We start from the raw sequence: 62,805 nt of genomic DNA, 5'->3' as shown, positions 1-62,805 counted from the left end.
CGCCTAACGTGTCTAGTTAGGAGTCATCAAACCGAAATAGAACCGGATGCGTCAGAACTTTGAAGAATGGCAATTCAACATCCCAAAAGAAAAAATACATCTACTTGTATTCCAAAAGCAAAGCCTACCAGTTCTATGAGCCCAACAGATTATATTAGAGCCATTTGCAGCATGCTGCTCAGCTCTTTCTCCCAGCCCACAGTAACTGGCTTTATCACTCCTCCCTTGTCCTGTTACTTTATCACCCAGAAACATCTTCAACTTCAAAGAACCTCACATTTTAATTTCATTGTTTTTATCACACTAACCTTAACCTCTCTATTTCCCTGACAGCTTATAGCACCTTCGTCTGTTTCTCCCACATCTTTTTTACCTGATTCTATGTAGTCTACTGCATTACTTCTAATAAATACAATTACTGAGGAATTCTTACCATATTTCTTAGAGAGAAAAGAAGAGAGAAAGGAAGTTGTGTTTCAGCACTGTGAAGGTTTTCCAAGGTTTGGAGGGCTAGGACATAGCCCACGGGCACAAATTATCACATTAACTAACAAATAGCTCCCATCAAGTTTGGGATATTAATTACAAAGCTGAATGCTGTAGTGCAAAGAGAATAAATAAAACGGTTCTCTTTTAATCACAATTATTTCTCCTGTTACAGCTGCACGCCAGATAAATATATTAATCAAAATGACCTCATTTTAGGCATGAGTAGCAGTGTTATATAACCATGTTAAGTATGCTATTTTATTTCCCTCCCGCCAAGGAGACATGGTGTTTGTCTTACAAGGGTTCCAAATAAGTCTGGTTATACAGCAATGGGGGAAAGAACAGGAGGGAGAGACGAAAGCAGGAGAATTAGTAAGCAAAATGACTCATTCCCCGAGTGTAGAGGTGATGCTACGCTCCACTATTAAGTATTAGTTGCTCTATAGGAAGCTAATGTTGTCATCAGCTGCCTCAGTGCTCCTCATATGCCCAACGTTTTTCAGGATGGGAAAAACAGATGTGTTATAGGAATGGAAGCTCCTTCTTTTCAGACCCCCCCAATCAGATGACACCGGCTTACAGCATTCCTGCTTTGTTTTCAAGCTGTTTGTGAAGGCTGGCTCCATAAACAGGGAGTCTGCAGAATCAATCCCCTGCCACTCTTTTTGCTGCTCACTTCTCTGGTGAAAAGTGGCATTCGATTAATTCCTTTTTAGTGCCACCAATCGTGCTTTAAACAAGCTCACAAGCACCCTTAAAAGTAGAATATATCCCCCCTACACAACAAGTCTGAAACTCATCTAGATTCATACTGCACTACAGAAAAAAGGACCAAGAGGCGTACATTTTTGCAATATAAGATCACTCAGGCAGAGAACTCTGATAAGTGCTGAAAATGTGAAAAACAAATGGCAGGGTATGCATTTCCCATTTGCTCAATACACACACATAAAAGAAACACTGTGTAGGCTTCACTGCAGCATACCAGTGCGTCCAAAACTCAAAGGTTAGTTACATAAATGATAAGGCGTGGGCTTAAATGCTTCATTCAGCTTGTTAATTACTTGCTTTGTGGCCCGAGCCAATGTTCTGAAACAGGTTCATCCAATATTGTGTTGCTTCCTCTGCATTTTCATTTAGTGTATTAAGCTGAAGTGCTGGGAACAATTTGTTGCAATACCTAGGAAGAGTCTGTTTTCTTTTCAAGCAATTTACAGAACAAACTTCATCAGACTAATCCATGGATGCTCTTTAAATGTTCTCCCTATTTCAGAAAATTATAAAAGTTGCATCTTAGAACATTCTCTTTAAGCAAGGGAAGTGCATAAGCATATCTGTATTGTTGACGTTTTCTGTTTTGGTGGTTCCTGCCTTGTATTCTTTTTAATCCACACGTCCAACATGAGGAAATGAATGGCAGTGTGTTAGAGACTTCTCAAAATAAAATACTCAAAATATCTCTGGCAGAGAAGTGGTAGAAGCTATGTGGTAGAAACTATGTTTTAATAGTAGATGGAAATAGTTCCATTGTCAGTGAACTGGAATATCTAGTTGATTAAGATCTTTAATGCCATAGAGAAGAACAACCATTCATTACTTAATGGCCTAGCCTTGAAAGACAGACCACCCGTGTATTTCCTAAGATGTGCTGGCAGAAACTGGAGATTTGGAATTCCTTATCTCTGTGGCAATAAATCACATTGTGCTTGGAGCAAGCTGTAGTTATACCACAAGATACCTCATCAAGGTTGTACCTGGGAACCCCATCTAAGACGTACTTCAAACAACAGAATTTGTTTTGAAACTAGAACTGGGTAACTTGCTTTGTTTTCATCAGGGTACATTTGCAGACATCTTGATTTCTAACTCAGACATGGGCTAAGAAGTCTATTGAGCCCTGAATATGTCTTAACAGCTACAGTGAAGTGGAAACAAACTGAATGGAAGTATCTCAAGGGTTTTTGACTCCCAGTATTTCAACAGACTCTGATGCATATTCTTCAAACCTCACCTTCCTGTTTCTACATTAAGGCTCCATCTTTTTCCTCTATAATAAAGTTGCCAGTTAGAGACTTCTGAGTCACAAATGCAGATTAGCATTTGGATCTGAATTACAAGTCTTGAAAAATTAAGGTTGACTGAAAGAGGAATCTCATCTAGTCAATTACATGGACCAACTGCAAAATGCAGATTGTAGTTGCAAACATGGGCTGAAGCTATCTGGCTGCATGCAGTGCTGCGTGAAAGGTGATGAGATATATCTCATTGCCAGCCTACATATAACCTGTCCACATCACTCTCCAGATTTTTCAGGAATGTTACCTCTGAAGTCACTCATACCTCTTGGTTCTGCATTTTGGATTGCTTTCTCTACTTCTGCTGGCTTGCTTTACTTTTCCTATTTTATTATTTCCTGCCCATGGGCCGTATCATATCCTTTCATCAATATTTCAGCACAATGACTCCCTGTTGGAATCAGCACGGATTTCTGCTTAAAAATTGATAGCACAATATGGCCCCACATGTCTGTTCTTATGCACCTGTTCCTCTTAAGTTACAGTCCCTCTGTCTTTAATACTCATTCTTCAGATTGCTCAAACACTAGAGTATTCTTAGCTGTATTTAAACGATCAAATGAATACCACTTCTAAATTAGAACACACATAAAAAATGCCTTTTTTGTTAGCAAGTGAGACTCAACCACACTCTTTAGCTGATTTCACTATACAGATCACTTTTGTCTTCAGGCTAAACATTGTTTCTTCAAATTGAAGATGAAAACTGCAATTAAATATAGGCCACAGATGTTCAGGATGCAGAGGACAAAAATATAGGTTTCATAACTCGACAGTTATGCAACCAGTTGCTTTTCACATATTAAACCGAACATTTAATTTTATGCTCTTATTTACTGTTAATCTAAACACAAATAAAGCTCTGACGGGTCCTTAAAATGGTGAGACTTTAAAAAAAAAATCCTTCTGATCTATTTTAATCATTGACTTTTTTTTTTTCCTCAAAATGTTCATTGTTTTCTAATTTAACTTCAGATCCCCGAATACTCAGACACCCAGGTCTCCATTAAATTACCAAGGTACCTAAATAATGCTGAGGATCCAAGCTTTAATTTTGTTGCAGACCTGGTAAAGACGAGCCTATTGTAAAATAAGGTCATTATATATAAATGCTATTTACCCTACCTACCAAATCTCATTTGAAGCATCTACCCCAACAGTCCAAGTGCTCTCTGGGACTGGCTGCATGCCACCCTGCAGCAGTGAAACTCTCATCAAACCCAGCACAGTCATACATGCAAGAGACAATTTTTATAGCAACTGGATCTAGACTACAGCATTTAATCCCTTAGCAGATAAAAATGATCGGAGGACTAAGCACTTTCTGTACTTACATAAAAATCCTTTCCTTCAACTTAGCTTCCCTCTAGTAAATCACACATTAATTCTCTCACACAAAAACAAAGAAGTAAACCAAACAAGTTGTTCTGTTTGCAGACTGTAAATGGAGTGACAATGCATAAATGAATGTTCTTCTTACAACCCAACCATTTATACTTTTGGACTCGTTTTCTAGGGAAGCTTCAGTTATAAAATTACACTGCCTGCACATCAGCTCTGATAAGTTTTGAACCAGGTGGCTGATCTTTAACCATTTTATTGAGATTTCTACCACACCCTTTCAAACGTGAAGCTGCCAGACAAGTCACCCAGCGTGCACATGCACACAAACACGCAGAGGAGGTGAGCTTCCTATGTGGCTCTGGAATGGCTTCAATACAGAGAGGACAGCACAAAGTACAAGGGAGGGGGGACAAATTCAGAAGGAAATACAGAAGAGAAGGTGTGCAACTCTATACGAGAGCAAACTTCTTCAATTTCAGCATTTGCAAATTTAACTTAGATACTCAGGAGACAGTTGAATACTTTAGCAATAGGAGCACAATTCGCAGAATGAGAAATATAAGATAAATCCCTAACAAGTCTTTCAGTTTGCCTCTTTTTTTTTCTCCCTTTTTTTTTTTTTTTTAATAATGTCAAAAAACACTATCTGAATAATAAAAACAATAACAAAAAATATCAGAATAGGAAGACAAACGGTTTGCCCAGAGTCAGTAAAGGCAGTCAGTCCCAAGTCACTTTTGTTGATGAATAAAACAGGTCATGTAGAGATCACAGTCTGTATTTTAGATCACAGTGTGAATCTGCAGAACTGATATGCTTCATTTTTAAGCTGAAGAAGTTTAATTCAGCCACAGCACAGAGCCTCACAGTGCCATTTTGCAGTCAGTTTAGAAGTAGAATTGTACTTTGGAGAACACAGAGAAGAGCTAAGAGCCTCAGATTTCTTAGAACCAAATCTGTGCAAACATCTAGAAGAGATCTTGACCCTTCCGCAACATCTGGCGAGCTGGAAAACTACACAAGACATCTAATAAACTTGAATTACAGCTGCTGGTATAAAATACTAATTTGTACATCTGTTCATTCCAAGTCCTCGCAGCCTTGTAAGGACAGAATCAGATGTTCCCAACCCCTGAAGAAAATCTTCATTAATCTCTAAGAATCTGATACAAGTCAGTTGGGTTTGTCAAGTTCAGCCAAGCTACATGATTCGGGTCACACAAGTCGAGAACAGAGTTTTACTGGTAATGCCGAAAGAGACAGACAGAGAGGTGGTTGTTTTAAACCCCCTATAATAGCCAGTTTGAATCTGGCAGGCCAATTCCTCTCCACAGCACAAAGCAAGCTTCTCACAATTTCTAAATGAAGCAAAGTCCTTAATGCAGTTACTAAATGAGAAGTGGCATCTCAGTGGGCTGCCTCAGTGGATTAATTTTAAATGCATAATTCAATATAGACCCACATAAACCTTTATGAATAGAAATGGAGGTTATATAAGCATGTTCTTACAGTGTATACTGCAAATCCAAAGGCCAGTTTGAGTATAAATCAACTCTATCTTTTATTAATATTTTCACCTTCCCATAGGTTCAACTCTCTAGCAAATGTGCTAATCAGATTACTTTCTTCACTCATACACTGAGATGTCTAAAAGAAAAAAGGTACTTCAGTGCCAGAGACCAACTTCTTCCCTCAATCCTTTGAGGAAACTGTACACTGGGATCATTCTGCAGAGGCCAGCTGCATCGGGGACAGCTCAGGAAGGGCACTCAATGCAAGACCATCATTTCCCACTGGTGAAAGCTGAAGGTCCACAAGTCCTGTGCGGACCTGCATGTCTCGCAACATCAAAGGAGCAGAAAAGATGCTGGACATGCTTCTACTGAAAACCAATGCTGGGAAGCAAATATGCAGCCCCCTTTTATGACCCAAGAAATATCCATGGCAAGTTTAATAAGGTATCGGGTTAGAGTGGCATGTCACCTAAAAGCAAGGCAAAAGCTGTTTGTCTACTCCCTGCCTTCTCTGGAACCAAAACACATCCACTCCTCAGGGAAGCCAGAAGGAAAACTGGCTTCTTATTTTCATCCCTTCCTAGCTAGACAAATTTGGCACTTCAGAGATGCAGCTTTAGACACACAGGCACTTTGCTACTTCTGCTACAATAATAAATGGTCACATCCCTCACTTTAGCTATCCTTAATGTGCTTTAAGTATACAGCTGTTAATAAACCAAGCCAAAGATCTCAGGAAACCAAAATAAAAGAAGGCCTACCTCAACACCAGTTTTCATGTGGTAGATGAATCGTTTCCCATAAATGAATTTCTTCTGAACCAGTAACGATCTACTTCAGTGTACTGAAAAAAAAAAAAAAAAAAAGGAAAGAAAGAAAAAATTCAGATTAGTTTGATGATCGCAGAAATATAGTCATCTTTTTAGCCAGGGATTAATATTGCCTTGCAGCAAGGTAAATCCCTATCATCTCACTGAACGACTACAAAACTGATCTGCAAAACTGATTAGCAGCTTCACCAGTTAAAAATATGTTTATAGGTTACTACAATTTATTATTAAACATAATCAGATTAATTAAAGTCAGAATGTCAGGCTTGGGCTATTAGTAAAAATATTTATGATTGTGCACTGATAGTAACTGCTACTGTGCTACTGGGCTGTGTATTAACAGCCTAGCTTCAAACTGAACATTGTTTATAAGAACCAGAAAATGACAGGGGTTTAAGAACAAGAACAAAAAACCTTCAAATATTCCCAAACTTTGAGGAAACTCAGATCTGGATCTGGACCAGAGCATTACATCTGATTTACAGTTCCACAACCCACGGAAAAAAAACCTCTGATTCATATACTTGTTAAACTCTGGAGAACTTTAAATTTAGGTTAAAATCTAACTTTCTATCTCGGGTCCACTATCAATGAAAACATAAAGGAAGGCAATGGTGTGAATGACTGTGGAAATGCCTAGGCTGTGCTTTGCAGGGAGATGCAAACTTGCCCTGCTTTCCCTCCGAGTCAGGTGGACATCAGCCAGCTCTAACCAAAAAGACACTACACCATAGGCACTGTGGCACATCAGCAATGCCATACGACAGGTGACATTTGGTGACACCCAGTCTGGTGCCAACTCACACCCACGCAGCTCTGGACACGAGCAGAGCAAGCTGTGGTCAGCCTGTGAAATCTCCCACCTTGTGAAAGTTCAGTGGAAGAAGTGTCTGCAGTGACATCAAGGAACTCAGAGAGGCCAATAAGAAGAAGTATTTTAGTAAGAAACAGCTATTAATTACAAGTCAAGTTCTGGAGGGGCTACCTAGGAAACACAGATAGGTTTGTTCAACCATTTTTTCATTGCAAACTGCCAGACAGGGTGAATTTGGGACAATTTCTCCCCAGTTCAGCATAGTTCTGGCATAAGCAGAAGATTTGACCCTGAGTTATTTACTGAGACTTATTTTTGAGCAACGCAGAAACAAAAAAGCCCAATTATACTCTTATTTAGACCAAACTAATTCCATTGGCTTTAGTAGATTTGTTCCTGACTGAGAGTTGTTCCTGAGATTTGAAAGAAAGCCCGAAGTGCCACTTAGCATTGAAATCCTTCTTGTTATTTTACATTTCCTTGGAAAATTGCATAAAGTCTGTTCTTGCTTAAGTCACTCCCAGGAAGAAAAACTCTTTGCTGCAGTGCTGTGGTTAGAGACCCATACTGTTAATAAAAACAAATGCAAAAGTATAGCAAAAACACCAGTTCTGTCTGGGAAAATCATTGGTTTTATCTGCTCAGTCAACACAAAAGAGGCTGTGTGTGCGTGTTTCTAAAATTCTCATTATCAGACTGAAAGGGAAGGCTGACAAGCTGCTTATAAAGGCAAAGAAATCAGATGTTCCAGCGGCCTTGGCTCTGCACACTGCCAGCACCGCTGGCTCGGCTCCTTTCACATGGTAGAAGCCATGAGAAATTCATTTTAAGGACCAGGCTATTATGCAATGGCCTCGGTTGCATCAGCACAGCAAGGGAAGCACTGGGGGAAGAGTAAATAAAAGTTGAGGCTCTGTGCCTGCGAGATGGCAGCCGCCCACAGAGCGCCTGCAGGAAGCCGAGCCGCTGAGCCCGGCTGGGAGGTCTGCACGGGGAGCGCTCCAGGCACACGCTGCTCCGTCTCGGCTCCCCCTGCTATGCTCCAAAAATTAATTAGTTGTGGCAGATTGGCTACATCACCTGAGTTTTGATCTGTGCCTCCAGAGAGAAATCTGTATGAAAAAGGTTGGAAAAAAATATAAGCCAGCATCAAGAAATGGCACGTCCACTGTTAACTCCAGGGCCTTTGGTGGAGCTGCAAACAGGACTGTTGCTACCTGTGAACCGAATGCACCCGGTCAAATCAGTGGTACGCAGCCATAATGCCACCTGTGCTGGAGGAAAACCACTAAGCTGTATTAATGGAACATATGCAAGGCACCAGAGATCTCATCTGGACAATTACTGGCAGCAGCCCGTTCACAGAGCCCCTAGCTAAAGCTGTACAAACATTTCTTTGCCATCCTGCAGCGGGGAGCTTGCGTCTGGAAGTAAAGCAACACGTACGTGTAGAGCAGTGCGCCTGTTGGCGTGGAGGCAAGCATGCTGCGTGGAGCAGCTACTGCTCATTTTGGGTTAAAGGACCCTCTGAGACACCTCATTAAACTTGGCTTCAGGGCAATTGCACTTGTTTGGAACTTCCAATTGCCATCACCAGGTCCTTCGCATAACACTGGCTGGTGGTACCGCATTACCCAGGATTAAGTGAAGACCTTCACACCCAGCAAATGCAAACCAAACACGTCTCCTGCAGGCTTTAGGCTGATCCCAGCCACACTGACCTGGTTACCAGCCTCAATTTCCCACGTGGCAACACCCAACCTAAGGGCGGTTGGACTCGAGGTTGCAACATGACATTTTGTCACAACAGACCACGACACGAACGTCAGAAGGGTGATGTACAGCACAGAGACGTGCCCTTCCCAGGGGTTCCTGCAAAATGATACAGAGCGAAGGTCTGTGATACAAGATCCCAGCTCACCCAGAATTTTGCAGATGGAGGCAGGAAGTTTGCAGTCCGAGCTTTTAAGGAAAGTCAAGGAGCAGGAAAATAAAAACTTTCACTGTGGCCAGTCAAGAACAGGACTAGACCTGAAGTTAACCTGTCAACATGTCCACACTGATCCATGCCACAGAATTTGGGCTTTGGTAGCAAGTCACGCTCTGAAACTATTAGACAAATAGCAAGCAAAACTTGATGTTGATACTCCTAGCATTTTATATGCAATGTAAATATTCCTATTGATTGTTCTGTCACAGTACGTAGTGCTTCTTCACAGTCAAATCCCTTGTTTTATAAACAACGTGAAGCAAGGAGACACTTATTTTCATTAGGGATCGTAACACTAAGAATGCTTATGTAACCTATTGTTCCATCAAAATGGAAAGCACAAAATGAACCTCTGATCTTCTTTCATGAAAATACGGACCAGGTCACTCATCTTTGAGGAGAGCTATCTTTATCAATTGAAATGCTCTACTAAAACAGGTCGTGTATTTCCCTCTTCTTTGTAACACATATGATTTGAGAGCCAAACTGAGTAAACACTGGTTGTGTCTAAAACAAAGCTCTAATTTTATGTAGAGATACATTAATTTGTACATCTAGCTGTGACAGAAAAGTCACTTTATTTACTCCTGTATGAATAAAACATGCTTTCACAGCTCGCCAAGTCCAGTGAAGTTATTTCACCCCACACATAGACTTGGTAAAATGCTGACCCTTTGGGGGGCACATCTCCCCTCCTCTGCTTCTCACAGTGTCACTTTGCTTCATTTGCCCACGTCACCAGTGACAGAGCTGGCATTTAGGACAGCAGGAATGACGCACTCGCAAGAAGCCAGCCAGCAACATCTCCTCCTGCCTTGCTAGCTCTGATGGTGCCAACGACATCGTCAGGGAAGGCTGCTGCGAGTAGTTTGAAGTCTATGGAAACACAACACGGCCCCTGGGACTTAGACCCTTTTCCATACATTGCTGCAGTTGCTACAATGACCTTATTGTGTAATTTGGAAAAAGTTACCTCAATGCCACAGAAATGTATTCCTGAGAAATGTGGAAAGCTTCTAATTTTAAAACACTCAGCCTCACCCTACTGTGTTGGAAAAATACCTGTAAATCAAAACTGATTTGGAGGCCAGAATGGTATAACTGAGAAAATATAAAGGAGCGTTAACTTAAATTGCTTTAAAAAGTAGGTTAAAGTGATCTTTAAACAAGGCAGCATTGCTGGTATTGTTAGGTATGCAATCTTGGACTTGTTAGCTCTTCATTAGATTCCTGTAAAATATGGCTGAATACAAAACAAGTTACGTAAGAAGTGTTTCTGATCTCACAAATGAAAAGTAAAACTATTTAGAGAGAGAAGCTATGTTTTTTTAATGGACCTATTCTGAGGCAGAGAGAGGAAAGGCTGGAATGAGAGTTTCAGGTATGAAATAACCTTTGTATTTTGATTGTTTACATCAGTTCCTTCTTTCTGCTTTTTCATCTCTGTTTCATACAATACTATGTCAATGAAACACTACACATCTTCAGCCATTTCCATCCCTGCTTGTTGTTTAGTGATTATCTTGCTTAATAGATCAGAATAAGAATCTACAGTTAATAATCCTGTTTACACAAACTGCCTGTAGATTTTTCTTAACTGCTTCTAAAAAAAAAACAGCTATTAAAATAGCTTATTTTTAAATCCCTCCTAGTACAATAGGAATAATAATAGCATCTCACAGTTTCTGTAGTCAATAATCTGCCCCTCAGTCGGGAGAAGCTGCTAAACTTTGGCTTAGCTCCCTTCTGAGAAGCTGCATTTTTAACACAGGTCACACAGCAGTTCTATTTAAAGGGCTGCGCTGCTGTGGGCTCCACCAGCAGGTCACAACATGCTTTGATGTGCAGTGCGAAGTGCTCACCTACTTCATGTGGCTCCGAAAATGGAAAGAGGTCTGGTAACAGAGCATTACCTCCTGGACCAACTAACGTGGAAATGTGCAGATTGTGTCCAATGGAAGAAGAAAAAGACCTGTCGATGGCAGTGGGCATCTCTGATGCATTTCCATTCATTTACAAGATCTTATTGTCCTGATTCTTCATGCACAGGGGGAACAGATGGATAAAGACCTTCCAAATAAAGCCCCCTTCTGATACCCTTCCTTAGGCTAATACACACCCCACTGTGCAGGAGTACTTTGAATTAGAGCTTCCCACTCTGCGCCTCTTGTTTCTCGAGTTGAACTGTCATTCTTCCCTAGTCATTCACCTTCATCCAGCTATGCCCCTTCATTCAGCCAGCTTGAAATATCTGAGTGACCTTTTCTGTTCCTAGCAGATGCACTGTTTTGTGCTCCAGGTTCAGAATTTGCAGTTTATTTCATTGGCCTACTTCCATAAGATATGTTAAAAAACATTCTCAGTGAAAAAACAGAGGTTTCACTCAACCTCTGCTGTATAAACTAACCCAGACCGTAACAACAGCAACAGCTTGGAATAAATCTTGACACTTTGGGTGCAATACTTCTGGACAGCATAGAAGACACAAGAAGCCACTATAGCAAGCAAGAAATCAAGGCCAGAATCCTAAAAATAATAATAATAGTAATAAAAATGCTCAGATTCCCTAAATGTGAGAGGTTTCACATGGTAATCACTGACATTTTGGTGACAGTTGATGAGGTATTATTGTCAAACCAAGGTAAGCCTCTAATATGAATGTAGGTAGGCTATCACACACTAGAGGAAAAGACAATGATGGATGTGTCTTTCTTTTTAAGACTGCTAATCACATCACTGATTACTAATACCCTTCAGATGTATCACCTTCCAGTAACAGCTCTAAAGGACAAAGTATTTTCACAGGCTAATGTCTTTTCTGTATTGATCTCAAAAGCACTTAGCTGAGCAAGCAGGACAAACTCAGGAATTACTTATGCTGTAATAGACGTAGATAAAATAGATTTAATATTTCAAATCACAACACTTAAAAAGACAATGTAATGCTGCTTAGGGAGGCCCTCTCTGTCTAAACTTTCTAACAAGAAAAGGGCTAGTATTTAGTGTTTTCAGCATGGGTCATTCTTCACTATTCCAAGCACTTTCTTCTAATTATGTTAATTGAAATGAGTATTGGCTTCTCAATTATATGTTAACTTTAGGCTTTCTTTTATTCTTTGGGTATATTTAAGGAGATGTGTACACCACATTCTGTTAATGAAAATGTCAGAGTTGTGCTAGAGACGACGTGTGTAGCCTTGGAGATTTTTGAGTCTTTTTCCTTTTTAAACTGATTCATTCCCTCTCAAGCCCAGCTAATTGTAAGTAGATTCACAGCTGGATAATAATGCAACAGATTCGCTTTTTCCCAAGTCTTTATAGCTCGTTACAGCAAGAGGAACCTCCATAATCTCCAGCTAGGTGCATGCCAAATTGCTGTCTCTCTAATCTCTCCTGTAAAATCATCAGATTCTACATCTGGCTGGGATGAAGATCAACCTCTAGCCAGGCAGCAGTTGTTCTAAGCAGCAGAATTAAAATTCCAATCTGCAATGCCCTGTTTGGACATGTTCACTTATTTTCCTGCATGGCCCCACAGCAAAACTGAATTCACCATGCAAGCTACTTTTCCCCATAGCTGTCACCAATTCTCAGAGCCTTCTTGTAACAACAAGGTAACATATTTTTCCATACTTTATACTCCAAAAACTCCATTATATCATCAACAAAAATATGTCTCTCTCTCAGACCCCTCTTCTCTGCCTTCATAAAAGCCTCCATTCTCCTTATTGTAATAGTGTACTTATAAGTGCACAGTGAATTCTGCTTTCTATAACACTCAGAAGCTTTCTGTACTCCTTGGGGATAGCACTAGCACCCTCTGCTGTCACACACAAGCACCAAATTAAGTCAGCTGAAAACCTGGTCTTGGTACCACACAGAGGGAATCTCAAGGGACAGCTTTCTAGATCCTTCACTAAATACTCTGAGCTATAAAACTTCACAATTACATTGTTGGCAGTGTCTTGCCAATTACTTCAAAGCCTGCTTATTTTCAAAGACAGAATAGTGACAGTGTCTGGAAATAAACATGATTTTTTTTTTAATCATTCAGTAGGAGCTTTAGTTATTTGCACTCATCGAGCACCTAAAAGCTACACGTGGCCAATGGGAAATCAAAGTCTCACTAATACGGCTACCAGCTTTTATAAATGCAGCAATATATCACTGATGTTTCAATGCTTATCCTCTAAAACCATCTTCTAAACTCGTGATATATGAGACTTTGTTTTGATTTTTTCATCTACATGCTTTTCGTCCTCAGTTGCAGACAGAAACTTGAATACATTACCTCCAGAAATCCAGAAGGCAAGTAAATACCAAATGCAGCATCACATGGTTCTCATGTGCTTTTCTTCTTTTTTAAAGTGGCCTCAAGATGTCTTACAGCAGCTGGCGAGTAATTCCAAAACACATTCAGATGAGCATTTACAAGGTTTTCTGTGCCTAGAGGAGTGCTAGCCTTCGAGCCAACCATCAACTGAAGGAGCAGCAACTCACAAACAAAAGGAAAGCCATCAGCTCTGTGATGTTTCCAACTTTTAAATAGCTAGATTTAGGAGAGTACATTAGCCTGAATAGCTGTGTTGATCAGTCCTAGGCCACACAAAATCATCCAAAGACAAAATCTATGCAGTATATCCATACAGAAAGTCTATATTGTCCAAATACCTCTTTTTTATTTTTTCCTTAATCAGTGAGGGCTATCTATCGCTCTTCTCTTCCCAGGAATTACATCACTATCACGGACAACTACATTGAATAGTAAACTAAAAAGGAGAATGCAATACAAAAGCAGTTCCTTCAAGACTAGGAACTTCCATTCCTTATAAAAACATATATACATACCAAACAAATAAGAAACAATATTAAGATCAAAAGCAAACACAGGGAAAGAGTTTCTAGTATCATATGCAGTACTTTAGGTGAAGGATCACAGTCCACATTAACAAAAAGAGAAGAGTTTGCTGAATAGAGAAATGTGTGTATTTTACACAGGGTAAGTAAGCTTCTGATGGGATGTCAGCTGTACAAAACTTCAGGAATCAAAGCTGAGTATGGTCATTTACATTACGCTCAAAAGTTTCAGAGAAATACAAATGTTTCAGATCTTTGCAAGAGAAGATATGCTTCTTAGAATAGAGAAAAACAAGTAGTAAAATAGGCCTGGATTACCAAATCAGTTGTGAAACTCTTACTCTTCTTTGTGCTAGTACAAAATAAGCAGGATCTATAGTTTCAGTGAGCCTACTTGGGTAAGTGAGTTTTCACCTATGTAAAAAAAAAAGTTTCACAGTCTAGCTCCAAATTAATACTGCTTTCAGATGTCAAGATCTACATATATAAATCCTGGACAAGACTGGAAGATTGAAGTCTTTCAAATGAGCTGATCTGAAACCAAATTTTTTGTTTTGCAATTAATCCTATCAACAGATAGCTTTTTCCTTAAGAATACCTGCTGACTTTCCAGCTGAAAAGTGTCCATTAGCCAAGTCAGCCTTCAAATTTTGAATCGACTGTAAACAAAAACCACTTTATAAATGTGCAATGTTGCAAAAAATGAAAAGGACCAGTAAGTGCCATTGCCATTTAAACTACTAACATCATTTTATAAAGTTTCTTTTTCAAGCACCTACTCCCTTCAAAACCAATAGCAAAACTTCTGTCATTTTCAGACTGATGTTGAGCTACCAGTTAAAGCATGATGATGCAAGCAGGGAAGTGGATGCCCCCTTTATAACTAACATCAAACACACAGCCACATGAACATGAAGAATGGAGTGGCATTTGTTGAAAACAAGGTGCCATCTTTCTAGGTAGCAAATCGTTCCCATCAATAAAACACTCTTTAAGAGAGAGACAATTTGCTGATGAATCTCACAAAAAAATAAACCACAATAAAACACTATTCACCATAATTAAAGGAAGGAGTTTTTGTTGTTGTTGTTTGGAATACTCAAATTATCCCACATTTCCAAAGGTATAACCAAAAACGGAGTGTGTGCTGGAGGGTGGTGGTTTTCTAGCACATGAGAGAGAAAAGGAGGTAAGTGGCTCCGGGCCAGTCCAGCAGGCATCACTGAGCAAAGCACAAGACCCACAGCTCTGTGATTTCAAACCACACAAAAGCCAAAATTACTCCAACTCATAGTGCTGCTTCGATCCTACAGCTATCACAAGATAGGTCCATTAACAATCAGAAGCAAAGTCAGACTGTCCATCCCAGAGCATTACACACAAGTGTGATGACATCAATGCCCGTGAGTCATGATGCGTCAGTGCACAGCATCATGTCTATTTTATAGCATACGTTAATTTCTTTGCCAAAGCTACATTGCACAAAACACTGGGTCGTTCATAGAAACTTTAAAAACATTTTGCAAGGGAAATGTTTCAAAAGCCTGAAGCATGTCCTCTTAGAACAACACTGTCTTTTAGTCAAACGTGTAAGTATATAACATTTTGATCAAGTTTTCCTAGTAGTTGGTAGTAGAAAATGCTCAGCTTCCTAATACTTCAAAATTATGCCCCAGATGGCATTTCTTCACTGTGTTTTTACATACAACAGTCTGATCAAAAGTTCTAAGTCTCTTATTTTTCAAAAAATATCACAGTAAAGAAGTATTTAAATGGAGTTAACACAGCTATTGGCAATACAAAGAAGGATGCTTGTGTAATTTGCTATTGTACAATCTGGGGCATTTCACTCCATGCTTTGGCTTTCTTCTTGGCCAGGGATAGCCATGGTGGTTCAGCAGGGCTGCATGGTGTCAGTGGCAGGTTAGAGGAGTGTCTTGTTTCCTTTTCAACAGCAGGAATCACAGATGCTTCCTGAGCAATAGGTCCAACTTTACCTGCCAACAACAAGATATCCATCACTCATCAGAAGGCCAGAGAGTTAAAAGCTCAGTTTCTGCCAATAATACTTCCTTCTCTGTCAAGCAAATCATTTTACAGCCCAGAAAGTCTGTGACTCAAAAATAAAAGTTGAAGGAATTGTTAAACTGGGTATCACTGGCACTATCTGCTCCAGCTACAATGAAAGCTAGGACTAACTATTGCAATGGAAAAACTGACACTAAGCTGTTAGTTGACAATCTGCCTGTAAAAGAATCTTCTCCTCAGTCCCAACGGCCAAGTGTGTAACCCCTGATATGTCAAGATGTTCTTCAAAATTCTTCAAATGTGCAGACTTTTGCCCCAGGTATTTTTACAATACATATTCTTGGCTAATTCATTTTTTAATCTTTTCAAACTCCTAATTGTCATGACAGGGCATAGCAAGAAGTTCCACGGGTTTATTCTGCTCTGTAAGCAGCGAGAAAATCAAATAAGGCGGCTCCTGAATGTACAGGAAAACAGAAACAAAATGTCTAGAGGGCAATGATCACCCCAGGCTTGATGAGGACTTAAAAGTAACTGATATATGTTTCTCAACTCTGAGAAGTTTAAAGATCTACTTTTCAGTCTTCACTGCCAGCACAAATCCTTCTGCTCCAGCAAGATGATTAAATACTAGGTAGAGGTCAAATGTTTTATGTTCTTGGGCTTGTAAGCCAAGAAGGCGGGACTCTGGTGGAGCTAGGTGTTCCTTCTAATTGCAGCCTAACACAAGCCTGTCATCCTCACAAAGGACAGAAGACTGCAGATATGACTCCTTGTATGACTATTTAGAAAAGGCATCCTCCCTCCATCTTGCTTGAGAATTTTCAAGATTGGTATCTTCAGACAACCTGGAATGGGGCTTCGTGGCAGCTGTGGGGCTCTGAACAGATGCAGCCTCTCATTTCTTGAGACATAGCTCACAAGTCTTTCAGCATTGTGCTCTCTCCATCCATTTCAACCCAGGCACTACTTTATTTCTATGTCTAAGTCAAGCTGGGTAAAAACAAACCTTTTCTCATACTTATTAGCCTGCGTGTGGCATGTGGCAGGCAAGATGAGGCTGCTGTGCTCCAGCACAAGAACAGAGGCCACACACAGACTTGAGCAATGTTGAGTACAAGAAACTTGATCTAGCTTGCACTTAAATCAATGAAAAATGTCAGTCAGCTCTACCAGTCACACTCGTGATCAAAGCCAAAGAAGTTCCATATTGCTACTTAGGAGGTCTCTGATCTTTTAACAACCCTGGCTTGCTGGTAGTCCTTGCAGGAGGCAGGTTATACTTAGGAATACTGGAGGAAGTGTACCATCCATTAAAAACAGGCTGCAGCTCTACATATGCAGTAAATTTTTCAGAAAGGGATGTAGAAATTGAACTGTACTGAAATTTTGAAAATGAACTTTCACTTTTTGGGAGAATTCCTTCTTTGTAATAAGCAAAAGTAAATATAAAACCCTACATGTGCTTTAAACAGCACAAAGTAAAACAAAACCCCAAAACAGTGGCTCATCCCTATTTGAAGGCAGACAGACTTTGGGACAAACCTCACCATGCTTAGGGTGAAGTGAAAGAGAGAAGAGGCAAGCTAAGAAATCTTCACATGGTTATGGAAACGTCTGAACTTGGGCTGCCACAGAGCAATACCAAAACAGGCACGCTCAATGATGACATGGAGTTGTTCTGGCTTTTGCTGCTGTGTGCAGGATGTGTGCATTGCACACAAAACCTCAGCCACCCATCAAAGGAGAAGAAAACTGTTAATAGTTAACATAAGCCAAAAAGCAAAATCTAAATTAATAACTCCTCTGGATATTAAATTTACATCCTTTCTACAATCAGCACCTTCAACCAGACAAATTGCTATCTATGCTAATGGGAACCAAATCAGGAAAGAGGAGAGGTTACATTTGGGATTCCTTTTTTCCTACTCATGTGCTTACAGCGCTGAACACTTCCTAAGCATTAGGGCATGCTTTTCTGAGCAGTTGAGGAGTGGTGTTTTCCTTAAACATCAGCTATGGTTAGAGCTTTTTGCTGTATTCCAAGAGTGGAAGGCTAGACTATCCCTATAAATGCTATTATTGGAGGGGGATGTCAGGAAACTAGGCCAGCTCTTGGGGAGAGGTAATGCAGAATTTTTTTTAAATTCTGCTGCAAGGCCTACAAGTGGTATGAGTTCTAGTAAATGAGTAGCAGTGCACTTTGTGCAGTTCTATATTGCTACTGAAAGCTTTGTGGCTTCCACGGTTTGTATGATAAAACACATAGAAATCCAGCCTATTTGTGCCAGCCTTTCAAAGGAAGACTTCCTTTTAATCTGAGCAAAACTCTTGGCCTGTCTACGTCTCATCTCTTTCTTTGCACCTAAAACTGTAAGACGAAGTTGGCCTGTAAGAGAATCCTTTTTCTTTTTTTTTTATTAATTGTATTTTCAACACACACACACACAAGACATCAGGCTAGCAGCTGACATCTGATCCTCTCTGCTGTTCCACATCCTCAGCTGGTCACTACCTGTAGTAGGGGAGAAAGCTTATGTTGTAGCACTTGTAAATTCCAAAAGGGACAAAAGGCCTATAAACAACTACTATGGGGAACAGGCAGCAATGTACTTAGTATCTCAAATACAACAATTCTGGGTGCTGGTGGATTAAAAGGGGAAAGTAGTCAGGTGCATGTGCTTATTCTAGACATCATCTCAGAAAAGCTACTTCTCTGACATAGTGCAGCATTTCTTATCTTCTTAGGCAGCATCTGAAATCAATGGTTTTCAGCTAGCACAAGATGCTTTTACAGCTGAAGACCTGGCTTATGTCTATCTAGCTGGAGTGTGTCTCTGAGGTTTGGCACCACACTGAGTAAGCAGGGAAGGATAAGTTGCAGCCCAGCAGTAGCCCTGGAAGAGAGATGTGAGTCACGATGTCTGAGTCACACTCTTCCCCTGCATCTTTCTTACAGAGAATAACAGTTCTCTGGGCAGGAGAGGGGCCATTCAGACTCTGAGTTCCACCCTCGGGTGGAACTGACTCTTACCTTTGTAATTCTCGATTTATGTTTATCTAATCTTTTCTTAAATGAATCCAGCAATGGAAACTGAAGACCCTCTGTGTGCAACATATCCTATTCTGTACTTGAGTACTCTTATTGTTATGAAGGTTTTCAACCTCTCCAATGCATTTTAAGCTCATGCAGGGCATAAAAATTAGTCTCTTCCTCTCTGCAGCAAAGTCTTCTTCTCTAGACTAAACAACTCCCACTCCCATCAGTATTTCCTGGCTGACTGTAGGTCTGGAAGACCCAACCTTTTTTGCTGTTCTTTTTTGGACACTCTCCAACTTCAACTGCTCCCTGGAAAATATTCTTTAGTATTGACCTTTGCCACTAATACATAACCATATTGTTTATGTGCCATTCCATGAACTGGCAATGGAGATAAAAGTTCATCACTTGCTTTCTCTGCTGAGTGAGCAAACCAATACAACAAATACATGTGATGTAATACATATAGGACTTATATGCAAACTACAGTCTGAACAGGCTTTATATAAAGTATTCCGATTATTCAGTAGGTAGCAATCTGCCCCCATTAGCTACCACTCTCACCACTTACTTGCGTAAATTACAGCCACTATGTAAAGATGTAACTGAACAAGAATACCTGCTGCAGCAGAAATACTGGTCTTCATTTGTGGTTTCTTATCCTGAGAGCTCAAGCTAGAAGACATATTCTTCTTCAGTATGTTCTCACTCGCACAGATCACTTGCTACAAAAGGAGGAAGAGAAGAAAAGAATGCAAATAAGAAACCTGCCAGCCAGTTGCTCTCATAAAGCCTGCTATTGGAGCCCTGGCAGCATCTCCAAGCCTAACTGTGGAAATGCAGCAAAAGCTAGACAGGAAAAGTTGGGTGCATCCTATGGTAGGGAGAGACAGGGCAAGAAAAAAGACAGCTGTTACAAATAGAGGATTAGTGCACATGTAAGCAAGTTTTCCTCGCTCTCTGACAGATGGGGGATTGAAGGGCTTGCCCAAGAGGCACAGGGAATATATGCAAGAGACAGTGGAAAGGCCAGACCTTCAGTACACAGTTTCTGGAGCAGAACAGCAAATGCTGTCTGTAGGTCACCAAGAGCGAGGAAGCTGCTGCAACTCACAGCAGCTCTTGTATATTGCTCAGAATGTATTTATGTAGTCCAAGCCCTGAAAAGGTTCAGGTCTGAATAATGAAAGAGGACATATAACCCAGCTTTGAAACTAACCACTGATTCACACAGTATTCACGTTTGTTTATTTATTTCTATCAGTTGTGTGTCTTAATAGATTTCTAAGACCAGTCCTAAAAATCAGTTTCAAGTAGTGCTAACAACCTGCCTCACATCAAGATGTCAATGAGCAGTGTGCACAAATACCCACAGGATCTGGTCCAGAATTCACACCCAAGCAACTTCACTTGGTACTCTACCTCCTCTTGATCCACTTTGGTTGACGCTTTGTCTTCAGCTTTATGTTCTTTGGCAAGTGGGTGGCCCTGGAAACCCTTTTGTTTTAGTTTTGCCATGGAGACCCAAGCCGGTTCAGAGGAATAAGTTTCCAAATGTGGAGAGGAGACTTTTTCTATAAAAGAAGCATTTTTGAAGTAAAGAAGGGATTTAGGTCAAGTCTGTCTGAAGCTAAAGTGTTTTGTATTTTAAATCCTTCAGCATCTGTAACACTTTTTGAACACTGCAGAGATAAAATTACCTTCCCTGATGATTCTGTCCTTGGCAATAACTGTTTTTCTGTTTATTCTGGAGTTTTTGACCTGACTCTGCTTCCGTTTAAGTCAATGGCAGAACTCCCACTGAGATCATTGTGAACCGGATTTTGCCTTTGAAAAAACATCCTTACATTGCAAATTAAATGAGTAAGATAACCATTCTTTTTTCATGTAGGCTGTAAAATACAGGCTGCCTTTTCACTTTTTAAGTATTTTAAATTAAGTGACTGTAGGGAAAAAAGATCACACCTAAATGCAACTCCTAGTTAAGGTTTGAGTTGTTTCAGTCTGGAAAAATAACTACAAAACAGAAGCAGGTTTTAAAAAGCTATATTAAAACTCCAACTACATGCAGAAATAGGTTGTACCAGAAATGTTTCAGATGCCCTTAAGCTATTATTCTGTTATTGTTCTTGCTGGAACACACCCCTCAGTAAGATAAGCCAAGAATTCTCTTGACTGACCAAATGATCAAGCTATTAAATTTCAGTGCTAACAAACTCAAGGCTGAACTCAATCCTTTTCAAGAGGATTTCTATCCCTTGTTTGCCATTCTGTCAAGGGTCTTATATGATCACTGTTTTCTACAATGTTTTAATAAAAATACGATATAAATACCTGAAGGTTTACTACCATTTTGCTTCTTTGACACTTCTTCTGATCTTGTTTCGGGAGGACTTCTGTCTTCTAGATCTGTTTTTTTAACAAATGATTTTGTGCTGACTGGAAGGCCTGGAGGTGGCTTCCCATTGCCCCCTGACTTTTGATCCTCCTTGGCTGAAGCAGAAGAAGCAGTGGGAGCAGCTGAGGGAATCAGCTTTGGAGACTCAGCACGGTTTTCATTTTGGTATTTGAGTAAAGAAGATGTTCTCCTCAGTTTGACCCCAAACGGATTTTCAAAATTTTGTGCTTCACGGTCAGCCCATTCCATAGAATAATTCAAATGCAAATCACCATCCTTACAGTCTCGATCAAATCCATCCGGGTTGTTTTTTGTGGATTCCTGGATGCCTGCATATTCTTTTGTCATTCCTTCAAACAACTCTGGTTTTATAGGGGAGGTTGGAGAACTTCTGTTATAGGAATCTTCCTTTGAATTTGAACCCCCTGAGAGAGATCTCTGCCATGCTGGTGCAATGGTAAATCGAACTGGTTTAGCAGCCGCAGTCTTTAGCGGACTTTTTACATTTTCTTCTGAAGATCGACTGTCTTTCTCTGTTTTTCTGTGAGAAGCTGTACTGCTTACCTGCTCCTTACTGTCATCGTTAGAAGAGATATTACTCTTTAATCCAGCCAAACTTGAAGAAGCAAGACATCCAATGGAAAGTTTTTCAGAAGTGTATGATGTGCTGGTTTGTTGACTGACTTGGTTACCCTTTGAAGCAGGACAAGGTATTTCTGCTTTAAAACTTTCATCCAGTTTACTGGGAGGTAGCACGCAACCTGCTTCTAACACAGGTGCAGCAGTGTCTTGTTTGTTTTCTGCACTGCCTTTGGATGACTGAAATTCCATAATTTCATAAGTTTCTTTGTCTTTTCTTGTTGCTGAACTGTTTTCAGACTTCAGAACAGCCACTGTCTTGATGTCAGAAGGAGGCCCTGAATCAGCTAGAGCAACCTGTGAAGTGCTCTGTGCAGTATCTGAGACAGACTGGTTAGAACAGTTCTGAATAGTTCCCAGGCAAGCTTCTATTTTGCCAATACACAGTGCATCCCCCTTTCTCTGGTCTTCGTTATTTTGGTCCACAGATTTTGCTGGGGACCTTTGCACAACATCTGCCAATATATTTATGGTCTCTGTTTCTGTTTCATTACTAAACAAGTCAGCTGCTACTATGCCTGGAAGTGCAACAGCTCCAACTTCAGTTTGTTGAGGTTTTGGAAGTGCAGATACTTCAATATTGGTATTTTGCTGATGTAATTTCAATTCACCAGCAGACTCATCTGAACAGCATGGCACTTCTGCACTGTGCTGTTCCTCCAGGTTCTCTGGAGAAGGCTCACGTCTCAGAAGGGGTGCAGCTGATTTATAGCCATGGTCCATGTCTGGCAGGCATTCACTTTCTTGCAGCAAAGTACAGAAGTCTTCTGCCACAAGCGTGGATTCACAGGAGTCAGGGGTAGCATCAGTGGGACATTCTACACCTGGCGTCTCCTTAGAACCACTTTCCTTTGCACCACATTCCACCTGGGCTGATAAGCCTGTATTAAACAAAAGAGAAGCACAAGGTTACAATTCAAGCACTGTTTGTATCAGTAGGTCATTTCAGATATGCAGTCATTTAGCATTATTTCCCCATGTTTGGCTGCCATTATCTGAGAAATATGGCTGTTGAAAGCATATTTAGAAACAGACTGCCCAGATAAGAAAACTAACGAGAGTTTGTAGTTTGAATATACCTAATGCCAGGAACCACTGAAAGTTGTTGTCAGCTTAAGGTGTACCAAATCAGTTGTTGTTTAGTTCTTTTTTTGCACGTATGTAAGGCTAACATCTGGATTTCCCTAGGTATTTCTTCATGTGTATGCCTAGAAAGGCTGCCTAGAATGATCGAGATGATTTTATGTATTTGAGCAGAACACCTCAGCATCAGGTAGCTCTGCCTCCTGGAGCTCCATCAGGACTACAGAACATCTGGATAGGTTAGGTATATCCACACACACAAACTCGAATGTGTCTGTGAAGCAGGCTGAGGGACTACTGCGGTAATCTGTGCACACAGAGTAAGATCAGCAACACTTCTGAGGGCTGGTGTTACCCTTTATCAGCTGCACCATGCATTTAAAGTAAATCCAACCCTCCCTGAGTAGCTGAGAACCACCAAGCTGCCCTGACACTCATTCCTCTGAATCAGCAGAAATCCTCAGTGCTTCAGATGTGTAAATGACAGACACTAGCTTCCTGGGATAGGGCATTTAGCATCCCACAGCATCAGGTCCTGAGTCTGCCCCAAAAACAAGATGCCAACACATTTCCTCTACAGTATAGCATTACCATCAGCTAGTGCATTTGTAATATGGTGCTAAAGGTAAAAATCTCTGTGCTGCTTTGGAGAAATTTCAATCGCTTTTATAATTTACAATTGTTTTAACACTGGTAACTAGTTATTATTCAAATGATACGATGGGAGGCAGGAGAGGAAGATCTGTTAAACAAGCCAATTAAAGTCATTTTGAACACATAACATACAATGCTGAGGTTAATTTTTTTCTGAGTTTCAAGGAACTCGGGTCCCCAAACAATGTGTTCTAGTCAACCATGTAGCACAAGTACTTCTGAACATGCTACATTCACCTCCCTTATTATTTTTTTTAATGTTGCACTCAAAGTTCACTATTTCAGCACCATATTGTTGACTGGAGTACATAATTTTTCCCATCATCACAATTTAGTAGGCAGGATTGGTTTTATAATCTAAAACCAAGAAGTTGCCTAGTTTGAAAGGACTTGCAGTCCAAATAGGTTCTGTTAACCTTTTGTAGAAGAGTTCAAACCATTATCTTTGCAATTCCTAAGTTTGCATTACCTTCCCAATCAGTTTTATGCTGGTCACTCTCAGGTAATTCTGTTGAATTTCCCTTCTTTTCTGGAGTTGCATGAAGACATGCTTCATTTTCCAGGTGTTCCACCTAATGAGAAACAGAAAGATGTTCTAAGAATAATGCACAGAAATTGTATTTTATCCATACATGGACATTTATGAATACACAAAACATGTAGCCACAAAATCTCTCCTGTAATTTTTACCAATGCTGTGGGTAATGTGGTATTCCAGTTAAGATTCTAGAAATCATTCATATTTTAAAATGTGAAAGGCAGCCCACTGATCTCTCTTGAATCCCTGAAACACTCTGAGATTCACATATTCTAAGAGAATGAACATGTTTTGAAGACATCACCCTAGCTACCTGGTGGCAGAGAACAAAGCAAGCCAGAGACATCACCATCATCAGTTCTGGTATCTCTGATTGCACCTCCACAATTAGCTTTTCTCCTTCAGCACTACAGTTACACCAGCTGCAGCACAAAGAATATCCAGCAAAGACACTGTAGGGCTCAAGTTTCCAAGAAAAAATGATTCGGGAAAAATATTCTACTCTTCCTGATTTTCCTTTGCTCCCTTTCTTCCTTGAGGCAGGGCACTTTTAACTCCAGGACAGATTTTCATGCATGGTTCTCTGACAGGGAGGGGAACATGCAGTATAGAAGGGTTACTCCTTATTTCCTCACATTCCAGCTTCATTCCAGACTTTTCTGTCTGGTGAACTTAATCTTCAATGTTTCCTAGAAATCAGGATAAGATGCATCTCATCCTAATTTCTATTTTCCAAAGAGTCTCTCATCCCATTGTCACACAATTTTACTTTTCAGGGCCCCTGAAGAGATCTCAAGGCTTGCTATGTTCATTTGTTTTCATCCATCTCAGCAACAGATTCCTACACAAGCAGAGGCACAGCCCTTCTTAAGACCCCTCACTCTTTCCCTTGACATACAATGAATTAAATTAATCTGAAATTGTTTGTGGAAATAGATTTGGGCTTGCTTAAAACTGAATAGTAGCTTTTCAAACAACACAGATGTTTTTACAAATGAAATGTAACCTGTAATGTTTTTGACTAAGTAATGAAAAGAAAAAAAACAACAATTTGCACTTTTATTCCGCTCCTTTTAAATTGAAATAACTTCTGGTTTGCTGAAAAAATAGGAGCTTTGCTCTCTTCCAACAGAAGAAGGAAAAAAGTAAAAAGACATGAGGAGGAAAGAAAAAAAAAAAAAAAAGAGAAAATAAAATAAAAACCACTTTTTTTTTCTGCACAGTGATTCTTTTCCAGAAAAGACTTACCTGGGTTTGCTGATTCTTATTGATGAAGCCTTTCTGTTTCCGGGGATTTATGGCAATCCTGTGCCTGGCTGCTGAGGTGTCCAGGCAGCCCAGGGGACTGGCAGGGATGGTGAAGTCAACTGGAAGGAAGCTGCTGCCTCGTGAGCCAGGGGCCCCAAGAGCAGCAGAGGATGAAGGACTGATAGGCCTGGAGGAAGCTCCAGAAGGTATCTATAAAAACACAAACATGGCATTATACTTTTTGCTCAGCTTCTCCACATTTCTGTTAGCTTACTCCCCTTCATAAGCCTGAAATGGCTGTGCTTTTGGTCATAAATCCTTACTTTGAAAAGCATGTCTCATGTTGTCTCTGCACAGAAATTACTCAGTTCTGTGTTCAGCTGTATGTTACACAGAAGTGAGAAATACCTGTCTCATTCTCTCCCACAGTAAGAGCCTCAGCTGTCCCCTGCCCAGTCACTATCTGAAAAGCCATTTGCAATATATGCCTGCACCAGCAGGAGACACTGGTGCAGTTTTTATAGCTGCCTTTTCTTCCTGATAATGAGACACGCTGCAGGAATGCGTTATTAAAAAGCCACAAAAGTACCAGGGGTACTTTCTCCTTATTATCTCTCAGAAAGTTACCACACCACTTTCCTCTTAATATCCACTCTCCCAGAAAAAAACAAACAAATGTTTCTCTCAACAAGTGTCCCAAAACCATTGTCCAGATAGTGATGTGGGTCTCATCCTCACACCAATGCTTCTCTGGGGGACTAAGCAGCAAGAACCTTAGATTACACTGTGAAAAGAAAGGCTTTACAGAAGTGTTTGTAGAGAAACCCCTAAACATTGCAGTTTGACTGGTTTTGTTACGGTTTTGAAGCGTTGACCAGGCTTTTGCAAAATTTCGCACATGCCTAACATGCTTCATTCAGTATAACACACCTGCTACATTGTCTTTGGCCGAAGAGCCAGGTAAAGCAGCCATTTAACTGTGCTTGGCCTTTGAATTTTGGTTTTCTTTAAGCTTAAGGTACAACACAGAGTTTGCAACATGTATGCTGATAAAGGTTTGAAGATAATGAAAGTATCTTGCCAACTAACCTACAAAAAGTCTCTAGGTACAACACTTTGTGTTTAAGGTAACTACAACTAATTTCCTTATTCTCTATTGTTTTTTATATATTTTTTTTTAATTCCTAGGTCTGAAACAAATCCCAACAGAACATATTATAATAAATATAGATTATTCTCATGAAATATTTACACAAGATGAAAAAGAGAAAGAACATGTCTAGTTAATAAGTTATTATTATAGTTCTTGTTATCTTGTTAATGAGCTATTACTATAGTTCTACAGAATTAATGCTAAACCTGTAAGGATCACTAGAACTTACAAAAATAATAACAGCTACTCATTTCTATATACAAGTTATTCTGTCTTCCAATTACAGAATTAATAGTTCTGCTTACTTAATGTACAAACCACGTGCAACTAGTATCTGAGCCACCACTGCATGTACACGGCAAGTTCCCTATTCCACTGAGGATTTCCACTGTTTTTCTCTGAGCACTGACAGTGTCTTCTCTCAAATACAGGGGAGCAGAGACAGACTTTCCACATTTGTGTTTGAGTGTAAGATAAATTTGGTATTTGTTGGTTATTGTGTACAGGAGGCTGCACACAGAGAATGCTGCAATTAGGAGGCAGATATCCTAAAGAGTGTTTGTGCCAAAAAAATGTCCTCAGCCCCAGAAGCTGAGACCATGCTTTGTTTTTAATCAGCCTGGGTTGAAGATACCAAGAAGGAAGTTAGATTTCTGTAAAGGCTATTTGGCAAAGGCGGTATAAACACCAGTTAATGTCTCTGTGAAGTCACTTGATGCTGGCTTTAAGTGACAGCTCCACATTTATCTCCAGTTAATCAGAAAATGGGTGTCTATTAATGTGGAAGGCACAGAGAATTTCATGGGTGAGACAGACATCAGGGTTTTCCACAGAGGCAGCAGCAGCATGAAGGTCCTTGAAAACCCAGCAAAGTAACACAGAGAAAAAACATTAAGTAACTCTTGTCTGCATCCAAATCAATACAAGAGTAAAACATAAATCACTGCATTGTGTGTAACTTCAAATTGCTTAGGATCCAATTCTCTTCTTCCTCTACTAAATATACAATATTGTGAAATGGAATAAGGTGTAGAGTTGTTGGTGCTCTTCAACATTTTCCTCATCTTTGGAATAAGGTTATTTAATGTAGTAACTTCTGCAAGTTCAAATCCTGGTATTACAAAAATAGGTATAAATGCTACTAAAAAAAAAAAAAAAAAAAGATTTTTTTTAGGATTTTTTTTAAATATATATATAAACATGTTGGGATGACTAAGAAAAATATTTGGGTAAAGGAACAGATGCTGCAGTATTGGGAAGCTAGCCAAATCCCTAAAGGGAAGACCCTTTAAGGAGGGGAATTCTGTGCAAAAAAGTTTTCTCATGTCCCTGCCTTTTTTTCTCATAGGGGATGAGGATGTAGGACTGAAAGCACTCAAACTTTAGTACCAGAGAAAAAAGGGCTTTTTATACAGTAAGAAAAAAAAGTACGCAAGCTTACAAAATGGAGTATTTTAGTCAAAATATAAAATAGGAGATGCATTAATAACATGTACACTGAAGTAACAATAAAATATGTAAGTTATTAAGAAGTAATGACAATCTAAGTTACCCAGATCAGCTGAGGCTCTAGGGTTGTCTGACTAGCAGTACACTCAGAGAGGGAGACGTCTTTATCTTTCTATCCTTAAAGCAAAAGATCTAGGGATGACCAAGCAGGAAAGTATCTGATCTCAACCACGGACAGGGAAGTTGAGCTGGTCTGCTCAAAGGCTGCTCTCTCCCTTCTCAAAGGCTGGCCAAGGAGAAAATGGAAAGGAAAGCTTCCTCGGCAGTGGGGTTAGCTCTGCTTGACCCTTGAGAGCATGAGCTGAGCAGGAGTTTAGCTCAGCTTCAACCAGCAGGGACAGTAAAGGTGAAAGTCACCTAGGCATCTCTCCAAAAATAAAACCTCAGTAAATTTTTCCAGGCTGGTCAAGGAATAGAATGTGATGGTCTGACAGCAGAACCTGCTGCTTCTGATGGTCATTTGCAATCCAGAGTGAAATTTGAATTAACACAGACCTTTTCCTGTGGAATACATGGTGCCCGAAATGACAGATCCTGCAATTCTTTGCAGTGATGAGAGAGAAGCAGGACACTGCTCACAAGCCACTGCCAACAGGGAGGTGCACTCAATAAACTGTATGTGCTGGTGTTATTTGGGCACTGGGATACGGAAGAAGAATTGAAGTGTTTTGCTTTCCTACTATGTTATCCAGTTTTCTGTTGTGTAACTTTACAGATTCACAGTGTGTTACAGAGCTGACTACACTGTTCACACAAACCACTTACCAGTAGATTTCTGCCTTTCTTTATTTGGTTCATATTCAAAACTCTGCAAGAGTGTGATTTCAGTATCATTTGCATCGCTCTCAACTGTTCATGAACGGTTTGCTACAATATATTCTACCCAGAACAGATAACATGAATACTGCACTGGCTCGATACCGACACCATACACACTGACTTGGGAAAGTTCATTAGCAGGAAGAGCAGCTATTTACCTGTTCATCTTCGCTGTCTGTCCCGCCTAAACTCAAAGAGCTATGACGCTGAACAGGGTTGGAGGACTGTGGGATAAAATAAGGAAAAGGGTAAATCAAAGGAAGTATCACACTGAATTGCCTGGAACTGGATATACAGTACTGATTATGAAAAAATACAAGAGGAAAGACAAAGGAAGGGTCACTGGAAAGTTCCTGCCTCACAGGGTAGGTTTCATTTGTTCACTGGAGATCAAAGTAGGAGAACTTTATCCTGCTGTGAGATATGCCTTTAAGGTCGACCACAAAGAACCAAAACACTGTGATAGACATATATACAATACAGCAACAAACACTTTAATGGGTAATTGAGCCAATACATTGTTTACTTATTTTGTATTTTGGCTTTTGTTTTAAGATCTTCAAATTTACAGATGCTTACATACTCACTGAAATCCAAAATCATGCATCTGCTGTAGAAAGGCAGTTCTTAAGAAAGAACTAACCCCAAGACTCTCTTTGAGCCCCATCAACACCTATTCACACCAGGCTAATAGGATTTTCACTGTTCACCTGTCAATTCAACTAACATTGTCCTGGTTTTGAGCTAATTCATTTTAAAAACAGTAGTTGTTTAAGATTCTTCTGCAGCTTTCATTATTTCTGTATTCCTCACTAGCTTTGAAACATCCCAAACCTCTTCCTCTTTCACAAGTGCAGGAAATTGCCAATGTCTCCAGCTCTTTGGAGCTCAAAGACGTGGGAAGTTTGTGCAGTCTGTGTACCTCAGCTTGTTCTCAGACTGGAAGTAGTATAGTCACAGTCACACAACACTCACATGTAAAAATTTCACTTTTTATACTTTCTGCTATACGCACCTGCCAGGAGACACTGCCTTGACTTTGGTTACATCACTCAGTTACATCAACTGACTTTTTCTCCTCTTTCTCTAATGATATAGGTCACAGCTGCCCTAGCACAGATCTACATAAAACCACAGAAAGCTGTACTCAGGAGTATTTGTAAGGCCAGTTCCTAGCTATCCCTCATGGTGATGAGTCCATAATGCACTTAAGTAATTCATTCTACTTCTGACTGATTTGTTCTATCAAAAAGTGTCTGGCAGGAGGAAGAGCTTTTAAACCACAAGACAGTTCATTAGTACAAACAGACTTTAATGAACCAAAGAATTATGCTAATTCCTCATTCACAAATGTTGGCCTGAAATGAATAACTCCTGTGGTGTTCTACACAAACATCATGTCACAATACCAATGGATTGCATAAAAGAAAATGAATGAAAAATGGCTTTGAAACAGATCTTTGTGGGTATAGAGTAAAAGGTGTTCCCATTCCCCAGATAGATTTTATTTTTTCAATGCAGGAGGTCACTAAAGTGACGTAGTGATTGTACCTTGCTTGTTGAATCTGTCAGAACTTCATGAAGGGTTGAAATTTCAGGAGGGCTTCTAGGTAATCCATCATCTTCAGAAACAGCACCTGCATCTTCCAGTCTCTTTCCAGTTATAACTAGAGGAGGTGATCCAAACCTGATGTTTTGCTGCAACTGAAGCTGTGATTGAAAAGAAATTTAGACTTTCAATGGCATTCTCTACAGGGGACACTGGATGCTTTTATCCCAGTTGCTCCTATGCAGAATCTTTTATTTAACAGAAATATTTGAAGTCACAGACTATTCACAGGAAACAGCCATTAATTAGATTTTATTTAATTGCTCTCATCAAGGACCCATCATTAGAACAGACTTCTGTACAAAACTAAATTAAAACCAGTTTTATTCCATAAATTATCAAAAACAAATTTTACCATGCCAGAAAACTTAGACGATTTTTAATATGTTTAAATTTAAACTTTAAAAATTCTTTTAGATTTAAGCATTCTTTAAATGATAACATGTATCAGGACACACATATAACCCCACAAAGCACTGTCAGTCCACAGTTCCCAACCCCAAGTTTATGTGGACAACTTTCCTTCCCAAAGCCCTTCCCCAGATATTGTCAGTGTGTCACTACCCTCTGTCACACAATTATCTGAGTCCCACTTCTTATGTAAAGACAACTTAATTCAATTCTGGTCCACCCGAATGAATTGCTTGTTAGTTTTCTCCAGCATCACATCCTGGTCCTGTCTACAGCAAGAATGATAACAACAGCCAGGAACAACTTTGTTTGTGAAGGAGTATGGAGTTTCTTTTCCAAGATTGCACAAAAAAATGCTCTGGCAGGCCCTGACCCTAGAAAAATCAAACAAAGTCTGTAACCTCACAAGCAGCCAGATGTTCCCTCAAACTAAAAAAGTTCAAAACTCAGGAAACACCATTACAAAAACTCTTGGCTTAAGTTTTTCAGCTATGTCAAAGCTGGAATACAGACAACGTCTGAACAGAATCTTTGTCCTTCAACTACAAATGTCTCATCCAAATATCCCCACAACTACAAATGTCTCATCCAAATATCCCCAAGATAAATATACAGACCTGCTTTTTCTGGTCCTTTGCTTATTAAACCACATTTGGAAATTCTAGGCCTAATTCTATGCTGTTTTGCAAGCTATGCATTCATTTCTATCTCTGCAAAATAAATCTAAGCAGCTGTCATTCTTATTCAGTGAGATTTACTTGGAACATAACTCCTATAGCTACACAGGGTACCACAATGTCATCCTTTTATCCTTCAATGTCCCTGTTTAAACAGCTTTCTTGCCCTCTTACCTGCATTAGTGAAGTAAATTTCACCAATACAGTCTGCAAAAGCAGGACTGATGACAAACTGCACAAAGATTGCAATACATGGGCAAAAAGAAGTAAGACATACAACATATCTGCCTTTCATGGGAAGGAAAACACGGAGAGTCAGTTCTGCTCTCCTCTCTTTTCACAACTTCCCATCTTTGATTTATTAAATTCATTACATGTAGACAGCAAAGTGTTACAGTAAGAAACTTTGAATTTACAGTCTGTCTGCTACTGGTAGAAGTCTACATTGCTAAGAAAATATCAGCTTTTGTTAGTGCTTGGCTTTTTGTCTGACAAGTGTCAAGCTCACAGAAACAGACTGTCCTTTATGGCTATGAAAATAGTGCTGGCTGTATTAAGTCACCATGGAGGATGATGCACGGATGAAGAGAGGGCACAGTGGGCTGGAGATAGCATGAAAAGAGCTTTTTTTCCCCTTGATGGAGTTCTGTCATATATAAACATGACTTCTCCTGCCTCTCCTATTGTTATGCAAAAAATACCCTGAATTGAAGGTTGGCTTATTTTGCCTCCTTATGGATGAACAAGTCCCTCTGTGCGTCCTCTATTACTTAATATGTGATGCAATTGTGCTTTGCAACATGAAGCCCACACAGGGCAAAGGAAGAATTTCAATAGCCTTTGGCTGCCTTTTATCAAGAGTTTGTTTTCAGTCTCTGGAAAAACTTTAAACTTTTATCTCAGTGCTCTAAGCTGGGCAGTTATTTGAATGCAATTAATAAAACCAACAGTTGATAAGGGAGCTGTCAAGGAGGGTTCGGTATGTGCCTTGGAAGAAGGAAATGACCTAGCAGAATACAGTATCCTTTGCTGGCAGAGAGCGGAAGAATAATGATATAAATAAAGCTGTCACTAAGAATGCCCTGACATATCCATCATCACACACACTTACACAGCCCCTGGTGCTAGCATGTTCTGTGAAAACATCGCAGCTAGACGTTCAAAAAAGAAATGCCTTTATAACGAATAACAGTGTAAGGGACACTCTGCAGTATAAATAGCCTTAGTCCAAAAACAGTAGCTCTGAAGTAAAGAATAGGAATCCCATTGGAAGAGGACATGCTCATTAAGGAAAGATCCAGCCCACGGACTCTTGGAAACATCTCAGTTGTACGTTATGGGACCTGGGCAAGGCTTAAAGCTCCAAAAGTGCTCAAAGAAGCAACTTCCAAGAGGCAGAGCAGATCCAAAAGCAGTCACTTTGTTTGGCTTTGGACGCTTCAGTCAACAAAGTCTTACAATGCACAGCAGAGGCATAAGAGAGTTTCCTAGGAGAGAGCTAATACAAAGCAGCACCACGAATGAGGGAAAGATGTTCTCACCTGCAAAGTTTTCACTCTTCCAGGTATGTTTTCCTGAGATGACACGTCCCCTGCCACACCTCCTGGTACAGATTCAAAAATGAAGACGCTGTCATGCGACAAGGCTTTGTTTCCCATGCTTCCTTTGGGCCTGGAAGGGAGGAGAGTGGTCACTGCACTGCGTATAGCTCTGAGACTCCTTTGCACCACATCACCGTGGTGATCATAAAGAGACCAGGGTGGGATACATCCCACTTCAGATTTCTGCATGTTAGCTGTCTGTGGCAGTCACTGCTAGCTCCTTCTACACTCAGAAGGGAGAAGGAAGAACATTTAGGATGCTGACTGAATGGAAGTGTCTACTGTATGATGTAAGTGGTACCTGTATTGAATGTGTGACCAAGTCTCTGTGAGCTAGAAAGAGAACCCAAGGTAATTAGGTGCTGCCAACATGTAATTGGACACTTCCAACCCTCAGGGAAGCCTACAGGGCAATGGAGGGCCACAAAAGTCCTGTGCCCTCTTTTGGTGGGAATGGGTCCACCTTGGGACATTCCAGATGCAATCTCTGCAGCCTCGTGTTATCACACCTGCCAAAGACTCTATTGTTTCTCCCATTCTTGCAAATGCTCCCAGAAAATGTAATTCCACTACAGTAACAAACTTGATTGATATCCTCTTGGGTCCAGCAATAAATACAGTTCTGTTCACCTGTATCATGAACACCACCAGATCCCAAACATATACCAAATAAAGATGGGACAAGCATCCAAGGCCACAGCTACATAGCCATGGCCAAATTAGAGTAGCCAGGTAAGATATCACTGCCCTACTTCTATGTACACTGAGTGGTCAGCCCAGTGGAGCACAGATGAGTTCCAACTACATCTGTTAATTGAGTTATAATCAACTGAGATTGATTGGGGTTGGTCTGCTAGGCTGTGCAGGGCATATTTTGCACTTGGGTAGCATGACAAGGAAGGCTCCAGATCCTTTAGTCACCAAGTTCCACAAGCGTAGGCGCACTGTCTGTACATTATTTTGTCCAAAAGACCACAAGTATGGCCTCTCTCAGGATTACATTCTGGCACTTAACTGGGAAACAACAGAATACTCGTGTTGTTGGCTGCCAGCCTTATAACCTCCAAATTACAAGGATTCTTTGGCTCTGCTGCCTCCCAGGTTACGCCCACTGCCTCTGAAAGTTTCACTCAGGGTAAGAGAAGACAATTAGAAACAAAACTTTGACAAGGAAAATCCAGTAAGTCTAACAGCCTCCTACAAGGAAACAAAATAGAAGGGGGCTCTTATTTGCCTAGTCTCACATTCTCTCTTTAATTTAGAGGAAAGCCCTGAAAGACAGTTAACTTTGATAATGTAAATATGACATATTAAAAAAACAACAATAAAAAAACACAAGTTACTCTTTTTCCTCCTGCATCTGCCTCCTGCATCCTGCATACAGTTATGCCAAGTCTCACAGCAGGGCAAAATAGTTTTTCTCTATGTTTGTGTAGTGTCCAAGACAGCCTGAGCTCTTTCTATCACAGCACAGGTCAGAGTTCATGCTTCCTCTCACAATATGTACTAGTCAGTGTCTGATGATGTATAAGGCAGCAATTCTACGCACCAGTAAGCCCTTCTCTTATTTCATCGTTAAAGTGAATAAAGCAATCACATGTTTCTTTATGTTAGATTTTACAGAGCCATTTTCAGCATGAAAGACACTCTACATGGGCAAGACAATAATTTTGCTGCATTCAGTCATTTTCAGCATGAAGTACACTGTACACGGGCAAGACATAATAACTGCTGCATTCAGAAAGCCAGTGTCACTGAGCTTTTATTTACCGTAATGTATATTTGTCATTAGCTGTTTTTTTATTATTATTATTTATTGCATGGAATGCACATGCATTAGGATATATTAACCTTTTCCATCAGGCATTTCCTCATTTCTTTTACTTGGAATTGTTTAGTAATAAAAGCAGAGGTTTCTTTGTTCTCTAGTCTGTCAGTACAAGACCTGTTTCTTTCTTTCATTCTTTCTTCCTTTCTTTTTCTCTCTACATATACATCATGATGGTTGGACTTGATATTGAAGGTTTTTTCCAGCCTAGATGATTCTATTTGCATTTGCAAGAGAATTACTGTATTTTTGCCTGGCAGTGGCAAAAAGAGCATTGGATTAAATATAGAATTAACTGCAGCTTTAGTACAGATGAGTCTTTTATGTGCAAACATACATTCATGTGTAATTCCAGGCAGTGTATTTATATTTGCACTGATGTTTAAACGCACTGTTAGCTAAACACCCAGATGTTTTAGCTCCCGTATTTCCAATGTTGGTTTCCCCATACAAATGCTCACTGGGTTCAAATGTAGCACCCCTCAAGCTGCTGTGCTTGAGGAAATGGTGGGACTCTCAACACAACGTGCTTTAACCTTGCCATCATGGAAGTTTTTCCATTTCCATTCAAAACTCATGCCTCTCAGAAGACAAAGAGGCAGTGGCATGTAATGCTCCCTTGTCCTTCACAGATGACCAATCCCATTGATGCCCTGCAGCACCATGACATCTGAGCACATCCCTTTGGCTTCTGCAAGAAACATTTGGCACACCTGAGGGTTTGGTCTCTGGTTAGTATTCAAAAAAAAATAAATCTTAAAAAGATCACATGGTTTAAAAAAAAAAAAAAAGGTGAAGAGAAGCAATAAAAGAAAACAAGTGCTTCTGCCTCAAGAACAAACGGACAGCAGCATTGTTTTAGGATTGTCTTTGGTATTCTGTATGCCAGGAATTGCAAAGCACAAGGCCTGACTATAAACCCTTCAAATCTGTATTTCCACTGGCTTTCAGGATCAGGTCTTCCAAAGGATTACAATGTTCAGTCTCTCTTGGTATCTACAAAGTGTGCTCAAACCCTGGACACGATAGGGTTTTCAAATAGGGTATACAAATTTACCCTCTCAATTTTTTGCATTGTCCATCCAATCCTATCTCTAAGGGAAAAAACAGAGGGGTTTTACTCATTTCCTGATCTCTGGTCTTATAAAACATTTTTAAATGGAGGATAGCGCTGAGGTAAATAGCAATTGGACTTGAAGTACTTGGTTAAGGGAAAGACCAAAGAGTTTTCGGCCATGTAGCTTCTGGATCTGACAGCTGATTTTAAGTCAGACTCCTCTATGGGCTCTTGGTGTAAGCTCAGCCATTTCTAAGCCTTTTGGACTGGGTCAGCTGAGTCTCTATAACTCCCCTTGCCCTAGGGGCTGGTTGTGTTATGTATTCTGCTGCTGTTACTCTAACAAACAAAATTAAGAGATTATTTGTTTCCTGAAACCCAAATCATTTTTACGATGCAGTGGTATAACAGAGAGAGTGAGGAAACATGGGGCAGGGAGGCACAAGTACCCTTGAGAAAGTAACGCCTACAAGTTGCTCCACCAAAAGAAACCAGTAGTGTCCAGCTGCACCTAAGGTCTGATTGATGATACACTGCATTTAGCAGCAACGTTGATTTCAGCATCTAGTCACCCACTTGTGACCTCTGCCACTGTCCAATGTCCCCTCTAACAACGCACTGCAAAGTGTGGGATGTGGCCAGCGTGCCATCACATTAGGTTAGTCTGTAGCTCCACAGCCCAAGGCCTAAGATACACCAAAGAGAAGCCTCAGCAGCTAACAGGGGAGGTGGGGAAGGCTGGAAAGCAGCCAAATTACAGGCTGCAAGATACTAATCCATGACACCCCTGGTGGGAGACAGCCACATTCAGAGGGTTGTCCCACCCTAGATACAGAACAGTTCCTATTACAGTAACTGAAAGGGACAAGTTTCAGAACGGACACCATTCAGGGACCTGAGAATTGTTCTGCACACACCTTGAGGACTGACAAACCTCACTCGTGCTCAGCCCTTCAGGGTGGCTGACACAAAACTCGAGGCCTTCTGTTGTTCTCTGTACAGAAACGGCAGCATAAAAGTTAAACTAAGCAGAAATCTCATTCTGAGAACACATCACACTTTCCGTTCTCCCAACCACAACAGAGAGCACCATTTATGCTAAAAAATAGCAACTCAACTTTACATTTATTCTCCGTACTAGCAGTACTCAATCATCCTTCCTTGTAAAGCTGCTGCTGATCAGATCTTCCAAGACATATTTCAAAAGCTAAAACCAATCAAAACAATCTGGGCTATCTGCAGTTTTACAGAGGAGGAGGTTGGATCACCCCTGCCCCTGGCTGCCCTCCCCCTCCTCTCCACCATGGCTTTGGAAGCACATAGCAAAGAAAGAGGAAATTCCTGGAATTCCTTCATCAGCATTAGGGCTTGTTTTGCACAAACTTGGACAGAGGTTGCTCCTAAGGGGCCAGCCTGTGCTTTCATCCCATTGCAGCAAGAGGTCTGCCCTTATTTATTTATTTTCCTTCCCCGCCAGCTTACCCAGCCTCCTTCGGTGAATGAAGTGCATTAGCCTCGTCGAGCACAGAGATGCTGACATCGCTGCTGGACTGGCTAGGTTTTAAATTACTCTCCCCCCTGGGAGGTGGAGGCTCTTTCCTTTTCTTCTTGGCAAAGAAGTTCTTGAAAGTCTGAAATTTGGATTTTTTCTTTCCTGCAACATGAGAAAAAAGAAAATTTATGGAAGTTGGAGGTGTTGCTTAGCTTGGAGAATGTTTTCCTTTTAAATTTTGAAGGAAGCTTATGGACAGCCACAAGCAGGAGCAGCCCATTGAGTTCTAGTCAGCTGCCTTGTAAATAATTCAGTGCTGGAGTCTAGTGAAAGGTGAAGCTGCAGTTCTTAGATGTGCTGCCTATAAAGCAACACTGACATTAGGCTGACAATGGTGGTGGCTACTTAGGTTCCAGTTTATGAAAAATACACAGAATGTATCTATCACAACTGACAAATGATCATGCAAATCATACAAATTATACTTAATATTTTTTCAATAAAACAATTAACATTTTAAAGTCTTTAAATGTTTCATTTAGCTTGGTTTATTTCTGCTTTTTCTTTATTCAGGGCTGTAAGGAAACAAAAAGATTAAAACTGGCAAAGGAATCCATAAACCCTAAAACCAAAAGATCTGTTTTCACACTACATTAGTGCCCCAAATTAAAATCAACAGCTCCTCGAAGGTTAGTGGAGCAAGCTTAAGTTAAGACATTCCCCTGCAGAACACGAAACCCTCAAACATAGCAACCCTAAGAACATGATTAGAAAACTGCTAAGCTGACTTCACATTTTCCATTGTCCAAACGAAAAGAAATACAAAAAGAGAATAGACCATAAGAACCATAATTGACTTCTTTCATTTTTAATAGCCTTAGATACTTTCACATTCTTATTTATATTTTCTTTCAGCACACAAAAGCTGTGTTTTGTCACTGACTCTTACATTGAGGGGTCATTTTGGGGTGGTTTGGGCCAAGCTATTGTACTGACCACCGTGGTTGACTTAAATACGTATGCAGAGCAATAACATCACTGCATATCAGAGCCAAATTCATTGTTCAATTAATACTTTACAGCCGTTGGCATAATAAATGCTCACAGCTGGAGGATTCCTTAATAAGCAAGGCATTCTTTCCACGCAGTTATTGTCTTCTCCCAGCAATGATTTAGTCGGCAATGCTCTGCCTCAACGTGTGCCCTGTGTGTGTAGGGACTTCTGCCAACACGCCTTATCTGGGCTGAAACTGTGCCACCGCACAGCTGCATCGTGCATCAGACAGTAGGCACTTTGAGAAGTAAACAATGACACCGAGACCTGCTCACCCTGTCTCCTCCCAGCTCTCGAGATGGGTGCCAGCAGCACACATCAGGACATACAAGGATGCTGCTACACCGACCAGCATGGCCTGACAAAAGGGCACCTCTCTGCAGAGCAGTAGTTGTCAAAGAAGACGTGCACTTTGCTTTTCCAGTGAGTTGGGCTGTCACTGGGACCAAGCTATTTTTCCAACAATTTAGTGTAAAACGATCAATGGATTTCCACTCACCTAAATAACAACGAGATGTGGTGCTCCTATGGAGGGTTTATCAGCAGAAGATCTCAGAAAGCTGTGTATCAGGCAGTAAAAGAATGATGTAGTCTCAGAAAATAAAGGATAAATTGCCTCCCTTGGATGCCAGAGCTGAGCCCAAAGCTTTTAGAGTTGTTAAGACTCTGTCATGGGGCTCAATGAGTTTTACACTGGGCCCAGAGCAGGAGATGGTGAGAAAAGACAGGTCACACAGCAATCCGAAGAGCACAGTGCCTCCCAACGAAACAAGTGTGTTGACTGAGACTGCAGTCTTTAGAAATGCCTCTCTACCATTACTACCATTCACATCAGTAGCTAGACAACGTACATGGTATTCTTTTGGCAAACTGGACAAAGCAGAATTGGTTTATTTTAGATTAGCAAAACAAAAGATTAAAATGAAGCAGCACCCCAAAATTATCAATCCATCAATGTCTGCTAGCACACTCCCGTGACTGAAAGAACAAAATGGCAGATGTTGCTGCACACAGAGAGCTTTGCAACTTAAAGGCAGTCTAAATGAAAAATAAGGACATTGCCAGCTACAGTGGAGATTTGTCATTGACAACAAGGAAGTTTGATTCTAGTGCAAGTATTACTGATGAGCATAATTAGATGTTAGTATTGCCAGAAGAACCAGGAGGATGTTAAAAAAAAAAACAAAAACAAAAAAACAACACACACAAAACACAACCAACAAAAAAGAAGTGGTCCTAAGGACAAGAACAACAGACACAAGTCCTTCCACAAAGGAGAATATTGCCAGGGAGAACACTCCAAATACTTGTTTAGATCAGAAGTGGTGCTAACTTTAGAATGGAGCCCATGGAAAAGGTTCACAAGCACTGCCAATTAGTAAACCTCAACTGGCATGGGACAATACTTGGGCATCATTGTGAACAGAGAGTCCTCTGTTACTTCAGTACCTTCTCTAGCTTCTGATTTATTTCTGATGCGTGGGGCACATCCCCTCCAGCAATAATTCCTCTTCAGCTGGGCTCTGCTCAGCTGCACGCCTTCAGCTGTTTCAGATGAATGAGAAACACTCAGTTTCCCTGCAGTTCCAGAAGATGGGCATTTGCCGTGTTATTACGCAAAGAAGATAAAATCACCCCTAGACACTTTGTGCTGCATGCAGATGAAAACTGTGGGGCTGCTCTGTGGCGGAGCATTTGACAATAAAGGCACAGCTCAGAAAGATGGTGTTCAAATCAGTTTCCTGCTGCAAGCACTTTGTACTGCTGCTTTTGCACGCTGTTAAAGGGATGCCACGTTTCATTTAGAGGTGTCTACATCTCAGTGCACTGTGAAGTAGCCCAACATATCATTAAATTGGTACCGTGCTCCATGATAATTCAACTTACTGAGTAATGTGCAAGAGGATCTTATGACTTAAAATGGAAAAAAGCTGTTGCATAACAAAAACCTAGTCAAAACAGGGAGAGAAAATCCAAGCTCAGACAACTGCCTTTTCCCCAGTCACCCACTGATGAATAATTCAATGTAATAATTCACCACTGATGAATAAAATAATGTCATTATTTTTAAATGCTTACAGTTGTCAATATTCAATTAAGACATTAAAAACAAAATATTAATTTAAAGGCTACTGCCCTAAAAAGCAAAAGTCCTCCCCAAAATGAACTCTAACAATTTAGCCCATTATAAGAGAAAAGGAGCAGGAATAAGCATTTGCTTTTTCTGTAAAGTTTATTTATTCTGTATTTTTTACTGCTTGTGTATTGCCTATTTCATGGTTTCTCCTGTGCACTGAGAGAATTAACGCTCTTTTTGCTCACTGTAGAGCTCTTCCCTATAACATAGAAGAGAGAAAGATACTTTTACCAGTGCAAAATTGAGACTGTAAAATCAGAGGGATTATCTGATTTAGAAGCTCAATTATCATATTTAAATCAAACGGATCATTTAGGGATATTCTATGCTCTCTGTCTTCTAAGGTGCACTCATTTTTTTCTTCAGCTCCAACAACTAGCTATTTTCATGAATAAGAATACAGGATATTAAAAAAAAAAACAAAAACACAAGATTCTCAAAAAAAATACCACAATCCATGATTCTAGCTTCACAAAAAAATACTCAAGGCTGCCAAACAGGCAATAAAATTGTGATATTTAGCAAGACTAGCACTGGGCACTGAGAGTTTTTGGACAATTACCTTGTCACTACCACTAAGAAGAAACAGTGTGCACTGGAAACTCTACAACTAGTCAGACAATAACATAACCCCCAAGAAGTTAATCTCATTGACTAGACTGTGAAGAGTGGGAATTTTAGCCTCCTAAAGCTTTTCCATTATAAGCCACTACAAAGAGGAAGAGGTGATGCAATCCTACCTTACATGGGAAATAAACAAATTTCCAAAAATTAAAACAACAACAAAACAAGATAGGTTTTTCCAGGTCTGGTTAAGTGTTTCCTGAATATCTCAGTAATAGTGCAGCAGCTTTTAACGTAATAAGTTTGGTTCAATTAGAACCAGTTAGAGGCAGAAATATTCCTGGTCTTTTTAGAGCCAATGCTTAAGCCAGCAAGCCATCTCCTGCCTTCCTTGTCAACAGGGTCAGGATTTGATCCATTTTCTGAATGTTTTCCAAACCTGAGCACAAAACGTGCACGTCTGGGTTTCACATAAGATTACCAGTGTGTCCCAAGTAGCACTGGACAACGTCATCAACTAGGTTATAAATTCAGGAAACCAGCCACTACTGGGCATCCACCACCCCTTCCTTCACCACTATCCATCTGCCACACAGGGTTCAACTAAGAGTTGCTTTGCTATTTGATTTTCTCCCGTACCAGTATTCTGGTGGTGGCAAATCTATTTCTAAAGGATGAAGCAAGCTGGTCTTTGAAACACTGAAACATTGAAGATGACTGTGAAACATTAGCCAAAAAAAATCAACTGGTATGACAGCCACTTCTGAAATGCTTCAGCTATTGTGGTATTCTTCATACTTGCTTAGCTCCTCAAGAAAAGTCTGAACACTGGCAAAAGGGATTTGCTTTAATTAACACAGCTCTGGCATAAGTAACATATTTTCCTTTCTTGTCTATTATTCCATTCCCTCATGGATGCCTGCATCAGCCCATGCCACTGGATGAAAGAATAAGTAACAAATGGTTGTCTGTGGCCAGAAGCAGAGAATAAAGCTGCAGCAGGGGCACTCACAGCTCCCACAGGCAGAGGCTAATACAACAGTTGGCTACCATGCTCAGCCCCCAGCTCTGTGGCATCCACCAAGGCAGACACGACAAGCAGCTATTCAAGCTCTTATGTCCTAATTTTTTTGAAAATCCAAGGCAGATTCAGAAAATACTAACCTCCATCACATTATGATCCTCCAGTACTGCACATTAAGGGTCCTTTTCATAATATTGCCAGCTGGCAATGCCACTCAGGGAAAAAAAAAAAAAAAAAAAAAAAAAAAAAAAAAAAAAAAAAAAACTAAACCTGCAAAATGAGTCATCACAGACATTTCCCCCAGCTTGAAAAAAATAAACCTTGACTTCCAAATCAGCTCCACATTTGGAGAACTACTGCTTACCTGTGCACTCTTCAACAGTCTCTCCTGTTTCAGGTGACTGTATGACGTCTGTTGGCCCCGTAGCCATGATATAGTCACTGAAATGAGATGAAAACATTGGTTAAATTTTCGTCCACCTTCACAGATTACGATCCCACCCTGCTGCTGTGTTCCCAAATGCTCATCACAAACAGAGCTAGCACACTTGTTTTGCACCTGAGCCACAGACCTTTTCCACATTTTTCAGTGACACTTATTTCTCCAGCCAAAACAAATAAACTAGTCTTACTTTGTGCCAGTACCTCTCTCTTTTTAGGAATCCGGGATCAAAGCTTGTATTACATGAAAATGTGACCAGCAAGGACTGTAATGCTTCCCAGCCTCAGAATAATGAGTCTTTATGCACACGCTTTGCTACAGACTGACAGCTCCATGCTACTGTAAAAAACATCTTAAATAAGAGCTCTGCTGCCGAGGGTGCATGTATTACAGTGTCCTTACAGCAGGCACCAGGCTAGCCTGTCAGCATTATTAAAATTAGTTAAGCATCAGCACTGAACCATCATTCTGGGCTATGCTGCATTTGTGGAAACCAATAGATCAAATTTATTTTGGTTCCAGTGCAATCAGCTTTTAGCCACAAGCTTTGAAACCTTATCGCAAGCAGGTCTATTGATCAACCACATTAGCTGACGGCATCATCTTCCTCCCCGATGAAAACAAAAGTTCGGTCTAGTTTTAAGATCATTCAATGCTAACTGGCTCCACTTTGTATTTTCCAAGGCTCCTAAACGGGTGTCTGTCAGAAACAAAGGGATTAGGCAGCAGACCGCAAGAGTTACAGTACAAATGTCAAGCAACAATGGAAACGTGACAGTTTAGCAAGGCAGCTCATAAATATTGTCCTTTGTTAGAGGAGATATCCAAATGATACATTTACATAGTTAGCAGTTCCAGTATGCCATGTCAGGGCTTAAAGAGTAAGAAATCTTCACAAAGAAATGAGAATACCCATACAAACAAATGAAAATACCCCCACAAACAAATGATAATACCCACAAACAAATCTTGTCCCCTTTTTTGCACAGAAATGGTTTATTTTCCACCTCAAGTGGTACAATACTGCTAAATTACATAGCTTAGGTGCCTACTTGGCCAGTCAGCAAACTCTTGCATTCCTTCTGTATCAGCCACACCTATAATCTGTTATGGTGAAGAGCACCAGTACTTCCCTGAGTCCATGGGCAGCCCAAGTCCTCAGATAACCTTAAAAGAGAAGGTGTGTAGAGGAAATGGGACTGTCAAAAAAAAAAAAAAAAAAGGTAAAAAAAAAAAGGTAGCAGGCCATGGAGGAAAAAGGCAGGGCTCCTGCAAGAAAGCAGAGAGAGGAAGCGTGCCCTGTACTACCTGCTGCCATGCTGCTGACCTCTAGGTAGAAACGGAGCAGACGGACTGCAGTTTTCTTCTGGTTTAACTCACCTAGAGGCAGCGAACACAGGAGTGCATTAACACACTGTGCTTCCAAACAATCTCATCTCACCTTGCAAAAAAGGCAATGAAAAAGTCATTGCAGGGACCAGGACTGATTGTGCCTTTGCTAAATAAGATGCACAGAGGTTTGAAACAATTGGCTTTGAAACAATTGTTAGACAATATGCAGAAGCAACAAAGAGTAAGACTTTTAAGATCTTCCCTTTTGGATGATCATAACCATTCAGCATTTCTCCTTTTTCCATTCAGGTCTCATCAATTATCCATGGAAATGTCTGCATTTCCTGCATATTTTGATTAAAGTGGTCATCAGCAGACTTTCTCATAGATTCTCTGTATGAAGAAGAAATTTGGACCCATTTTTTCCCCCAACTTTATACACAATGCATATTGTTAGATTTATCCTTAGGGAAAGGGAAATGCATTTGAAATAAAACATTAAGACAGTGCTCAGCACATTTGCAAGGACAAACTGGCAAGTCCCCAGACTTGCTCTTCTTTTCCCAGACTGCAAGTGGGACTGACTTCTGGCTCATTCACACCTCTAGCTTCTGCTTTGCTCACCTTCAATAACAAGAAAGCAAGGCAAAATGTTGATTTCAGATTCAGCTTTGTTTTTGCTGGCTCTCCATTTATTTAAATTACTCCATCATCTCAGCTGCTCACTCAGAACCCCTCCAGTCCTTGGAGATCCTTTGACTGCTGTGTTTATTACAACAAGCATTTATTTCCATTTGGTGTATCTCTTATACGAGTAGAACTATAATTGCAGAGCAGTTCAGCTCCGAGGCAGTCTCTTTACAGTCAAATCAGCTCCTGCATTAACTCAATTTTATAGCTGAGTTCTCTGGGGCATATGGAGGTCAAGTGTCAATTGCGAGGGTGCATCATGAGTCTGCAACCGTGCCCCCATTTAGGACCTAAAGCTCTAAGTTAACAAGCATTGAAATAAGAAGAGAAAAAATATTTACAGCCAAGTGTAAATTCCATCATTAAAATGATGACGTACCTGAAGGAAAGTTAGCACTGAGATAAGTGCTTCAAATTCTGGTAGCACTCTGCTTTATTTTACAAGAGAAAAGCTAGCAAAAGTTCTGGGCACCAAACCCTAGCCTGAGGATTAATGTAGCAGAGAGAATGAGGACAAAACCTCATCAATACGAACACATGTGAGTGCACAGGCATTAACGGATCGAACCCCCGACATCCACCACTTGCAGCCCTTAATGACAGCTGACAGACGCAGCGCTGCGCGTGGTCGGGATGTATCGATACTGCCCGCCCAGCTCAATCAGCTGTACTCACCACGTGCACCCCGCAGGCTCCCCCGGAGCACTGCACCACGAGACGAAGTTCTAAACAGATGCTGTATGCACATCGATTTTTAGTGATAAAGTATCAGATGAAATAAGGGGCCTTTTGGAGCAGCATTTCCAAGGCTCGGCATGCCAGGAGATGCTAGAGGACAGCTGGGAGAAGGTGCCCACCAAGGGACAAAGCAGGCTCTCTCCTCGGTGGCAGCAGTCACAGCAGAGCAGTGGTGGAGCTGTCAAGCATTTTGAAGGCATATGTGTACTTTAAAGGCATACAGCTCCCACAGTTTAAAGCTTTCCTTATGTTCAAAGCAGGCAACAGGACCTAGTTAGCAATCACTGCTACACTGATGTGGTTTATGATAGATCTGGGCTCCCTGCTATACATACAGCACTGCCATTAATAACCCTGCTGAGTTACATTCACCTGGAGCTCTTCAACTCATTAGGGCAACTCTTAAGTCCTAAGAGAAAACACTCCAGAAACAGGAGAAATAACCTTGTCTCTCTTTTACAATCTGGAGCAGCCGGACAAATATTTAGAGTGCTCTACAGGAAGGCAGTGGCTGGGCAGAAGAAATGCAAAGCCGGGAAGTGTCTGACTATTCCCTTTTCCCAGCTAAGTACATTACCTGAATAAGTGTATCACGTGGGGGGAAACATGCTAACAGCAAAGACAACTCCCTTCCCTCCTCGGTTTGCGTATTTAAGGACTGCAGGGAAGTTAACATTGTACAGCACTCAAGTTTCCCACATTTGACAGAGGCCCAAGACAAACAGACATGCTTTCTGCTCAGCCTCACAAAGGAGACACAGCCTCCTTGCTGTCTCTGCATCAGACCAAATTGATGGAGACCGCACAACGAGCAGGCTCCGTCCCCAGCTTCTGGTTTCTTCAGTTCAGTCCCATGCCTCTGCACGAGCCTTCTGGAAGGCCTTGCAAAAGAGATCAAAGGAGATGCTGACCCCTGAACAGTCGCCTTCCAAACAAATAAAGGCTTGAGAAAATAAGGACTCAATACCACCAGGCACTTCATTCGTTCAGTATCTTCATACCCTACAAGAGACAGACAACGAGAAGCGGCCACGAGAAAGAGGTGGCATTTTAGCCTGGAGTTTTTAAAGACCCATTTCCTCCAGGCTACAAAAAACAAGCTTGTGCTCAGATTTCTGGACACACGCTTTGCACAGCAAGATGGGTCAGCACCGGGAAATGCAGGCCCCTCACCTGTCCTGCAGGACCAGCCCGTGGCCAGCATCCCCACCCAACACACCTGGAGCTGCAGCAGGACCTTGAGAAAAGCCCCCCCTCTGCCCTGAGCACAGAGCTTCATAAAAACACAGGATGCAGGATGGTTTAGTATTCACATTACATTCTTCAGCTGAAGGTGACAGGTTAAATTGTTACTACGTCTTATTAAGGCACGTTGAGGGACTTTGTTCTGTCAAAATGGGCTTGATTGCTTCCTCCCTGGGAACGCTACAGGCTAGCCATGGACTTGGCAACCCACTGAAAGTAAGGGAAGCAAAATTGTCTTCGGTTTACCCTCTGCAACCCCACTGAACAGACTCTCAGAGCCAATCACAAAGCAACAGCAGAGCCAGCGAGGTTTCTGTTCAATTTTCATGTCCCTTGAGCCCATCACCAACTCCACAACCAAAGCTCCCGTCGCTGTCTGTGCAACGAGCCGAGCAAGCTGCTCTTCAGGGTCCCTGTTCAGGGAACAGGCTGAATGGTGTGGGATCCCACAACCAACCGGGCTCAAGCAGGGTCCTGCCCAACACGACAGTGGGACTGGGACATGACCTCGCACAGCCGATCCCACTCAACTCTTTTTAGAGTTTCTAGGATGAACTGCCCCCAGTTTTGGCCAGCTGGATGTTTTTCCAAACCCAACCTGGTCTGAGCCTCACACAACTGTGGCTGTTTCAAGCAGGAATAGGAGAATGGCACAAACAGCAGCTTACGTGAGGCCTCTTGCTGCCACCTCCACTGATAACAGGGAGAGGTGGGGAAGAAGTTTATAAAGTTAATGAGTACTGATCCTGTCATTTCTACGGAAAGAAGAGCTTAGGAAAGTTTAAGGTCATTTTCAAAGGATCACAGATCAGGAAGCCTAGACAAGCAACTTGTCAGTATTTAGTATCAATAAAAATGCTCTCCCAGGAACAAGTAGGGGTCATAATTCCCCACAGCATCAGAAAACACTCAGCTGCTACCCTTGAAGAGATATCCAGAGCAAACAACCTTTCACATAAAGAGATCTACAGCCAGCTTTCACGCTTTGCATTCAGACAACACCCCCTCACCGTGCTCGGTCCCCAGACCTGGGCTTCACAGGGAAGGCTTGCCAGAAGACAGGTCCCAGTGTGCTGAACTCTTTTTACCTACAGTCTGCTTTGAGCAGCCTCTGACTGCTTCTGAAGGATTTCTGCTATTCAGCAGTGCATTATGTGCTGCCCTCCCAGCGAGTGTGTGTGTAACACTAATGGAAAGCAGCTGGTGGGCTGAAGCTGAGTTAAAAAAATAAAAAAGGAGCGGGAGGAAATGCCTTTCATACAGTCACACGGGCTCAGTCTGTAATTGTGTGAGAAGCCAAAAGGATAAGAAGGGGGAAGGGCAAATGAGACAAAAAATATTTGTAAGCTACTGGAGAAAACAGAGTGGAAATGCACTCTGCAGCGTACGTACGTGGACTTGTGTGAGCTCAAAGCTGGGGCAGGTACAGCTGAGCAGTGCTGGTTTGCATTCAGCTCGGGATGCCCAGCTCAAGTCTGAGCAGCCCCACTTTGCAATAGCTGGCACCCACAGCAGACACTGACCTGTCTCGGGCATGCCCTCGTGCCCCTAATTACTCTGCAGAGCTTATTAGCACAACCTCGTGCTGCTGCTGTCAGTGCAGGGATCCCTACTGCAAGTCTGTTTCAGCACAGACAGCAGAATAGCCACCTGTTTGCCAAAAACTAAGTGCTTCTGAACAGCCCTTCTCTGACAGTAAGTTACAGCATAATTTTTCCAGTGCATTTTCTGGTCTGTACAAATCAGGGGAAACGCGAGAGAACTTTGCTCAAATCAAGACTGGCACTAACTCAGTCATGAACTAAGCACACACAAAAGCCCAGCCAATGCTTTGGGCCCCGACTGCCTCTGTTGTAAAGGAATGTACATTAACTGACCCAGCTGAACTGCACCACTTGGCACCAGCGTAGGTATAAGTCAGTGCTTTTCCCATGTAGTAATTCTTCTTTACACTACCACACTGGGGAAGTTTCAGGAAACAGCTGGAATGAGGATCTTCTTCCACTCTTCCTAACGAGAAGCAATAGAAGCAGCAGAGTCATCCAGCAACGGTACGAGGAACCAGCACGTTGCCAGCAGCAGGAGACTCCCTCAGATCCACTTGACGTGGATACAGCTGGCGAAGTGGGGAGGGAGGGGAAACACGCACTTAACATCAACACGGACGTAACCAAAGGCAGTTAGGGAGTTACACCAGAAAGCTCTGCTGCCTTTGGAAGCAGCTCCACGAGCAGAGCAGCAGGAAGCATCCAGCCACTATCACTGAAGAGCAGGCATGCCTTACGCTAGCAGAGTCACGAAGCCGGAGTCAAGTACAGGAATAAAAGTCAAGCTGACTGTCTCTGCCTCTGTCACTGGAGTCCAGGGCAAACGGCAGGGCTGCCAACAGGAGCCAAAATGTTTATCGCTCAGCCTTGAGCTTCTTTGCCTGTGGAATCACAATAGTCACGCTGAATGCCTGGAAAGCTTACCAAGCAAAGCACTGCCTCTGCTACAGGAGACCAGCACGTTGGGACCTTACCAGTTGACTCTGCTACCAGCTGCTACCGCTACAAATAAGTTACAGAAATCATAAAATTTCACAAGAGTGGCCTGCATATCTGCCATGTTCCTGTATTTGGATCCTGCTCTGGTCCCCAAGATGTTCACGAGAAATCATTGCATCCTAGGCCTGAGAAGGGTCTGGAGAAAAAAATAACAAATTAAGCTGTCTGAATATTGCAGGGAAAATGAGGCTGAAACAATAGCTATCTCAATGCCAGAACTGAAACGTGGGACTTGAAGCTATGTCTGAAGCTTTTTTATTTATTTATTTTTCCAAAACTGTCCCTCATCCCTCACTCTGTGGGATAAAGAACAGCCTACAGAGGGGAAAAAGTAAAAAAAATAAATAAATCTCTAGGTAGATCAAACTCCCCAGAACACATTGCTTCCAAGATATGTTAATAAAGACATTTAATGCCTAGGAATTTAAAGTACACTAAAAAAGAAACAAACAAACAACAAAAAAAATAGTGACTAACAGAAATTTCCGGGGCTGACTGTGTCACAAATGTTCACTCCAAGGATCAAACTCTTACAAACAGCCAGCCATCTTTTGGCTATACAAGAGAGCAAATAAAATGCAGGCTTTGTGGTCTCAGAGGCTGCCTTTGGCAGGAAGGTCAGGAAATCTCTTCATGTGAAGTCCCCAGACCTAGCCAGGGCAACATCTACTGGCTGTACACACGCGAAAATAAAAACAAGGCCAGTTCCCTCCTATGTTGAAACAAACTGCATCTGGCTGGCTAAACCCCGTGAGCTCCCACGGTTTCTGGAATTCAGACCCCATTTTGGCTGCTGATCTTAGCCAGAGCCAAAGGAAGGCCTGGGGCAGCTTCCACGCTTGCAAAAGGAGCTCTTCTGGAGCTCTGTGGGGAGTCTGAGGGTCTCCCTGCATTTGATTTCACTGAAGTCTTCTCCTGTCCCTGCTCTTTCCTCCTGGCAGCTCTCCCTGCAGCCCAAGTCAGGCACCTTCCGAGGCACGCTGTCTTGAAGGACAGGAGAATTGTGAGAGCCAAGGGAGGTCACGCATGTGCTTCAAGCAGTCCCTGAGCTACGTGTGTCCCCAGGCTATCTGCTGGCTTTTCTCTTTCATACGAGCAGCCACTACAAAGGGATCCCACTTCTCCAAGGCTGCAGCCACAAACACCCCTCCACAACAAGACCAGCTGAGCCAGTGCTGGCTTGCACCAATGGAGCATCAACTGCATTTGGCTGTTTTGAAGGAGGTGGTGGCATCAGGGAGAAAAGGGGACAAAACGGAAGAAAATCCCAGGAGGGGGACACCAAGGGCCACAAGAAGGGGCACTGACAAGAGGATGTCATGGAAAAAAAAAAACAAACAGGCAGGGACAGACATTCTGTAAGGTCTTAACAGGCCAAGCTCTGCAAGGAAGGAAGCAATGAAGAGATTTGCATTTTTTGAAGCAACACAATGAACTTTCAACTTCTGGAATATTCTTTTCTCTAAACTGAGAGGATGGAAAATAATTTGCTAGAGTGAATCAGCAAACAATTCCTCCACACCTCTGTCAGGTCTGTATTCCCCCCATCCACACAGACAGTTTGATGACTACATCCGTACATCTACAGAGCAATTCTGAGCTCGAGTGTATAAATACATCCCGCTCGCATCTGAAATACCGTGTGGATCAGAACTGTGTTGTTAGATGAGTGATTCTGTGCCTGGCAAAAGCACACGGTTACATATTTCTTAGAATGAATAAGCATAAATGAATCCATCATGAATAAAAGTCAAACATTTAGTTCGCTAATTAGCACCAGATCCTTGAAAGTCTGAGGCCAAAAGAAACAACCACCACAAAAATGTGAAGCCGGAATGCCGCTTTAGCTCTGGCTGCATGGTTGGAAAGCAGAATGAGGCTGCTTTGTCTGCACAAAGTCACCCTGCTCCGACTGGAAGTGCTACAGTCCCCTCTAACCATGTCACAGATATTAAGGTGCTACAGCACGGTGACAGGATACACAAGACCACAGGGTACCCTGGTACCTGAAGGCCTGTACGAATGCAGCAGCACACACTGAAGTAACGACAGAGTTGAACGATGAGTAAGGACATAAGGATGTGTGTGGCCCAGGTCTCAGCGTCTTCGTGTACATCGTGTCGGAAATATTGAGCTGTTAGCACAACCCTGACTGCTACACGCCTGATGAGCAGTGACAGCTCAGCATCTGCATGCAGAATCAGGCAGGATATTAAGTGACTGGCTTTAATTTGTTTAAACAATGACTCCCACAATGGAGCCTCAGAGGGCCACCTGCTACCTCAACACAAATAACTATTACTGATATAACAACATATGGAAAAAAAAAAAAAGTCTGCAGTTCATATTTGCTGTATTCAAAATATTTCTGAAAACTCCTCAATGCATAACAGTACCAACCTTGAAACGACAGCGGATTTAGCTCAGAAATACAAGCTTTGATGACTGTAGTGTAGAGCGTCTGGTAAGAATCAATGCACATTGTGCTCAACTGTTTTTTTACAGCAGCAGCCCTTAGGAGAGCAAAAGTAAAAATTCAGCCTTGGAATTACCTTGGGTTTCTGCCTGTCTCCCCACAGGCAGCCTCATCTTGGAGTTTCCCAGGTTTGCTGGTAATCAGCTCTAGCTGTGCTACGCTAGCTCAGGTAGGTTATCTGTTGGAAGCACAGCTTGGAGCTAGTACGTTTTTGTCTTAAGTATCCATAGCCAGATTTCAGCTCAGAAAGCCATTTCCAGGCCTTCATATCACAGCTATTAAGCTTTCCAGACCTCTGTACATGGAGGAAATGGTAAATTCATCTCTCCATTTGGCTGAAAGGATACAAAGCTAGATCCTCTGAGCAGCAGAAGATTCATAAGGAGAGAACACAAGGAAAATCATGACAAGATGTTTTCAAGGCTCAATCTGGCAAGATAAGATGGACGAAAAACTGGCAGGCAAATGGTGCAGAAGAGTGAAGATCACATTCAGCAGATTGTCCCAAGCCAAGAAGCTTCTGCTGTGCTGTAAAATAAGTAGGACGGGCAGCATTAGGAGCACTCACCCATCAGACACTCAGTACCTTGGTGGTAGGGAAAGGGCTGTTGTGCTGAAACCAAACGGACACGGCTGCCTGGAATTCCTCTGCCTACAGCCAGCAAACGCACCGCATCGCAGTGGCTGCTAAAGCAAACACCATCCAGAGAGAAGTGTGAAGAGGAGGAGGAGGACTGGGAGAGGTGGGGTGACTCACTGGCCGCATTAAGCCACAACTGAACTTCTCACACAGAGATGAGTCAAATGGAATGAATCAACAAGCAGAAATAGTTGAGCTTTCTGTTAATAATACAGCACCATTGTACCAACTGTGCACAACCGCCTGCAGTGCCATGGCTCTGCCACCTCCTGACTGCTTTTGCTCACCCTCTCTATTATTCTTGTGTAAGAAAACAGGGCTTCAATCTGTGTGCATTTAATAGCAGGCGTGACACTGAACAAGCCCTGTGAGCTGAAGACAAAACACTCCCAAATGTCCAAACGCCCTCTACATTGCTGTGTACAGGAGCAAGCTCTCAGGCTGCCTCCTGGAAGATTCCCAAGGGATCGTAATGCCTGGGGAGTCCTTTCTGCTCAGCACCCCTTCTCTGACTTGGCCCTGGCTGGGAGAGCTCCCCACTTTCCAAAAAGCACCTCCCTTTTGCTCAATGCTTTGCCTCCTGTACTCCCCACAAGCCGTTTCTTGAAACCTGGTATTGCCACCTCTGTCTGCATCCAGGGATTCTCTCTGCACTGGTGAACTTACTTTGCTGGGCAGGAGCCACCTTTCATAACCAGAAAAAAAAAAAAAGAAAGAAAAAGAAAAAATACAACAAACCATTGAAAAACTGTTAACGAGTGATTCTTGCCCTCATCAGGAAATAGCATTAATATAACAATATAACACTAAAGCAGGTAACCACATGCATTTCAGGATACCAACGTGATCCTGGGATTCACTGGCTGCTCACAGACCTCCAGAGCATCACAGGACCAGCTCTTGTAGGAGGCTGGGCACTGGGCACCACGGCTCCCAGGCAGCAGCACTGGGGAAGCTGCGTGGCCTCCTGATGGCTGACAGCCTGGCCAAGCCCAGGTACACGTGGGGATGCCACCATGGATGGGAACAGCCTTGGTGCCTCGCTGTGAGCCCCGTGCCCAAGCACATGTCAAAGAGCCGAGCATCATGGGCAGTCCCCGCTGTAACCCTAACGCACTGACGTATTTCCAAAAAGCGAGAGACGCCGTGGGAGGCGAATGAGCTGCTGATGGAGAAGAGCAGCTCGTAATGGCCTGGAAGTGCCCCGCTCCCCGCAGTGCCAAGTCACTACTTCAGCAGCACTTGGTGGAGCTTTAAACCGCTTCCAATTCACTTGCTAGTGTCCGAGCCCCAGGAGCAGCTGCTTGCTGCCGATGGGGAACCAAAGGCTCCAAGGAGCCTACACAGAAATAACAGCTGTAGAAGCACACTCTGCACCCTCCGCTGCCCTCTGTGAGCCTCTTCAAACAAGCAGGCTTAGGGCAAGGGAGCTGGAGGGAAGGGTGCAGGGAACAGAGACCTCAGCTTAGCTGGCTATCGGTCAGGTAGGCAGCGGTGTAATGGCTTTGCAAGAATCCCCACAAACTCCAAAATCTCTTCCTGACACTCATCTGAACAGGCAACAAACACAGACAGCAACAAAGCAACAGCACCTAATCCAGATAACAAATTTTGCTTGACATTCCTAACATCATTTTACATTTGTAACTTCCATCTCAAAGTAAAAATATGTTGAAAATGATCCCGATGCATCCCTTGACCAACAGCTTTACCCAAATGCTGAACTTGTTTGCAGCACAGGCATGCACATCAGCTTTTTTTTTTTTTTTTTTTTTTTGACAATTCTGGGCTACAAGAAAGAAATTAAATATGCCACTGGAAGTACAGAGGTTGGCACAGCAGAAGACATTCAAACCAAAATAAGTCCATAATTCTGGGATTGCTTTTGAAAGGCACCATGAAATCTTGAGTGACCACACTAACTCCAGACCAGTTAAACACATTTCCTTATAGTCTGTTACTGAAACCAGCTCTGAGCTGGCACACAAAGCCTTCAGCCAAATACTTTATATAGCTTCTAACACACTATATTTGTCTTTGGAAATTGGCAGTTTGCATTGACCATCACTGAACCTTACTATTCAAGCAACCACATTTTCAGCTCATAACTACATATTCGGCTAGTTTCAAAAGCTGAAAGACAGATATTAACAGATTCTTCTGCAGGCTTTAGAAAACTGCATCATGTCTGCCCAGAGCTGACAGATTGTTCTGATACCGGGCTGGGACCAAGCACAATGAAACAAGGATGAGCTACAAGAGCCACAAACTTACTGGAAGAACAATTTAAGATTAACTAGCATCTGCAACCCAAATAAAGAAAAATACGAAAGCAATCTCCAACTTTTATTTCAGTGGATTAAGACTGGTGCTGTGCTGTGGAATTATCTGCGTGAGTTTTTTTGGTTTGTTTTAATGATGTGAGATCTCATAAGGGAGCACTCACGAAGCACAGGGGCAGAACTCACTGCAGAAAGCTCAGACTCAGACAGAAGTCACGGCAGCGTGCAAAGGCAGAGCCTTCACTAGGAAAACGTGGGGCTGCGAAGGCAAATGGGACAGCAGCACAGGAGAGAGCTCCCCCAAGAAGCTTTTAAAACAGCCCAGGCACTTCAGCAGGACGCAGCAACCCAAAGCCCTAGCAGGACCCCTTGCCAGTGGCAGTAGCAAGTTTTAAGGCCTGTGCAGAGCTCTGCTGCTTTGGATAAACCGCTGCTTGTGCCCAAGCCAGTTGTTTAAAACATCCAAGTCATTTCATTCACAAAGCAAACTAACTCCTACAGGTCGAACAACTGTGTGAGGATTTGGGGAAGCCATTCCTGTAACACATCTAACACTGCCCAGAAAGACAAATGCTTTGTGTCAAACTCCCCAAAAAATTCATCCAAAATTCATCTCAGGCTCCAAACATCTCTGGTGCTGCAATTAATGTCTTAGGCTCATTTTAACTGCCAATAATCACATCCAAAGCAGCATATAAAATTTGTAAAGACTGTGAAGTATTTATAGTCACACTAATCCACTTGGGAACACATCACAAGGCTGAGACAACAGGATGAGGAACGCAATCTGCATATATACCCAGCATGGAGATCTAACTGAAGAGCACCCAGAAAGAAGAATTTGTTGAAAAAACAAAGCTGTTCTTTAGAAATCAGGTGCATTTCCACCTGAAAAGAAGTGATCATATGTCATATGAAAGAAGTGTCAGCTGCTCATACTTTACAGCCTCTCTCAGCCTTCCAAGTTTATCTTAACTGCATTAGATACTGGAGGATCTGGAGGAAAAACAATATAAATCAAACAAAGATTTTGTTGTCAGTTCAAGTGCCGAACCCTCTACCTTCATCAGGACTAATTCTCAGTCCTTTTGTCCGTTGTGATTGCATCCTCCCTCTTACCTAAGGCAGACTTACTTTCCAAATATTTAGATTCCTCTCATAGACACCATTACAAGTTTCAAAGGAGGAGAAGGGGGATGGAATATGGGATGGAAATTCTAACTGAAATCCAGTAGGAATTGAGTGCCTTCAAAAATACATATTTCTACCAGAGTAACGTGAGACACTGTTGACACAAGGGATCCAACAGTTAGAAGAGGGAAAAAGAGAAAGAAGGAATTGTCAGTTTCACTATTGAACTGGCACTTTTTTCCCTTGCTAACCAAGATTTCATCCATACTTTTTGCTATCATCATTCATATCTGAAGCCTCAAGATACAATTTTGTTTGCCTTTGAATTTGCACTTTCTGTAATCCTGTACTGTATGCAAGAATAGAGCCCTCTACAGTCCACTGATGCAAATTGTCACCAAAAACCACTGCTCGTTTTTTTGCATAGAAAATTTTGTTCCATTCCTTAGCAGAGAGAATATCCAAGGAAAAACAAAAGCTGTCTTGACAGTGGTTTAAAGCACAAATACTAACATGCATTGCCCCATCCTCTTCTCCCTTTATAGCTCTCCCACAGAACATGATAGTGAAGCAATCAAAAATATTTACTTTAAATAAAATCAAATCTCTCAATGGGGAGCAATTACAGAGCACACCTCAGGTTACTTATACAAAAAACTGAGCATATCGAGTTCTCAGAGAACATTTAATGCCGGATTTCTAGCTGAACATTTTTAAAAGCCAACCTGCATTTCTGTATTTCTCATTATTTGTTCAACATACACAATGTAGCTAATCAATAAAGAAGAGGACGTTTTTCCTTTTGCTATAATGAGACAGTAAAAGGTTCTTAATTTCCTTTTCAGTATTTTGTGTTTGCCACTGGACATACATATATACATATACACACATATCTGTGAAGGAAAAAAAGCATGACCGATTTTCATCATTTGTTAGTTCAGTTCGAGTTGATTTTTTGCACTTTATACGCCGAATGGCACATCAGTCGCAAGGCACGAGCACCGTGTGCAGTGCTGCTGCTGAAATACAGGAGGGAGGAATTCCCAAGCACCCACTGGAGTCAGCTCGCTGTGGAAAGGTGGAGGGGAGGGCTCAGCATGGCACTTACTTTTTACTTTTCAGGCAACTGTAGAATCCAGCCATGGTCCTTCCCTGGAGGCGTGCGTGCATTTAATTCATCCTTGTGCCGGCACAAGGACTCTGCAGTTTGGTCTCCTGCTCACCAAATGCCCCCCCCTGCACACAAGGAAGGCAGCATGCCGATGCAATTACTAGCCAGATAAAGTTCCTGATCTGAGGCCCTCAGACTCTGCTGAACTGGGTCCAAGGAGGGCTGTGCCTGCTCCATAAATGGTTATGAATTGTTAACTCCCCCTTTTCCTGCCTCCTTCCAGCTCGTGGTAAGCACAGCATCCTAAGTGTAAAATACCACATGGCATTTGATTCTGTCTCCCCGCGGGACTAATGAGAGGCTTGGTTGTAATTAGGAGGCGAAGAAGCCCCGAGGACATTGTATCATTGCTGTTATTTTTTAAACAGAGAGGCTACATAAAGCATTGCAACGTCTCTGAAATAACCACTCAAAACCGCCGGCATTCTCCAGCACACAAGGGGTGCGCAGGACCTTCCAGAACAGGCATTATCCCATCTCACTGTAAATCACGACCTATTCTAACATGCTACTCTGCACATTAACAGAAGAAAAACCTAAGTCCATGCAATATTGCAAGGTCAGGAGAGAAGCTCTGGAGTTTCAAGTAGCCAGGACACCCCTGTTAGAAAAATACTGCCCTGTGACGCCCCGCGGTGATACATGTAACGTTGGTACTCACTGCTACAACTCAGGAGGTCCTCACTGGGCAGCAAAGGAGGAAAACAGCCATGGTTTAATGCTGGGAACACAGCCCTGGGATATCCAAGCCCCAGGACAGCATAGCTGCACCCGTTTCTGGCGTCACACCACATTCAACCCATGTGGCAATCCCCAAGCAGCCAGTGGCCCCGATGAGGTGCAGGCAGAGGTGAGGCACCGCACATCGCGCTGCCCGCAGCAGCCAGGGTGCACCAGTCAGCACCAGTAGTGGTGTCAGCTCCTGGAGCCGCACTGCCTGGAAGGATCTCTGCTCTTGATTTAAAAAAAAACACACACACGTGTGCTTGAATGTAGTTAGTTCATAACTCTCATTGCTACAGAAGATTTATGCTGAGTGCTATAAAAGATCAGTAGAAAACCGCATTTATTCTCGGCTAGTAGATAATATTTGAATAGTTGGGTCTGGCAAGCCAGTAAGGAATATCTTACAAGTACTTCGACATCAGGTCCTTTTGCAAATTAAGTAGCAAGACCAGATCTACGGTGGATTAGTTCTTCCAGAATATTATGAAAAACATTTTAAAACATTTCCCTTAGAAGTCTGAGGACTGCACCTCTGGCACAGAGTCCCAGAACTGCCTCTGCTACAGCAGTTTTCTAATGGTGCAGAACTTCGCCATCTCTGAATGGACATCTCCATTTCTTTATTAACACCTGCTATGTAAAGGAAAGCTGTGACACAAATAATAATTGACATCAAGTGCAAGGGCCATCACAAGCAGAAACCAATAATACTCTAGTCTAGCTTTGCACTTAGCAGAAAAGAGAAACCTTCTACAAGCAGCCAACTTCAATGCCATCCACAGAAGAACTGGGAATCAAACCTGACCTCAAGATGTGGCTTCTCTTTGGAAAAGACACAAAACCACAGCTGAAGTTTTATCCAGGTGAGTTTTACTGTCAGCCTGAATTATTGCATTTGTCACAATGGCTCCACACTGAACTCCTCATCCTGAGAGGCAAAGGCTAGCTGGATTGTGTTAATCTCCACTCATCAGAGGAAGTCCAAAGGAAAAAAGTCAAAACCAAGACTGGTTCTAGGGTAACAACCACCAGAACGGAATTCCCAGAGACCCCTGGGGAAGCATTCTCACTGGCTTGGTGTACAAAACCTTGGATGGAGGACTGCATCTGAAATCTGCTTGCCACTTAGTTCAGAAAATGCTGCCAAAAGAAACTTTAATAGCAAGAAATGAAGGAAACCTCATTGGAAAATCAAGTTTGTATTTAAAAGCAAGAAAGATCAAGTAGCTTTCTAGTGGGAAGGCCCAATCCTAAAACCAGTGGAAGGATGTAATCCTGATGGCTTTGGGAGAATTTTGTCCTTTTAACTGGTGTAGAATAAGGCCCTCAAGCTTCAAAGGATTCTATTTTTTGCTAACATGAAGCAGATTCCCTGCCTCCTAACCACCTGAGATGGTTTGTGTTCAGATTGTTTCTTTTCATTATTCTTTTGTCTTTCATGTATTTGGTTTTGTCTTGAAGTTACTTGAACATGCAAATCCTCAGCTGTTGGTTTTCATTTAGGTCAAATGTAGTCCTGTTCCCAGGAACTGGCAGTTTCACCACACACATTTAGAAAGATCCTTACTTTCCAAGAAGCACTGGTAAACAGTCATTAAAAATAATTACTCCACCTCGGGATTTAATCCTTTTTGATTCTCTATCTCCATATCAGTCTCCAAGCCACTTCATGGTAGCATTTCTCTGATTTTTCATCGCTAGCCCAGCTCCAAATAGCCCCACACTGAGTTTTCTGGGGATAGATCCGAGCTCTTAGATGTCGATAAACATCATGGCCCCAAGTCCAGAGGTAAATCAGCGCAAGTAAGCAGTTATGCGATGCTGATACAGGCCTTACAGCCAAACAGGAGCTGAGCTGCCATTAGCTCCCTGCTTGTTAAGTGCTAAACGAGAGGGCTGCTCTACTGCCAGTTAATTAATTAAAGCTGTTTTCAGCTTGGAAACTAGATGAACACCAAATAACCACAGTATACAGACCTTGGCAAAGCAACGATGGCTCTTTAAAGATAGGAAAGAGAGCAAGTTCAGACACTTGGATGCTGAATCAGATCTGGATTTCCTCTAAAGTTTGTGGCTTGGCTTGACTGAAATGGGCCATTCTGGGCCCACTTTGACTTGAAAATTATGGCCTGTACCCCTTGACTTCTTCACACTCACTGTCATTGCTCTCCCTCCACAGCCCAACATTCTCACCACCCTCTGTTACCACTGTACTTTCAAATCTGCCTCGCTTTGTCTTCCAAGTCTGCAGGCAGAGCAAGAGGCCCAGGTGGCAAGCTGCCTGTCCTCAGGGTACCAGCAGGGATGGAAAGGCAGCGGCAGAGCTCCCAGCGCCTGTCAAACTTTCTGAGTTTGTTAGTTCCTCCAGAGGCAAGTCTGAGCAAGGCCCCGCAACCCGATCACTGGGAAACGCTTGCACTAAAATACAGCTCATAAGATCAGCGAGTTACTTGTTTCATGGGCACTTTCACCTGGGCCACTGCAGGAGAGACCTCTTCAAAGTAGGTAACCAACAGCAACGAGTAATCCAACAGGGGAAACTCAAACTGAGCTGAAGGCACGGGCCTGTTGCCACAGACACTTCCTACACACATACACGGGGTACACACCCAACAGCAGAGGTGTCAGGAGCTACACACACCACCAGCTATTCAAAATATGTTTCATGTCCATCAGATCTACTGCTTTACTTGCTGCCTCTTGCAGCCAGACCTCCAAGGACTGACCATGTCCTCGCCTCCCAGCTCTCTGGCAGCAAACACTTCGCACTTCTCAAATGCCCACTCGAAGCTGGCCTGAGTGGAATGAGGACTTGTGTGCAGTGCAAAGCAGTAGAGATGGCCCAGACGTCATGCAGCTGTGAAAATACACAATTCACAAACTGTTTAAACATGGCTGTCAGATAATTGTTTTTTTTTTAGCCTATTTTCAGAGAAAGACAAAAGTTTCCTGTGGATTTTTCACCACACAAATGCAGGGGTAGGAATGGAAATCCTACCCAAAACTGATAGGCCATAACATTGCAAATTTCCAGTACATTTTGGGGTCTCTGAATTGACTTCCTTCATCACAAGGCACACTTCGGTTTCCTGGGGTCCCCACAAAAACTCCAGGCCATGGAGCTCTGCACACAGTGCATGAGCCTTTTGCGGCCCTGCTCTTGCAAACTGTGCAGCAGTTCTTGAGCTGGGGCGAGGCATTTGCTAGGAGGAGAGGGGATGGGGCTGGATAAACTTCAGCAGCCCATTTTGCCTCTTGCCACTATTCCCTGCTACGGCCAGCCCGAGCACCACATGCCCTCCTGCATCCCTCCGCACAGCTGGAGCCGTGCAGCTGCACGGTGCCTCCCCTCCTTCCAGGGCAGGGCTGAGAGTTCTCAAAAAAATGATTTTTCAGTTTATTTGTTTAACTCTGAATAAGCAAGCCAGTCAGTGTCTGGACACCAAATGAGGCATTTGGGACAAATCCAGCAAAATCCAAGACTAGTTTCCAGTTCTCGTGCCGTTACCATTAAGCAATGAAGGCTAGGTTCATTGAGAACTTTCAGACTAAATGTTATGCTGCACTTGATCATGCCTAAGTATTTCTAAAGCTGTGCCGTTCCAGCTGACCTGCATGTAGAGCATTCCTTCCATTATAACCTGTAATAAATCCTGCACAGAAATCAAACCATAATATTGAAAGCCACTTCATACCACAATTCTCTTTGCATTTGGCACATGGATTGTTTAACTGTGTGCTAACATAAATGTGACTATCAGGGAACACCTTCCTGAAGCAGAAACAGATTTAGCTTTCTTACAAGTCAGATTCCTGGGCTGGCAAATGGGCCTGGGTTGGGGAGTTTCAGTGAAAACCCTTCAGTAATAAAGAAACAACTGAATATGCATTACTGTAAAAGCTGCACTATCAGAGCTGTAAACAAACCGGGCTGGAATCAAACACAGAACGCTGCAGAAAACAAAGAAATGGAGATAAGAGGATTTCTGCCTTTCTGAGTTTATACATCCATCTGTGATTAATATTAGGCTTTGACCCTCATTTTCCTCCTATCTCTGAAAGTAGAGTATAGCCAGGGGCCTCTAACTGTGCCCTGTATCAGCTTTTTATTCACGCGTGTGAGCCTGAAGAATTGGCCATGATACTTGCTCTGGAGTCTAATTACTGTATGTTGATCTAATTATGTCTGGTTTTACACTCGGCGTGCAATGCCTGGGATTTGGGGGATTTTTGTTGTCGTTGCTTTTGTTTCCTGCTAGATGTCTTTCTGCAATCTCCTTCAATAAGACGAACATTTCAAAGGAAGCAGCAATACATATAATCTCTTTGATTCTAGCATTTGCTAATTCCGAGTATGAACGGTTTCTAACGGCTTACCACTAGCATGTTATCTTTACCTCTGAGGAAGGAGTGAAGATAAACTTCAGTATGGTGTACCCAGTGCACTACTGAAATATGGCAAAAAAAGATACCGGTACGCTAAATCTGTCCTCTCTAGTCTGTGCCTCCTTTGTGTCCTCACAACTACAAGCTCTTCCTGGATTATCTGGAGATGAAGGTCAGACCATGGGTCATTCCAAAGGTGATTTCCCCTAGATTTGCAGCAGAATCAAAAATATAACCTCAGACTTCAGTGTCAGAAAACATCAACTGCCAAACAAATAACACAGAGAAGTGTTTGTTTGACATTTTACAAATTTACAACTGATTTGCATGTAAACATGCCATTATTTATAGAGAAACTAATGGTATCCGTGTATGCATAGACAATATAGCCATGTGCTGCTTCTCATGTATCTGCTTTTTTCCATCCAAGATCATAAATCTCAATTCTAAAATTTTAATGAGTCTGAATGAAAAGCAGATTTTTATTTTTTGACACAGTGGAAGAGCTTGGTATTTCCTGTGAA

At 41.9% G+C, this 62,805-nt stretch overlaps 1 protein-coding gene across 1 annotated transcript; it reads right to left on the bottom strand.

The window, feature by feature from the left end:
* Positions 1 to 15,624: 15,624 nt before the first annotated feature.
* On the bottom strand, positions 15,625 to 57,178 carry KIAA1210. Its single transcript, XM_084294257.1, has 14 exons — positions 57,107 to 57,178; positions 42,841 to 42,917; positions 37,688 to 37,859; positions 33,261 to 33,390; positions 30,574 to 30,732; positions 29,181 to 29,246; positions 25,542 to 25,751; positions 24,225 to 24,327; positions 22,702 to 22,899; positions 21,661 to 21,891; positions 21,316 to 21,474; positions 20,404 to 20,555; positions 19,601 to 19,706; positions 15,625 to 15,910 (listed from the first exon to the last, which is right to left on the bottom strand). Exons 1-14 carry the CDS (start codon positions 57,166 to 57,168, stop codon positions 15,738 to 15,740), a joined length of 1,998 nt encoding a protein of 665 aa, XP_084150383.1. The 5' UTR covers positions 57,169 to 57,178; the 3' UTR covers positions 15,625 to 15,737.
* Positions 57,179 to 62,805: the final 5,627 nt, after the last annotated feature.

The sequence above is a fragment of the Netta rufina genome (assembly GCF_964035555.1).
Source record: "Netta rufina genome assembly, chromosome: 12".
Classification (NCBI taxonomy): domain Eukaryota; kingdom Metazoa; phylum Chordata; class Aves; order Anseriformes; family Anatidae; genus Netta; species Netta rufina.
Note: the sequence above shows the minus strand (reverse complement) of the source record. Positions and strands in the feature narration are given on the sequence as shown.

Excerpts from the sequence above, each read along its gene's own strand:
- KIAA1210 (XM_084294257.1), bottom strand. The coding sequence starts at position 57,168 with ATGCACGCACGCCTCCAGGGAAGGACCATGGCTGGATTCTACAGTTGC. Across the intron at positions 21,475-21,660 it reads GGATGGATTTGATCGAGACT|CCAAGGAGGATCAAAAGTCA; the intron begins GTAAGGATGGTG and ends CTTCTGCTTCAG. Across the intron at positions 15,911-19,600 it reads CAGTATTTCTGCTGCAGCAG|GTAAAGTTGGACCTATTGCT; the intron begins GTATTCTTGTTC and ends TGTTGTTGGCAG.